This window comes from Dipodomys ordii, unplaced genomic scaffold (genome assembly GCF_000151885.1).
Source record: "Dipodomys ordii isolate 6190 unplaced genomic scaffold, Dord_2.0 Scaffold10, whole genome shotgun sequence".
In the NCBI taxonomy this organism is placed as follows: domain Eukaryota; kingdom Metazoa; phylum Chordata; class Mammalia; order Rodentia; family Heteromyidae; genus Dipodomys; species Dipodomys ordii.
Genome location: NW_012267226.1, coordinates 21,054,069 through 21,124,042, shown reverse-complemented (window position 1 = coordinate 21,124,042; position 69,974 = coordinate 21,054,069). Strand labels below are relative to the sequence as shown.

The 69,974-nt window shown below is 55.9% G+C and overlaps 1 protein-coding gene across 1 annotated transcript; it reads left to right on the top strand.

Moving 5' to 3' along the window:
• The first annotated feature begins 30,568 nt into the window (after positions 1–30,568).
• On the top strand, positions 30,569–42,401 carry Pvrl1 (poliovirus receptor-related 1 (herpesvirus entry mediator C)). Its single transcript, XM_013009505.1, has 6 exons — positions 30,569–30,666; positions 31,255–31,667; positions 32,314–32,616; positions 32,907–33,024; positions 34,409–34,560; positions 41,790–42,401. Exons 1-6 carry the CDS (start codon positions 30,569–30,571, stop codon positions 42,335–42,337), a joined length of 1,632 nt encoding a protein of 543 aa, XP_012864959.1. The 3' UTR covers positions 42,338–42,401.
• The last annotated feature ends 27,573 nt before the right edge of the window (positions 42,402–69,974 follow it).

Below are 69,974 nucleotides of genomic sequence, written 5' to 3'. Positions count from 1 at the left end.
AGGAAAGTGGGCTTAGGGCCTGCCTGAGTCTCTGCAAACCCACGGATCACTCAGCCAACACAAAGGAAGCCCCTGCCTGGGGGCTTCAGAGTGTGGCTCTGCTCTGAGGCCAAGTGGCTTTTATGACCCCTTTCCCTCCCCGGCTGGGTCTCCTTGGGGGCTAGAGTGCATGCCACACACATTCTGCAGCAGCCCCCAGGTCTCAGTTAGAGCAAAGGCAGAGACATGCATCTCCCCAGTGTAAATAAATAAGATAGGAGCAGAGCCACCACATTGCACAGGATGATTTTATTACTGTGGCCCACCTCCCCGCCCCCAAACTATCTCCATCTCATTGGCCTAGATTGCTGCATCTCTCAGAATGATGGATGGGGGCCCCTTACCCTTCCCAGGCAGGGTGGCCAGCCCCGCTACTACTACAAGGCACTTCCTCCCAGCCCCTTCCCAGGTTTATTCCTGTGTTTATGGTACCCAGAGTGTCAGCAGGGTCCCAGGCCAGCTGAGCACTCTGATTATCTCTGCTGACTTGATGGATGGGCCTCTGGGGGAACTTAGGCGACAGCACCCTTCCCAGCCCTCCCCCTCCCCTGAGGCAGATAATGGGTCTGGATGAGTACTGAAAGGGAGGCAGCCACAGTCCATGGAATCCAGCTCGGGGCTGCTGCGGCAAGGATAGCTGGGAAGGGTCTCCATGACCTCTCCCCCCCTGCACCACCACCCCCGCCCCTCCCCCCCACCTCTGCTTGTGTGCACCCTTCTCAGGCAAGAATTGTCTCCTGATCACTCTCCCCGCCCCCTGTCATTCCATCACCCATCCCTGCTGCCCTGTGTGCATGCTCACACTACAATGATAATCCGTGTGCTTTATGTGTTTCTTTGTAAGTGTTTTTATGTCCTCTGTGTGTATGAGGGAGCTGTATAGCCGTGCGGGGTATGTGCGCACATGGGGTCACATGCTGTGTGTGTGTGCGTGCGTGCAAGCATGTACCTCGCTCCTGTGAGACCGGTTGCCATCTCCACGGGGCTGAAGGTCTCACCCAGCCCCTGGTGCAGGGCAGGGCCTGGGTACAGGGGTGAAGTGGGCAAGTGATCAAAGATGCTGATTTCCAAGGCCTTGCCTGTGCTGCCCCCAGCTGCCAGTTAGAGGCTGGGTGCAGGTCAGTTTGATAATTGCTTTGTATATAAGATCATAAACAACTGATCTATTTTTCTTCTTGAAATTCACTGAAGCCACTGGCTACGTGGGGGCCAAATGGTCTCCCTGTTTTGTGAGTGAGTCGGTGTGTGGCTCGTGTCTTGTCTCCTCAGGCTTCCACTCTCAACTGGAACTGGGTGGGAGACCTCAGGGGCTTACCCGGGGTAACTGCCTGATGGGTAATGGAGGGTCACCCTTAGCCACAGCTGGCCCAGGGCCCGAGGTTAGGAAAGGAGGGTTCAGTCTCCAGGAGGAGAAGTCCTCCCAGCAGCCTGTGACCCCGAATGCTGTGTGGGGATCCCTCACCAGGGTGGTCAGCACAGGAGGGTACCTTCTGTCAGCACCATGTGCCAGGCTCGGAGGTGGGCGCTGAGGATACCAAGCAGCGAACATAATGTGCCAGCTCGCATTGGGTGACATCTGACCTCTGACGTCATGCACAGCGGATGGCCTGAGGGACCAGCTCCTTCGGGCAGGAGTGCCCTGAGCACCGAGGCTGGCCAGCCACTGTGGACAAAGCTGTGAGGCCTGGTGGTCATGGCAGACGCGGTACCCTCAGGCACACCCTGTATGTGGACCTGCAAGGCAGCTGGGTTAGGCTGTCACTGTGTTGTTTTTCACCCTCCAAGATAAGCCCCCAGTTCCCAGCAGGGCCCACACCCGAAGGTACCTCCCAGCCCTACAGGTGAAAGCAAAGTGCCGGGTCCTCTTGGGGAAGGACATCAAATCATGGAATGTGCTCTTCATGCCCTGAAACCTCTTGACCACATCCCTGCCAGACGGCCAGTGCTCCAGCTTCATCATGACTCTTGGTCACGGCGAGCTTGCTGCCCCCTGGAAGCCCTCCGCACGGACAGCCCCAACCAGCCCCTGGCACAGAGTCCACCAGACCTATGTCGCTGCGCTCTGCCCGCCGGTGCCCTCTCTGCCCCTTAGAATGACATGGAGCACATCCAACTCCACTGGCCACAGCCTCCAGGACCAGGCCATGCCCTGGTCTACAGCTTCCCCTCTCCCGCCGGCTCTGTCACCCAGGGTCACGTGCCTTGCCATCTGGTTGCTATCCTGGGGACTAAGTTGTCGAGTTCCCCAGCAACAAGAGTGGTCCCCAAAATTGAACCCTGTGCTCTAGAAGAGGCCTGAGCAGCTGGAGATTGGGGACTGCGTCCCCCACACCAGCCACAGTTGTCTGGGGTCCAAGAGGAGGCAGAGTATACAGCTGGCCAGTACCCTCCTTCCTCACCCGTCTTTCCCACCCCTCACCCCTTCCCACCTCTGTTTTCTTTTGGATTAACAGTAAATTGTGGTGAAAGATCTGCTTATCGCCAGTGGGAATTAAGGAATTAAGTTGGTGATGGGGAGAGAAGGGACAGGAGCCAGCCTATGCAGAGGATCAGCATACAGTGGAGTGGGGGCAGGGAAGAGCAGGAGGTGGCCGAGCTGTGGGACCCTCTGCCTGCATCAGTCACCCTGGAAGTGACCTGGGCCGCAACTCCCAGCCGTCTGTCCCCTCAAGGGGACTCACTGCAGACCACTTGGGAATGGATTTGGTGATGGTACGGGGAGGCGTGTCACAGAGGTGCTGTAAGCATGATCTCCCAGCAGCCTCTCGTCACCTGCCGGTGCTTCACGACCCGGTGAGGCAGCGTGGTGCCTTGCCCCTGAGGGGCCAGCCCCAGCATGTGTGGGTGGGGCGCTCCGCTCTTCGGCTGCAGAGGCAGATGCTGCACACTCAGAAATACGGGGCCCTCGCCCCACAGATAGTTCCAGGAAGACCGCCAGGCAGGCCCTGCTGCCCCTCTGAAGGGTTCCTCACCGGAGGGGCCTCATAGCCACCAGCCTCCTGGCTTCCCATGGCCAGGTGCGTCTTTCTACCCCTGGAGGTCAGAGCTTTTCTTTACCCCAGGTAACTCAGAAGCTGCCTTCCTGAGTGCCGGGTGAGGGGGCTGCTCCCGATCGGCCCCCATCCAGCGTCTCATTTCCCCCAAAGCCTGGACGCTCCATGTGGAGCTTGCCTTGCCACCTCTCTGTTGTCTGACCCCTATGTCGGGGGATTGAGGGCTGTTCCCCAAGACCTGGCCTAACAGTGCCTCCCTCCCCTTGTCCCTTTGGTCCCTTCGTGTGGTGCAGGCCAAGGCTGAGCAGAGAGGTTAAAAAATGAAGTCCCATGCTAGGTCACGGCCCCTCCCAGGTCGCCCCACCCAGCTCAGTCCTGGGAGTAGGGGTGGTTTAGTAAGTAGCAGCCAGCACCAGGGCACAGGAGATAAGAGCAGGTCCAGAGGTGGCCTGAGGAAGGCCTGTCAGCACCGAGGATGCAGGAAGCCAAAATCAGGCCCAGAAGTCCTGGAGTCTAGCTAGTTAATCATTAGTAATTCTGGTTAATTAATCATCAGCTGGTTTGTTCTCCCAATTTCAGTCCCCTGCCCTCAGCCCAGGAAGTCTTTCTAAACTAGTTCAGGAGGGGGGAGGGGGGAGCACAGCTCTGCTCTGGGCTGACCAGGCAAGAGCCGTCCTCTGACCCTCCCCCCGCTCCACCCCCCAGCTGGTTTCTGGTCTCCACTGCTGGTTTATAATCTCCCAGAGAGATTAGTGGCCGGCCCTCCCTCCCTCCCTCCCCCACGGGCTGTTTGGATGCCCCTAATAGTTCCTGCTGGAAAGACAGTCCCCCACTCCCACCAGGGCCACCCAGAGAGGGGCTCCAGGCACCCTGTGAGCCGCGGCCCCTGCCCCCATTGACTCCTGGCTGAGGGTCCTGTCTGTGGGTCATGCGGTATCATGGAGTCACCCAGGAGTCATGCTTTCCTAACCCTTCAGGGGATGTCAGTGAGTCAGTAGGTGGTGTTTGTTTGGACCTGTACTGGAGATGAGGTTCTAGGCCTTGCTTCCCTGTGATCCTGCAGAGTGGCGGGGGAGCCCGAAGGCGGGGGTTTCGACCGCCAGCCGACGTGTTGCGGGGGGGGGGGGGGGGGGGGAGGGGGCTCTTTATGGGCCGTCCCTGTCTGGCCTCTGGCTTGGGACCCTGGGAGCCATCTCATCCTGCAGCCTCCTGCATAGTTACCTTGAGCAGGGAAGGAGGAGAAAGGGGCCAGGATGGAAGCAAGGGAGCAGGCACCCCCCCAGCTGCCCTAATCCTGGACCTCCACTGAGCTGGGTACTTTCATGGTGGTGGTCTGTCTGCTGGACAGGTGTGCTCCGGGCCTTGCCTCCTGCTGATGACCAAATCCAACACACCCCCGTGCGAGTCTCCAGGTCCCAGAGTACCTCCCCTTCCTTCTCGTACTTCACACTTCTTGTCATCCTCAACCTGAGACCCTCAGCTCCTTGAAAGATGACCTGAAAACCTCTGCTGACCCCTGCTTAGTACTGGAACACAGTAGGTGCCTCATAAGTGTATATTAGGGTACAGGCATCATCGGCTGGCTTCTCAGCTCCAGTAATCCAGGTTTTCCTCACCCGAGCCCCTCTTTCAGTGTGGTTCTTGGCACCCTGTCTCTCCCCGAAGCCAGGATGGAGTGGCTCTGTTTTCCCTCACACCTCCTTGCCCACCTCGTTTAGTTCACAGCAAACAAAATCATCTTTGCTGCGTTTGCCGAACATTTGCTACATTTGAGGATGCTCTGTGGTTGTGTGTGTGAAGTCGTGTGCGGCTGTGCGGCTTCGCAGGCCGAGGTGAGTGATGGCGTGTTGCTATATGGGGAGTGTTTGCGTCAGAAATTATGCAGCCATGCCAGAATGCGTCTCGAGCTCTTCTCTTCCATAATTGCTCTGCAATCCAGACCCCACTCAAGTGAGCTGATCCCTTCCGCAAGACATGACCTTTCATCCCACCACGACCATCTTCCTTCTGTCCTCTGTGTTTGGAGGGCCCTATGTCACTATCTGGCAAACTCTTACTCATCCTTCAAAGCCCAGAGAGATCTTACCTCCTCTGAGACATGCCCTTCCTTCTCGAATCACTCATGATTTCTTCCCTCTGTTGTCACAGATCCTCGAACAGCATCCCACCATCCCATCTCTGGTCATGTGCTTACCTTATTTATCCTGTGTTCTTGAGCCCAGGGACTATATTCAGTGCAGAGGTGTGTTTATAATTCCTACTTGCAGACACTTGATGGAGTCTTACTACATGTTAATTAAATAAATGAGGATAAATTGCTCATTTTAGTTTCCAAAGCATTTTCTTTGTACTGTGTTAAAAGTGCATTTGTGCGTAATGACTTTGCTTAACCTTTCTGCTCTGGTCTGTGCTTCTGTGCATGTAGATGTGTACACACAAACAGCAGGGCTCTTCCGTGTGATGGGGCATCTGTGTGTGCATGTGTGTATGTCCATTTCCGCGCTCTGCAAATCTAAAGATGCATACCCCCGATGCTGCACCCCCAAGCCAACATTTCCTCAACCTCCACATCCCCCATCTTTGAGAGTTGAAGGGGCAAGGGTAGGAATGCCCAGTGGTGAGCCCCTCTTCCTGGACTACCTTCCATTCTGGGGTAACCAAGGGTGTGCAGGCTGGGTTGGGGGGTGGGGTGGGGCACAGAGCCCTCCATGGCCTAGTCAGATCACTCCCTCCTTTCCCTATCCATCTCTGCCCTGTTTAATTGGAATTTGGCTAGTGGAGACCATCTGTTCTATTCCGTCCTGTTTCCATGGCAACCAAGTGGCTTGAGACTGAGGTTTGTGGTGAGAGAAGTAGCCTGAGGGATGCTGGGAAAAAAAAACCTGCTAGGTCCTCCTCTTCAGCCCCATCCACCTCCACCTCTCCTCTCCTCTCTGCCCTGCCCTCACCCCACATCCTGAATGAAGGAACCTGCTCCCCGACCCGAGGAGTTCCCCTGTACCACTCACCCCAGCCCCCTCTGCCACCTGCCCTGCTCTTTCCCAGGCTCTTTCTTGCCTTCCCACACACGTGGCTCCCCCTCCCTTCCTCTCTCTACTTCCATTCATAAGTACTTTCTATTGTGGAGGCTGGGGCTCCAGCTGATGCTGCTTGCCCCACCCCTGGGAGGGATGGGAGATGGGGGTGGCCTGGGGCAGGATGAAACCTGCTGTGTTCCTGTACTTCTGCACCTGGGTTGCTCCTACCTCTACCGATTGCTTCCTACCCAGGTTTCTCCCTGCCCCCTCGAGGGCCCCCCCACACTCGGAAAGTTTCTCTTGCAAGTCAGTATATCCACATGGCCTCCTCCAGGGCCTGCAGAGAACAAGGACTTAGGAACAAGACTCCCAGGGGCCTTCCTGGGAAAGCGAGTGGTCCCTCACAGCCCTACTTCAGCCACCCAGGACCCCACAGGAATGGCCCTCTTTAGCAGTCCTAGTTTCCTCCAAGCCTTTCCTTCCCCTTTCAAGGCACCAGCAAGGGCCCAGGAACACTTTGTGGCAGCTTGAAGCCCAGAGACCCTGGACTCCAGGAGCTCAGGCAGCCTACACTGCTGCGACGAGAGGGAACACTTTCCTCTTCTCTTTGCATGATGTCATTTTGCTGCCCTAATTTCCCCATCTATGACAGAGCTTCCCCATGCCTGCTCGATTATCAGGGGACCTGCCTGTCTTCAAAAGGAAGCTGTGTGGCTTATCAGGTGACCTGCCTGTCACTCCGGTTGGAGTTGTCATCAGCTTCAGGGATGCTTCTTATAGGTGGGGTCCCAAGACCTCTCCAGTGCCCACCCCTTGCAGAATCAGTGCTGGGCAGGGAAGTGAGGGAGAAGATTGAGGATTTATGGCTGATCTGAGGACCCCTCATTTATAGCTTTGCAGAGATCTGGTAGCCCCTACTACCCATTCTTCTTACCCACTTTTTTTTTCTAACTGAGATACAATTCATGTGCATGGAATTCACCCCTTCAAAGCTTTCAATCAGTGGCCTTTAATAATGTTCATGGAGTTCTGTGCCTGCACCACACCACGTCACTGGCACTACCTTCCCTGATAACCACCAGTCCATATTCTCTGTCTGCGATCTGTCTATTCTGGACATACTGATTTAGTGGAAGCAGGCACCTTTGATGTCATCACCCTGCTCAGAGAGCCTCAGTGGTGCTCCATTACCAACAAGACCCTTGTCTATGTAGGACAGGCTCCTACCTTCCTTCTAATCATCTTTCTGATCTCCTCCTCTGTCCCCCTCTCAGCCCTCTCTCCCAAGGACTCCTTCATCCTGCAAGACTCAGCTAAAAAATCTCACCTCTGCTATAATACTTCCCTTACCCACAAAGAAAACCGCCCCTCCTTCCCAATTCCCTTCGCTTTTGGTTCATACTTTCAGAAAAACAAACAAACAAAACCCAGCACTTAGCATGCAGTAATTATTTGTTTTCATGTCTGGGGCCCTTGTTAGATTGAGCTTCCAATGAAATAGAAAATACCACAGACCAGTTGTCACTTCCGTGAGCAGCGTCAGAGCAGGTGAGAGCCGGAGCTTAAAATATCCCAAAGTAGGGCTGTGAGGGTGAACAGGGCCCAGCGGGATGAGCAGGAGCCTTAGCAGCTCAGGGACAAAGCAGTGACCTTTCTATCTGCAACCAATGGAACTCCCCCCCCACCCCCACATCCATCATGGTCCACCCAAGTAATGGATCTTAATCCTGCTCCTTCCTTCCTCACCCAGCCCTCAGAGGCTCTCGAGTGAGGTGGAGGTGCAGATGCACAGCAGGGCTGTGCCATGTTTGCCCACAGGTGGGCTGTAGGCTTGAGTTTACCCAGTGGAAAAAGCAGGGGCTGAGATCTGTGGATGGAGGAACCTCCAAGATCTGCCCCGTCTTTTATGCCTTGGACAACAGTTGATCTCAAATAAACTAGAGAGAAAACAGTACTGTGAGCTTGGGGCATGGTGGGAAACACATATCCTACCATGGATGCAGGTGTACAGACACTAGAATCACCACGGGGGCCTGCTTGGGCCTCCCTCCTAGCTCCTAGGAGTTCTGCCAGCCAAGGGCAGTCTGTCCTGCCTGCAGCTGGAGGCAGGATGTGGTAGGGATAGGCCCGAGGCCCAGGCCACCAGGGGTCCAGGTCCTAAGGAGAGTGACCTACAGACCTCTGCCCCTACGGAAACAAAGCCAATTGATTACCTCTAAGTCTGCCCCCCCCCCCTGCAGGTGCTGGGGTTGTGTTGCAAGGAGAGCGTTGTGTTGTAAGTTGTGTTGTAAGTGAAAGTTATTTGATCTCTGCATCTGGAAAGCAAAGCAGAAGGGAAAGTGGCTGGGAGGAGTGAGGGCCTGGCTCCAGGCCCTGGGGAGGGGGCTGCTCAGGGCTCTGTTTCTCTCAATTGTAATCTTAAAAAAGGGGAACTGGAAGCTTTAAGCCTTTGCATAGCCTGCCTCAAGGCCATTGTTTTATGCAGGGCTTCCTCCTCACTCCTGGCCACTTCTGCTTCCCACTAGCCCTGGATGGTCTGGGATGACTAGCTTCTGATCCCTGGAATGAGAGTCGGCTCACCCTATCTACTCGCTAGGGAAACTGGCCTCAGTTTCCCTATCTGTACAGCAAGAAGATTGAACTTGTAGCTTGAATGAAGTCTTGCTCTGCGTAGTGTAGATGTAGTGGATATGGTGACCACCCCCACTACCACAAAGTCCTAGGCCTCAGAGACAACTCTGGAACAAGCAAGTGTGGGGCTGTAACTTCTGAGGGCCGAGCCCTAGCGCTGGAGATGCCATCCTGCCTCTTCCTAAGATTTATTTCTCCATCCCTTTGGTACCTGCATGTAAACTCTTCCTGACTCCTGGGACTCCGGCATATGGAAGGGAGTCGTAGTCAGATCCTCTGTCCCTTTCCACTGGGGCTGGAGAAGCATGGAGGCCACCATGGCCTCCTGGTCATGTCATGCATCAGCCAATGCTTTGTTGCCGATTTCCCGTGTGCTGGCCCTGCCAATTGCCAGGTACCTGGCCGCAGCACAAGGGCTCATGGTCCATGGGCTTTATCCAACAACACCAATGAGAAAATGGGTAATCTTCCTCCCTGCATGTATGTTGTATGCACATGTGTGTGCATGCATACATGGGTGAGGTATGTGAAAGAAAGAGTCTCACTGTGTAGCTCAGGCTAGCCTTGAATTCACTAGCTAGCCCAGACTGCTTCAGCCTCCCAAGTACTGGAATTGTACATATACATCATGATGCCTGGCTCTCCCTCCTTTATTTTGGTGCTGGTATTGGAGCTTGAACTCAGGAACTGGACAGAGTGCCATTAGCTGTTTTGCTCAACACTGGCACTTTACCACTTAAGCCATAGCTCCACTTCTGGCTTTTGGGTGGCTGAGAGTAAGAGTCTCACAATCTTTCCTGCCCAGGGTGGCTTCAAACCACAATCCTCAGAGCTCAGCTTCCTCCATTGCTAGGACTACAGGTGCCTGGCTTCCATCTATTTATATATATATATATATATATATATATATACACATTGTATTGTAAAGATGCTGTACAGAGGGGTTACAGGTACATGAATAAGGTAATGAGTCCATTTCCTATCGGGCATAGTTACCCCCACTTCCCTCTATTTTTGTAAATGAGGAAATAGATACAGAGAGTATGAAGTCATTCTCCCAAGGCTAGCAAGTGGGAGAGCTGGGATTTGAACCCAGAAGCCTGAACCCAGAGGGCGTTGTCAGAATGGGGATCTCCAGCAAATGCTTCTAAAGAGGAAGGATGGCAGGGTGGGGACCAGGCCCAGGGCCAGGGCAGCCCGAGCAAAAGCAAAGGGGAAGACTCACTCTGCTCCAGCCTTGGACTGGCTTGGGTGGCAGCTGGCGGTGTCCGACCCACACCGGGATCAGTATCAAAACGCATGTCCTCTGCAGCAGAAAGGATGGAGATGAAGCAGCAGGAAGGGCTTCCCCACCGTCATGACCATACGCTAGTAAAACAGGCAGCCGGGGGAGGCGGAAGCCCTCACGGGGAAGGTTAACGCCACTGCTGCTCAGAGTGCTGGGGAGGTGAATGGAAGAAAAGGGGGTCCAGGGTGACCCGTCTAGGGTTGAGACGTGAGGTTATGTGACACAGATTGGAGACACTGTCCCAGGAGAAGAGCAGACTTAGAGCCACCCCAGGCTGGCACCGCCCTCTTCCTAAGACCCCTGTGTGCTCCAGCCCTGCCATTGGACTTTATTAAATCACATTTTCCCGGAGCAGGGCAGGCGGGTGACAGAATGAGTCAACTCCAGCTTGCTACAACTGTCGCCCCTAGAGCCCGCAGGCATAGAGGGAGATAATTGGGAGCGGCTTGACAGCTTAATGTCTTGGGTTGGCTGGGTGGGGGTAGCTGTTGGGAGTGGGGGGAAGGAAGGGCCAGGGGCCCACCAGGAGAGGCATGTGGATTGGGGCTGAGACTGATCCCCCCACCCCATACACACACTTTTCCCCTCCATGTTCCCAACAGCAGCTTGTTGGGCAGGAAAATAAAACACAGGGAAGGAAATTAGATACAGAGACTAAATTAAGCTTTCTTTATTAATTTGTCAGAATTCATTAACATCTCCCCAAGATCTGTCTCTTCTCCAGATGCCCCCAGAGCAGGGGAGGAAAGAGGTCACGAGGGGCCAGGCTTGGGCTAGGAGGCCTCATCCCTGACCTGTCCCCAGAGCACCTGCCCCAGGGATGGGTCAGAGGACAGGCTCCATTCGAAGGGAGATTGTAGAATCCTCTTCTAGGGCTTTTGTCCACCTTGCTTGGATGCTAAGTCCTAGAAAACCCCAGTGACCAAAGCTCCACTACTTCGCCCGCCAGCCTGAGTCACCTCATCAGTGAAGCAGTGGCTTCATTCGGAACTATGGGGACCGTGTGGGACAGGTCTAGGTCTCAGGGCAGTCGGCTCCTGGTGTTACTCTGAGAGACAGGACGATGTAAGATCCTGGAAAGTCCTCGGAATCATGCCATCCTCACAAGGTCACTGGGTTTGGCCCTGGCCACAGGCTCCTGAGGTGTCAGGAGCAGATGGCAAAACTGAGCGCTGTGGTTAAGGGCTTTAGTGTGGCCACAGCTAGAAAGGCTGACAGGGCAGGACCAGAGCCGCTGCAAAGCCATCCTGGGGCCTGACTCAGCGCCGGGAGTCTCCCCTACTAACAGCCGCCTCACTTCCTGGGTGTGAGCGCGAGGTCTCAGCCTGGGAACCATCCCAGGGGCAGGAGCTCAGCTTCCTCTTGGTTGGTTTCCCAGAGCCGATCTGCTCCTCCACTCACCACATCCCAGAATGGGGCCTGGCCTGCAGTGTCATTCGGGGAGACACGGTTAGTGCTGAAGTCACACCAGCCACATCTGGCAGTCACCACACCGAAGGGTTACAGAACCCAGTCTGCTGCCTGGCCCAGCTGGGAACACATAGAGGGGTCTCCCAGGCCTCAGAGCAGGTTGCCTTGCTGGGGGCTGGTGCAGAACAGACTCGCAGACTGACCACGCCTAGGGAGCTGGGGGAAGGACCAACGGGCCAGTCTCCAGTAGCTCAGATGAGGACACTGAGGCCCGGAAAGAGCAAGCCACACAGCCCACTGGCTCTTGGCAGCACCAGGATTACGATCCGGGTCCCCTGCCTCCCAGGCCAGGACTGTCATGAACTGCCAGTGGTTGATAAATGACACTGAAAGAAAATGAATCTGTCACAGCAGGGACCTGCAGAGCCAAGAACAGGTACCTCTGCGGGAGGTGAGGCTCTGCCCAAGGAGCCAGACTTCAAGGTCAGAGCGCAGCGATGAGATCACAGCCCACCGCCCCCATCCTCCAGTGACTACAGGAGTCAGTTTCCCCACTCGCTTGGGACATGTGTTCCTGATCCGTGTCCTCAAGTCACAGAAACAGGGCTTGGCCTGTTGGGAGCCCAGCAGAGCCCACCTTGCATCCTCGATGTGCTGCTCACTGTGACTCTGGCAATTCCTGAGTGACATGCTCAGCATCCCTGGTTGTCTTGTAACACCTGCTTTGAAACATGGCGATAAGGACGTCATGAGCCAGCGTGTGACACCCCCAGGCTGGTGCCGGTGCCCAGTGAATCCATTGCGTGTCTTTCACAAGGCCCTGCCCTGGGCTCCTGCCACTTTCCCTCTCCACGTTTATGGGTGATGAGGGAGCAGGCGGAGATGTTGGAATGGGGCCCTCCCGGCCATGCTGTGGCTCCAGCCAGGCCTGGATGCCCAGCCAGCCACGCCCATGGGATGGAGGCCTCAGGTCCCCAGGACCCAGGGCTGGACACAGCAGCCAGGTGTGGCCAACCTGCAGAGTGAGAAGAGGGATACAGGAGAGGGAGGAGCTGGCGTGGCTGGCGCCCAGGCAGGTCTGGGGGCGTCCCAAAGTTCCCTCGAGGACAGTGGAATTTTCTTGGACTCTGGAGTCCTGCAGAGGAGATTGAGGAAGCCCTCGCATCCCCCAGTCCTTCTTGCCACACCCCTGGGGCCTGTCCCAGGGCACAGGGTGAGCATGAGAGGCAGGAGGGTCACTCACCCAGGTGCCTGGCCGGCAGGAACACTGGGGGACGAGGCTGCCCAGGGCCTGTGGGACTCGCCTGGGTCCCCAGAACACTGACTTCCACCTTGGGGCCAGGACAGCACACTAGGCCAGAGCAAGGGGGCTGCTTTGGAGGAAAACCAGTGAAATGGCTGAGACCTCTTGTAGAGCTCAGCTTCAGGCCAGCACAGGGCAGCTTAGAAAACCTGGACAAATGGGAGAACCTTAGGGTCCAGTTGAGGTGTGAGAAAGGCCTCTGCTGGCCCTGAAGGGTAGTCTCAGCTGTGGCCTAGCTCCTGACCCTAGAATGGCGGTATACCCACCTACGCGTCCTGAGCAACTAGTCCACCAGGCATCTAGCTAACTGTGGCCATACCTCATTTGAGTCCTCAGAGCTGATTTTGAAATGAAAGATCAAGTCCACTTTACAGATGAGAAAGCCAACGCTCACTGGATTAAGGCAGTTTACCAGTGAGTGGAAGAGCCAAGCTCTGGTCTGCCAGGCAGCCCACTAACCCCCCCTCCCTTCCCCTGCCCCCCTCCCGCTCACTTAACAAGAGGGAACAGCCTGGTCCCCATCTCTGATGCAGACCACAGGACAGTATGCTTCTATTGCAGCAAGAAGACTTAAGGCAGACATCCTCAACCACTTCCTCCCTAGTGTAGGGTGTATGGAAATTTCAGTAGTTTTCCAGGGGAAATGGTAGAATCCCTGCTGTGAGATACTGAAGGAAGGAGAAGAAACTCCTGGATCTCCCAGGATAGAGATGTGTGGAGTCAGACTCTGACAGAAGCAGAGGAAGCTCATGACCAGGCCACACCTGACTGGACATCAACTGCCACCTGGCCAAGAGGGTCTCATCATTCCTAGGCTTCTTTGCCCCAGTCCTCTTAGGAGCCCTTGGCCACTGTACCTGGGCCACTGTGCTAGACAGGGCAGGACATGGCTCGGGCAGGTGTGGACACCCGCTACCTGTCTAGACACCAGACTGGAGAGCTGCACTACTCCAAGGCCCATCTGATTGGAAATTTCCCCTCTCTCTGTCCCTGGAAAGGGGCAGGGGAGACCCTGCCTCTGGAGAATTATCCAATCCCGGAACAAGGCCTCCGAGTGAGGCAGGGAGGCAAACACTGGCCTGCAGTCCTGGGAAAGTCAGAAACTCAGGGGCAGGGCCAGTCTGAGTTCAAGTTCTGCCACTCTTTTTTTTTTTTCAGTGTGTGTGTATTTGGGTACTGGGGTTTCACAGGGCCTGGGTGCTGTCCCTTAGCTTTCATTCAAGACTGATGCTCTACCACTTGAACCACAGCCGCAGTCTCACAGATTTTTCCTAACCAGACTGGCTTCAAACCATGATCCTCAGATTTCAGCCTCCCGAACCAAAGTAGCTAGGATCCACCATGCTTTAGCTATGCAACTTGACAAGTTTTCTCAGCCACTGGACCTCTGTTTCCGCCCATGTAAAATGGAAATATCAATCTCTAGAAGATGACAGCAAAGATTTCCCAAAGGCAAGCATTGAAGGTGTTCAGACGTATTGGTGGACATAGAGCAGACTGCTGCTGCCTGTGTTCATCTGTATTTACTTTCTGTACTGATGGAGCCCCTGAGGTGGGAGGGGGCTGAGCCTTGTAGATAGGAACATGCTCCACCTAGCTTATGCTCTCCAAGGATGAAAACTTACTAGGAACCACCAGCCATTCCAGTGGGACCAGGGTTGGACCCAACAAGGAAGATGGTGTCAAGTAAAATGCATATTTTTAATTGCTTGGGTTCACATGTCATAAAAGACAAAAATAATAATAATAAAGCACAAGCCCATTGCCATTCCCCACCCCCTGTTCTCTGCCATGAGTCAAGAACCAGTTCCCACCAGTCTTTCTGGGGTTCAAAGCGTCTCCCCGCCCTAAACCTCACCCCAACCTCCCCACCCCACCCCCACCACCATTGTGGGTGAGAGGCCTCCCCTGAGGGGTATGGACACTGCCACACCCAGGGCCAGCTCTGCCTGCCCCGGTGGGCAACACGGGCTAGCAGGCCTCACAGGGGTTGCTGCGCCCTGAGGACACTGGCCCCTGCCTGGTGCCCACCCCTCCTCCCCAGGTCTCCTACGGATTGTGGTGTGTTTGGAGTTATACAGTGTGCAGCTATCTCACTATTATCTGGCGGGTGCTTCCCGCTGCAGGAGGCAGTGAACTCCTCGCTCACCCCCACCTACCAGCAGCAGCCCTGCTCCCCAGTCAGAGCCTGTGCCCTACCTCCTGCTGGCCCTGACCTCTCTGTCCTCTCCAGGGGAGGACAGACCTCGTGTTCCTCTACCTGTCTCCCCTGCACCCCTCCTCCAGTCCTGACTCACTGCCTCACTTCCCACTCAAGCTGTGTCTCCAGGACGTGTCTGGACAGGGCGCCTGGTTCTGGTCCTACAGGCTCGCCTCTGCCGCTCGCTCCCACTGGGGGTGGGGCAGGAGGAGGACTGGCTTTGACCTGCTTCTCCAGGCCTCCCACCCCCACCCTAAGGGGACAGGCGGGGCTGAACTCCCGAGCACCTCCTGGTTGCACTGACTAGATGCCCTGCCTAGGGCTGCTATGGCCCAGGGGTGATAGGGAACCAGGAATGGGGAGCCCATGTTCACCCCCATCAGGGCCAGCTTAGGTCTTTAAGCAGCATTGCATGAGATGCTAGCTAGCACCCCCCGTCCCCACCCAAGACCTTTACCCAGAAGCCTTCTCTCATGGAAGGCTGTTTCTGGTTGCTCCTACTTCCTCATTGCTTTGGAACCTGGAATGTAGAAAGGCCCAGAGATGTCCCCACACCCCCTTGGCTTTTCGATTTAGTCTATAAATGCAGAAAGTCAAGACATCTCCTGGGTCTCAATTTTATCATCCTCAAAATGAGTAGCACCTTCTTCCTTGATTGTTCCAGAATCCTGGGATGTCAGACGGGTCTGGAGGAAGAGAGTGGAGGGCCCAGCCCTAGAGAGCCAGCTTGGATTGCAGAGGGTGGGAGGGGTGCTTCCTCTTACATTAGGATGAGGAGGACAGGGCTTGAATGGTCCTCTCCCTGCACCCCTGCAGCCTCTCAGCCTTCCTCTTGAAATCTTTCCTTTTTGCCAATGCTCATGGTCTTCACCAGGGAGCCTCGTCCTCCTTTGATCAGTCAGCTTCTAAGAAGTCTTGAGTGAAAGCTCTCGGTGACCTGAGAAGTCAGCAGGGACACAGATCCCTGAGTCTGCTCCCTAGGGTTTGACTGGCACACAGTTCATCAAGCAGACCAGGTCTAGCACCTTCCCAGTGCAGACTTCAGGCTGGGGCTTCCGAGATGACGGGTCACGGTTCCAGGTTTGGCCAAGAACAGAGCATCAGCTCTGGGGGGTGGAGGTGAGGGGCGAAGCTGGAGGATAGAGCAGGTGGCCCTGTGGGTCCTGAGTGTTGAAGTAGGAGTTTTCCACAAGGCTGGAATGGAGGGTGGGGATGTGGAAGGAAAGGGAGAGGAAGCCGGCAATTTGGGCAGGGACAGATGGAAGGCCTGAGGAGTCGTTTCGCTTTGTCCCAAGGCAATGGAGAGGACTGAAGACTTGGGTCCTATCAGCAAGATGGCTTGAACAGAATCACACTCACCAGCCCGGGCGTCAGTTTCCCAGCATGACTGTGACAGCCATCTTCTTACGAAGTTTGTGTGAGGATAAAATGAGATTCCATTGGGTAATGTCACAGCCGTTAGACTTTGATGCCATTAGTAAGTGATCCGCCTGCTCCCTCTCCCAAGTGTTACCCATGATTATCTCAGGTAAGAAATGGTGAGAGGCAGACTCCCAGGTGAACTGCTGCGAGCTGCAGGAAGCTCAATTCTGAGCTAAAGTTCACAGCCATGCTGTGCCAGGTGTGTTCGGCCCTGGAGGTAGGGCGAGAGCAGCTGGAGAAAAGAGTTTAGTAGAGGCACGTGGCGAGCAAGATGTCCAGCTGGCCGCTGGACACATGGATTCAGGCCCTCACCCAGGACCCACCCACAAGGGTGGAACACACACACACAGGAAGGTGACCAGCCCTGCCCCACATCCTTATCTGCTATTCCATTTCCATCTTCCTCTTCCCAGAACTGTAGAGGCCTGTAAGTCACCATAGAGGTTTAGGAGGTCTTGCCTACACCACCCTCTCCAGCCTCCATCTTGCTGCTGCAGGTCTGTAAGTTAGCATGAATCAAGCAGGAAAGGTCCAGCAGGTCAGGGGCCCTAAGAGACATCTGGGCCAGGAGAAAGAGGCCAAGAGGGGACACGTGCACAGCTAACAGGGGTGGCCTTCCAGCTTCACACCCACTGCTCTTTCTTCTTGCACCTGGCAGCCTCCTGTTTCCATGAGCTGTGTGCTTATCTCGTGACCCAGAGGCAGGGCCTTTGTAACCACAACAAGAGAAACAACCCTCGTACATTTCTACGGCTTGTGTCTGGCTGATAAGTCTTCCCCAGGTGCTCCCTCGGCCGTCCGCATGGGATGGAGCCACTGGCAGGGCAAGTCACACCTTTTCACCTCTCTTCTTCCAGGGTGACTCTGCCAGCTCCTGCTTCCCATTCTCCACCAACTGCGTCGCCACCTTGACAGAATTGCTTTCCTCTGTACCTTTTCTCTTGATCTATAAAGGAGGAGCCAGCACCTGCTGGTCCCCAGCTCAGTTTTGGTCTGCCAGCTGAAGGGTCCCCATCCTGTTCCCCCGTTCACCCCCAGACCTTCCTCGGGTCAGTCTGAGTTCTCTGTCCCTTGGACATCCCTATTTATTTATACACAAAATTCACCCACAGCATTTTAGTTTGCCAATCGAATCATTAATTACCCCAGCAATTAAATCCAATTAGCAGTGGTAGGGGCCTTTCTGAGTGAAGAGCCATTAGCCAGGGTGAAAATGCATAGGAGAAGGAGAGAGAGAGAAAAAAATAAAGCCTACCCTTTCCCTGCATTAAAAAGGAAAGCAGGAGTTAGCACTGCAGAAGGCCCCAATTAAAGCTGGGGCCCTCACTCATTAAGCTAACTTGGCATGCTATCCCGGCTGCCTCTGGTGGGAGGGCCTGGAGGTAGAACTGACCAGCCTTCGGTGTTTGGTGATGGTAGTGGTGGTGGGAGAGTTGATGGGCCCCTGTTCACCTTGGGGGCTCAGCTGAGCCTCCAAGTCTACTCTCGGGGAATGGGTGATATTTGATGAGTACCTCCTGTTGGCTCCCATGGCTTTGGAGTTCACTGACAAGTCAGAGTAGGAAAGACTGGTGGGGGTATGTAGCATAGTAAGCCGGAGGAACAGGTGGAAAGGAAGCAAACAGATACCAGCACTTGCTGGACACTCATGGCTCACAGCTGTAATCCTAACTACTCAGGAGGCTGAGATCTAAGACTCGAGACTCAAAGCCAGCCCAGGAAGGAAAGTCCATAAGACTCTTCCCTCCAGTTAACTACCAAATATGCAGGGCATGGTGCTGTGGCTCAAGTGTTAAGAGTGCTAGCCTTGAGCAGAAAAGCTCAGGGCCAGAGCCCAGACCCTGAGTGTGAGTTCAAGCCCCTAGGCCAGCACCAAAGGGGGGGGGATACCTGCACTTCCCCGGCCTTAGCAGTCCCTCTCCACTCTGGGCCTGAGGTGGAGGGACCCTCAGGGATGTTTATGAAGATTAAATGAGATTATACATGTAATTTCCCCATACCAGTGGAGGCTCAGGTGCTCCCCTCGTCATTAGCCCTGTGCGGTTCCCAGCAGAGCCCAAACAACATCTTGGTTCCCAGGCTGAGTTGCTTAGACAAAGACCACAGCCAGAATGGCAGAGCAGACGTCAGGGAGCAGGGGGAGAGCCCAAGTACATAGGTTTAGTGGCCCTTTGTGGGTGGGCTGGCCCTTAATCATGACCTAGGAGGGAGAGGGTGGCAGAGGCCCAGCCTCTCCCTAAATCAAGGCTAAGGCAGAGGGCTTGGCATCTTTCCAGCCTGCAAAGAATTCTCATCAAACTCAGCCAGGGTGGCGATGGATGAGGGTTCCAAGTGGACACCTTCCCTACCACCCTGGGCTTAGAGCACCAGCCACTGCTGCTCCAGGAGGAGAAGCTCAAGCCATGGGGTGGCAGGTGTGGTAGGAAAGGCGTGGCCTCTGGAGACACCTCCCAGATCAGAATGGGCCCCACACAGCTAACCCTGGGTGGGTTACTTGCCTTGCGCCCTCTGAATTCCAATACTGGGGATGGAACCCAGGAGCTCATGCATGCTAGCAAAGTGTCCTGTCTCCAAGCTGCATCCCAGCATCTTGTCTCTAAGATAGGGCCAGTCATAATGTCTGGGTCCTGGAGTTGTAAGGATTAAGTGAATGGCTCTGTTGGGGGTGGGGGGTTAGGGGTGGCAGCAGGAAGGGCTTGGACTAACAAGAAAGGCAAATGACGAATGAGGATGAATGCAGTCCAAGTAGATAATTCACATGTATGAAGATAGAATGAGGAAGCCTGTTAAATGGTTTCAGGATGGAGGGAGTGGGTAAGAGAGAGTAGAGGGGGTGAGATGGAGATTAGGTGAATGGTATACACGCATAGAAATGTCACTGTGAAATCTGCCCTTAGGTAAATAAAGTATGCTAAGTTTGAAAGAATGCTAAAACGAAAAAGAATGAAGTAAATTGGCACATGAAAACATTCAGACTGAGGCCAGCACTAACCATTCTCTGTTTCTGGGAGGAGCCCTGCAGGGAGCCGGGCAGGAAGAGGGACCTTCTTGTATTTGCTCACCCAGCAGCACCTGGGTGCCTAGGCGGCGGCTGCTAAGGAAATGGGCCATCCTGGACTCTCAGAGGCCTTGCTGAGAAGGGCCAGGAGGGCACAGGAAGATGGGAAAGAGAAGGGAGGGAAAAGAAGCAGGTGGCTCAGCGGCCAGGATCCATCCCCGCAGCTGGGCACCCTGCCCTGTGCCTACGTGCTGACTTCCTCTGCAAGGCAGGATGAGGGGCAGGCCCTGGCATGCCAGCCCCTACCAGTGACTCCAGAAACCTCGACAAGTCTGAGCTGGAAGCAGGACCGGGCGAGGCTTCTGATAGATTGGTGTTGGGCCGAGGGAGGGAGGGTGGGCGTGGGGAGGAGGGTGGGAGACCCCCACTCTTGAAACTTTGACAGCACAGGAAACAGGGAGCTGAGGATGAGCAGAGCTGGGGGAGGGGCGCAAGTGCTCCCACACACATCTCCTGGTCCCCTCACCTCTGCGCACCCCTGCCTGGCGGGGCAGGAAGGAGGCGGGCTGTGGCGGGGCGGGCTGTGGCGGGGCGGGCATCGGGATGTGCTCCCCTCAGCATGTTACCAAGTGGAGGGTGATGATTTGGAGAGGAGGAGAGGACGATGATGACAGCGTGGAGCTGGGAATGGAGGAGGCTGAGCTAGTCTCCCACAAGACTGCCCCAGACTGGGGAGGTCATCTTATGTGGGTGACCTCACCCCAGCTGAGCAAGCTGGACGTATGAGGGCCCTCTTCTTCTTTCTTCTTTTTCTTTCTTTTTTTTTTTTTTGGTGCCAATCTAAGGCTTGAACTCAGGGATTGGGTGCTGTCCCTTAGCTTTGTTGCTAACAGCTAGTGCTCTACCACTTGGGTCATAACTCTGTCCGGCCTTTTTGCTGGTTACCTGTAGAGATTTGACTTTGAACCTAAGTCTTCAGGTCTCAGATCCTAACCTAAGTAGTTAGGATTACAGGCATGAGCCACCAGTGCCTCACTTCTAAGGACTCCTTTAAAAGCTGTGAAGGCTGGGTAGCTTCAGGTGACCAAGACAAAGAGGGAACTTCGGAGGAAAGGGCAGCCCAGGAGAGTTGTCAGGACCTGTTATGCTACAGGCCTGCTGAGCACAGGATACCCCATCCAATAGCACCCACAGAGTGGGAGGGCCTCCAGTATACCCCCCCTCCCCCAAAATGCCCTATCAGGATCCTTCAAAGATCGCACCTTCTCTCTGCCCCTCAAGGGGATTGAAACGGAGTCAGGAGTGTCCTGGGAGCCAACCAGGGTTGAGATTGGGCCAGTGCAGTGGTGTGGACCCGTGTTCCTCGCTGGCTTGAGTCATGTCTAAAATCAAGAGGGGTTAGGCCATCACTGAAGTGTGACTGTGTTTGGGGTTGGCTGCACTCCGTGGTTAAAGTCAGGAAGAGGTTGGCATCTGGCTTTGGGGTCATGCCCTTGGTTTTGTGGTGGTCTCAGCTGGCACTGGCATCGAGCAGGCTGGGACTACTGTGGAGGTTCACATGGGTGACTGGGGAGGACGCTTGGGGGTTGACATTGGGGTGGGTGCCGGAAGTTGGCTATGACCCCTAACACTAGTAGTCTCAGAGTTCAGGGGACCCAGCGCCAGTTCTTGCCTGGCATCTTCATGGTCTCTAAGCCTTAGCTGAACCAAGGCTGGGGGGTAGGAGCTAAAAGTTAATCAGGCTTGGCACTGGTGGCTCATGCCTGTAATCCTAGCTACCCGGGAGGCTGAGATCTGAGGATGGAGGTCGAAACCAGCTCACTCATGAAAGTCTGAGACTCTTAACTCCAATAAACTACTCAGAAAAAGCCAGAAGTAGTGCTGTGGCTCAAGTGGTAGAGTGCGAACCTTGAGCACAAAGAAGCTCAGGGACAGAGCCCAGGCCCCCGGGGGCCTGGGTCCAGATGGCTCCCACTGAGACAAGGCCAGGCCGGGGCCTCCCTGGGCAGGGGCCCTTCCAAAGTGGCTTTGACCACAGATGGGAAGGAACAACTTACTTCAGACACGGAGGCTCATGACATGGGTCCTCATGATGCTGGGATTCAAAACACCGCCCAGAGGTCACAGAGCTCCAGGCCTAGGGACTGGTGAGACCGAGTCCTTCCTGAGGGGCTGGGACAAAGCCAGGCCCATCCACCTCCGCTCAGCCCAGCGTCCCTCAGTCCAGATCCAGTATTGCACGTTCAGCTTTCCATCCTGCTGCCTTCTGGAACTGTGTGAACTTGGCCTTCTGTGGGGTCGCACCTCTGTAGGAGGGCCTAACATATACCTCACAGCGGGGACCATCCCTGTCCCTAAAACCTAGCCTACAAGGGAGGCCCAAAGGAGCCAGGAAGAGCAGGAAGAGGCTGCCCACTGCGAGCAGAGGTCAGTTCTGGGTGGGAGGCACACAGGCTGATGCTGCGAAGTCCCAGTGCCCCAGGGAACAGATGTGCACAGTGTGTGTGTGTGTGTGTGTGTGTGTGTGTGTACACGTGCATGTGTGTGAGAGAGAGAGACAGACAGAGACAGGCTAGAACAACCTGTGCATCTGTAGTCAGTCCTGCCCACATTAAAAGGAGAGCCAGGCCCAGGGTAAGGAGAGCAAACGGCAAAACTTAATGACTTTAATATGAAAGAATTTGCCACTAATTAAGCACAAACACTCCAGTAATGCAGAGAACACATGTTGTGGATTTCACTTAAGCAGGAACCAAATGAGGTGAAAATCCTTCCGAAATGATAGCAGTTTACTCGCCGAAGGAAGACGCTACCTGGCCTCATCTCTGCTCTGAGAAGCAGAGGCGTAGCTGCGCCCCTGCCCTCCCTGACTCAGGGTCCCCCAGCCCTCCCTCACACGTCTCCCCACCTGGCCCCTGCTTGTGCTCTTGCTTCCTCTAGGGTCATGCTGGTCACCCACCCCCACCCCGTCTCCTCCAGAAGCAGCCCTGCACCCCATTCTCACCCAGCTCTAGCTCTGCCACCCCTGCCTGAGCTCAGCCCCTCTCCATCTAGGCCAGCAGTCTGAATCCTTGGTTATTTTGCTCCCTGGGGGATTGTGTGACAGTGTCTGGAGATGTTTTTTTGGTTGTCAGAAGTGGAGGCGGTGCTCCTGACATCTAGCGGGGAGAGACAGGGGTGTCACTAGACATCTTGCCATGCACGACAGAATTGCCTGGCCTAGCGCATCAGTGGTTATCGGTGGTCCCCAGCGCTCTGGGGCGGTGGCCTTAGCCCAGGAGGGCCTTACCCAGGGTCGTGTGGGGTTGTTGCAGGGATAGCAGCCGGCTCACCTGAATCCCAGGCAGGTCTTTCCCCACCCTGTCACGCACAACCATCTGTGTCGCGTCCTGTGTACCAGGCACTGTGCTGAGAACAGAGGTGTACTACTCTATTTCATCTGCAGTGCTATCATTCACATTTTGTTTTATTTTTGTGCCAGTGCTGGGGCTTGAACTCAGACCCTTTTGCTCTTCCTTAGGTTTTCTTTTTGCTCCAGGCAGTGCTTAAGCCACACCTCCACTTGCTACCTCATCTTATACAAGAGAAAACTGACTCACCCCCCCCCAAGAGATGAATGCCATTTAATCAGCATTGCCCAGCTAATGCAGAGTAGATACAAACCCAGGTCTGTCTGAATTTAAAGTCACTATTCATAGACTATATACCCCACCATCCTACACCCCTCCACACCGAACCTTTCAACCCCTGCCTTGTAACACACTTTCCACCCACCTCTGCTCTAGAATGCTCCTTCCCTGAAGACCAGCCCTGTACCCACCTGACCTCCTCCCCTTCCTCACCGCCAAGACGCAAGCAGCAGCTGGACAGGGCATCCACAGAGCTGGGCTGTGAGGTGGTCCAATGGGGCCTGTGTGGTAGAAGGCAGATCTGAGAGCCCTGTGTTCAACATGCATTGGCTTCCGAAGGGCTGAGACAATGCAGGCATCAACCTTGAGCTTTTCAAAGGCTCCCTGGGGAAGCCTGGGGAATTCTCCCTCTGCCTTTTCAGCACCCCCCCTTATCTTTTCCCACCTGCTCAGTAGCCTTCCAAAAAGGCTGCTGCCTATACACCCTGAGACCTGTCAGTGTCAGTGCACGTCTGCAGAGGAAGACCCGAGCTGTGCGTCTGCTGGGACACAGTGGCATTTGCCACCGCTGGGGCAGAGGGGGCTGGCATCATCTCAAGTGCCTGGCCCTTCACAATCTTGGCCTTCGAGTCAAAGGCTTCCAGCTCTGGGAGGCTGCGGAAGGGTGGATCAGGGGAGCAGCCGGGCTGCATGGGGGCGGGGGGGGGGGGACAAGCAGACACAAACAGGACTGCAATCTTGGAGCAATGCCTCAGGGCTGCAACTGGCTTTGGTGAGAAAACAATTTTTCACCTTATGGTCTGGCGTGAGGAAAGGAGGGATGCTGTGAACTGAGGCAGGGGGAGACAGGAAAGGAATCAAGAAATAAAGTCTGGAAAGTAAGCAGAGGAGGTATGGGCTTGGAACAGGCTGGGATGTCACTTCCTGCTTTTAGTCAAAGAAAGAGAAGATTCCAAGCTTGACCCGTGTCTCTCTTGTGCAGGTGTGAGGCCTCACACAGTTTCCAGGAAGTCAGCCTCCTGGCCCAGGACCCCCAACTAGCGTACAGCCTTATCAACCACTGGGGGCACCCTTGCCGTTCCTATTTGTCAGGCATTGAGCAGAAATCCTGACAGGTCCCTGCCTGAACACCCGATCTTCATGATGGGCAAGAGGGAGGCTCCCAGATGCCATCTCCTCAAGATCCAGGTCTAAGATGATTCCAGAAGGCTGAAAACCACAAGTGGACATTTTTAGCAGAAGGAAGAACATGACAAGGAACTGAGAATTGTTCAGTGTAGCAGGAGAGAGAGAAAGTAGGGAGAAGAGGTGGCTGGGGACTACAGAGATCCAAAATAAAGTCCAGACCCAGAAAGACCTTGGACTTGATGTTGGAGACTGCCACGGGAGGATTTGAAATACAGGAAGTTTACACTGGCTGCTGAGCCTCTAAGGGTTGGGGTACTATGTCAGAGGGATTGGAGACTTAGCATTGTCCTGCCATAGACTGGTACGAGCTAGCCTGGGCTGCACTGGTGGAGTTGGAGATGGAGTTGGACAGGGCCAGAAGGGAATCACCATGTAGGCCCCTGGGTGCTGATGGGAAAGCGAAGGGCTGGGTCAGAATCTGCCTGCCAGGGCCCCTGGGAAAGAGCCAAGAGCAGGACATAGGCCTGCAGGATTTGGGCGTCCTCAGCCACTTGCTCTTTGGTGGGAAAAGGCAAGACCCAGCTCCCCCTTCCTCCCCCTTCCCCGCTGATTCATCCCTGTCCCCCAACCTGTCCTTCCAGGTTTCAGGGAGAGATGGGGCCTGTCAGAGCACCCCCATGGCTGCCGCCACCCCAGGGCCCCTGAGCTGCCTGCAGAGCAGGGCCGGCCTGGCCTGTCTGAAAGATCCTGGGATCCAGCTCCTTCTCGGGGCTTTTCCCAGGCTGCCGCACCCCCTCTTCTCCCACGCGCTGTGCTCCCCCGCCCAAGGCGGCGGGCGCCAACTCCACAGCCCATCATTAACCAGCTCTGTGTGGGGACTTGGGGGAGCCTCAGCCAAGAGGAAAACATGGGCAGTTTCTGTGACCCCGGAGGGGGATGGAGGCGCCTGGGCTTGGACAGTAGCAATTAGTCCCCCAACTCTGGGATCATGGGATGTTATCACCACTTCTGCTGAAGGGGGTGTGGAAGGGGCTTGGAGGCTCCAGGACACCTGGAGCCTCCTCAGAAGGACTATCCCCAAGAAAGAATCCTCCAGGGCCCTCCTCCCACCAGCCCCCAGCAGGGCACCAAGATGCTGGGCTAACTCCAGCACAGAGCCAAAGCTCCCACTGGACTCCAGTCGCTGGCCCTGGGGGGCAGACTGGTTACTGGGACAAGAACTGGGTCAGCTGCTGCTTCTCTCTGCCCACTGTCCGCTCTGAGCCCTGTTCCTCTGTCCATTGGGCCCCAGATGTGGAAGAGAGTCTAGAGGCAGATGATATGGCCCAGGACTCCCCTAAACTAATGGGGAACCGTGCCTGGGGCATAGATACAAGACAGGACAAGTTCCAAGGGCTTCAAGAGCCCTGCCCTTGTGGGTTCTTGCAGGCAAAACCTGATCAGGTGCAAGTGACACTGCTAGGCAAAGCCTTCCAAGAGGAGACCCCCAGAGAGGCGGTTCGCTCCCGGCATCCCCTCTGCCTTGCCAGTCTCTCCCAGGTGGATCCAGCTTGGGCTTTGGAGGGTGAGAAGCCAGCCAGCCTGGGGAGTGGGCATTTGGGGAAGAGGCTGCACCAGAGGAAGATCCTAAGATGGAGGGGGCAGGAAGGGGACCCTTTCCCTCTCCATGGATGAGCCATCCCCATTCACACTTAGCTGTTTCTCACCAGAATTCACGTCCTTCCTGCCAATTCCTACATATGGGGGAGGGGACAGGGAGCATCCCTGGAAAGCCCTAGAAATGGATCACTTGGGGGCCCAGCACCCCACATGGACACACGCGCAGAGACTTGCTCTCTCTACAGTGTGCTGCCACTTTTGCTCACTCAGTTGTCAGGAAAAGGGGGGCAAGGTGGTCCACAGAACCCTCAACTCCCCCTCATGTCACCCAGTCCCCCTGCTCAGCTACCCACTCACTTGGGCCCAGTCCCAGCCGGTGTGGCTTACATGAAGGGGTCTGAGGTCTAACAGGGCAAAAAGAGAAACTGCTCCAAGCCCGTGTGCCACACCCTCTGTGAGAACCTGTGCCTCCCACCTGCAGATTAGCTCTGAGGCAGGCAGGGCTGGGCCTGGGGAGCAGGTTTGTCCACCACAACTGAGGAGCCTTTGTGTTTTGTTGCTGAGCTCGGGCTTTTGCAGCTCTGTGACGTTCTGGGGGCAGGCCCGATGCCTGCCCTGCTGGTTCAGCACTTCTGGAAAGCCAGGTCACCCAAACTGCCCAGCCCAACGCATCTGTGGGAGAAACTGAGGCACCTAAGCACAGGCCCCAGGAACCTGTACCCTGAGCATGTTAGGGATTGTCAGGGAAAATATAGGCGGAACTTCCGTATCCCCAGGATACAAGAGCCCCTCTGTGCGGGCACAGGTGTTGCGGGCGTCTCTCTCTTCATCTTGTTCTATTCAGAGCAACCTTTTGCAGGTACTGTCACCTGGGCTCCCCAAAATTCAGTGCAGGTGGGGTGCCTGCAGAGACTGCGGCCGCATACCATCACAGGAGTTTGTATCTTTCTGTAGGGGATGTCTGAGGCTCATAAAGTGCATTCTGGGAAGACTTCAGCCAGAGTCAGGTCTGAGTCAGGGTGGGAGAGCACCAGGCCAGAGGCTGCTAGACTTGGAAAGTGACAGGCTGCCTGGTCTATTGAGCTCCCATGTGCTGCCATGTGAGTGGTCCAATTTCCCACCACCTTGGGGGTGGGGGATAGGTGGTGCTTTCTGTGAGCAGCATCCCTGCCTGGGAACAGAGGGTGGGCAGATGTCCCTCAAGCCCCAGATCTACAAGGGTGAGGTATAGTGCACTCAATGCAATCCAAGGCCCAGCCTGCTCCTGCCTCCCTCACAGGGGTCTGCCAACTCTTGTGACATAGGACATAGACCCTACACCGTCTGGAAATGGACAATAACGAGGTAGAGGTGCAGGTTCTATACTGTTGAGGTGTCTGTGTCAGCCAAGAAGGAAAGGATGAGACTTACAAGGGTGTCCCAATAGAGGAATGGTCTCATAACACCCAGTACAACGGCCAGGGCTCAGTAGATGACCATGATCATGATGGTCATGATGATGATGATGGTGGTAGTGGTGGTGGTGGTAGTAAGCATTTGTGTACTGAATGCTGCTTATACTCCTTCATTTAATTCTCACAACAGTTTTCTGGGGCATATAGTTTTATAGTGTTGATGATAAGAATCCCTGTTTTGGAGACATACGGTTTAGTGCAAACTGAGCCATAGAGAGGTTAAGTCGCTGGCAGAGGCAGAAAACAAAACACACGGTGGCTCTTCCTGAGGGGCTGGAGCTCTTCAGAGGGTGGGAGCCGTCACCTCCATCCCCAGCTTCAGATGTCATGGCGTTGGGACTGCCTGAGGCTGGGCAATCTCGGTGGACATGCCCCCCCCCCCCCCCCCAGAGCATCCTTTAATCTTGGACCCTTCTCCGAAGCTTTCCCAGGAAGGCTCAGGATTCCAGCCCCTCCTGTCCCTTCTCAGGGCCACCCCCTGCCCCCCCCAGGAGGCCTCCCCGTGTGCCCTCTCAAAGCTAAAAATGCTGTCTCTATTCTGCAACCCTTGACCAGGCCAGGCACCCCTTGGCAGAAGCTTGGGTCTGGGTGAAATAGGGAAGAGCAGGATTTTGAAGAGCCGCCGGCCCTCCCGGGCTGGAAGCTGTCCTCACCTTCGCTGCTCCAAGAGTCCGTCAGGCCCTTCCAGGGCCACCTCCCCGACGCTGCTGATAGTCACCCATGACAGACAAGAGTGAAAGTGAGGGAGCCACCTCGTCAGAGGTCCTCCGGCCCCACCCTGGCCATCACTACCACATTAGGACTGGGGACACGCCCATGTGCAGCGAGGAGACTGTCCAGCCACAGGGCTGCCGCTGGTAGAGCTCACTGCCTAGGCACACAGGCCCTTTAGTGCCCTCCCCGGCCCACACAAGGACCTCCCCTCCTGCCCTGGCCTGGCCTGAAGCGTGAGGTCACCTGGGAAGCGGTGGGTGGCTGTCAGTCTGTGGGCCTGGGCCCGTGCCCTGCTGGGCCCCATGCATGGCAGGGGGAAAGGGAGGAGGCTGTGTCCTTCTGTAGACCCACCATACTTGGTACCAGTCTCAAGATGGCTCTGAGAGCCCTGCCCCATCCCCCTCTCACACCTAGGGCCCAAGCCCTCTAACTGGCTTTTCCAGTTCCTGGCTTTGTGTGGCGCAAGTTCTCCAATTATGCCCATATTATCTCAGCTACTGGGCAGCCTCCAGCAGGCCTGGGGAGTGGAAGCTGTGGGGGGGGGCGGGCAGGGAGCACCCACTTCTCCTGCCCGAGGATGGGGAGGATCCTCTGGGGCTTAACCGCTTTCCAGCCAGCCAGTCAGCAAGAGTGCTGGACTGTCTGACCCACTGACCTCTCTGTGGGACTGTTTCTCTAGGGTGAGGCCCGGGCTGGGCTGCTGTCAGACAGTTAGAGCCAGGAGAAACTGGGAGCCCAGCTGGCTCCTTTGCAAAAGAAGGAGAAAGGATTCAAAAAGGGGGAAGCGACTGGCCAAGGTCTCACAGTGACCAGTCAAAGGCACAAGCAGGCAGAGCCCAGCCTCTGACTGTCGGTGGCACTTGTCCCTTTGCAGCCCCAGTGCCTCTGCTTGAAAGCTATTAGGTACTAGGCACCCACAGAACAGCCCAGGGAGCAGCGGAAGGGATGGGGACACCCAGACAGCCATATACAGAACCAGGCGCCAGTAGTTAACATCTATAATCCTAGCTACCCAGGAGGCTGAGCTCTTAGCAGCCCAGTTCAAAGTCAGCCCTGTCAGGAAAGTCCTTGAGACTCTTTATTTCCAACTTACCACCAAAAAGCCCCCTGGCTCAAGTGGTAGAGTGCCAGCCTTGAGCAAACCGAGCTTAGGAACAGCACTTAGACCCTGAGTTTAAACCCTAGTGCTAGCACACACACACACACACACACACACACACACACACACACACAGACTCGAGTACAGTTTTGCTTCTTTCTCTATTGTTTATTTAGTTAGTATTAATGTGCATTGTTGGGGGACGGTCCTTATGACCTTTCCGCACACGAGCACCCCAGTCCACCTCACCTTCTGTCACGCTCCCCATCTACTTGCCCCTTAGAACATTTCAACATGTTTCATTATTGTATTTTGCGTAGGCACATAAACTACACTGACCTTCTTGGTTCTTTTCTGCAAGCTCGGCCTGGCAAGATCCTGCCTCGGCCTTCAGAGTGCGGGGGTTACGGCGTGCACCACCATACCTGGCTGAGCAAGCACTTGTGGAGTTCCTGCTGTGTACTGAGCACTGGGGTTCCATAGTCACCTGTGCTCTGGAGGAGAGGGTGGGGAGCCATGAAACACCTTGACCGTGGGCTTTGGAGCCCACACTGCTCCTGAGTCTCCATCATGCACACGCCCCCACTTCTCACCCTTAGATCTTAGACTCCCCTGGAGCCCACCCCCCTATCTCTGAGTCTGCATTATTGATAGTACGGATGGCCCTCCAATAAACTGACTCTGTGAAGTAAAGCTGCAAGGACATGAGTACACAAATGTGTGTCAAGGATGCAGACTTGACAGGCTGAGAGGTGAGCACAGGCTGGGGGGCAGAGGGCAGAGCCTAGGGCCGGGGAAGGCCAGGCCAGGATAGAGGAGACAGCCAATTTCAAGGGAAAGGATGCTCAACCAAAACATTCCGGATGTGATCATGTCATCAGTGGGGAGTCAGGAGGGGACTTGTTCCTTCCACAACACCCATTGCTCCCTCCTTGCAAATCATTATTATCAGGCCTTCCCTTGCAGTTCATCCAAGGAGAACTGTTTGCTAGTAGTAGAGAAAAGTAAACCTGGAAACCTGTCCTGTGGGCCAGGGGCTGGGCTGGACACTGGATACATAAGATACCTAAGCAGATACGTGAGCAGACATAGAAGGTACATAAACATCACTCCAAGGCAGAAAGAGCCATGCTCAGGTAGCTGGCTGCTTCTGGCTGGGAGGGGGCTACCACAAGCTCCCCACAGGTGGAGAGGGAGAGCGACCCACACAGTTGAAGGAACTCTATGAACAGAAGTTGAGAAGGGTTGTGTGGATGGGTTCTGCACGCGGCTGGCTGTATCTGCCAGGGGCTGGCTGAATTAATTACTCATTGATAGGACCCAAGTACCAATAATAGATCCTGGCATGTAGCTACTCAGCAAACAGTTCTGGGGTAATTGGGAGGGAGAGAAGGGAACAGAAAAGAACCATGTTGAGGACAGGTCTGATGTGGTTGAAGAGCCCAGCTTCTGGAAAGGTGTGGACAAAAGGCAACCGCCATAGATGCCAAAAGCCAAGTTAAGGCATTTAGACCTGATTATAAAGGCATCAGAACCAGCAGAGACCCAGCCTTGGGTGGCATTTATGTCCCTCTGCCTGGCCACCAGAAAATGGTGACCCAGCACAGAGGGAGCCATGAGGGAGAAGACAGTGCAGTGGCCGCAATGTGGGTCACCGTGAGCCTCATGCTCCCCCGTGGCTTCCTGTCGCATGATGCACTTTCTAGCCCCTGTGCCTTGGCTTCTCCTAGCAACCCCTTGAGGTAGAGAAGACTGGATTATCCGCCCCATTTATCTGATGAGGGAACTGAGGCCAGGAAAGTAAAGAAGCGCAGAGCTCATGGGCCGGGACTCTTAATTGCAAGCAGAGCATCTGACACTTCCCAAAATGAGGATGTACCGGCTGTGGTGATGGATGTCTGCCATCCCAACACTCAAGAGACTGAGGCAGGAGGTTTAAGGCCAGGCTGAGCTACATAGATAGCAAGATCCTATCTCACAGGGGTGGAGAAGATACATATACACATACATACATACTACATACATATACACAGGTAGATACATAGGTACATAGGTAGATAAATAGATAGATACATAGTAGGTAGATGGATGGATAGATAGATAGATAGCATGCAGAGATAGCAATATGTTACTGAATGGGAAAGGAGTGATAATCTGTATGGTGTAATTGTGATTTTGCTCATTTATGTGGACAGAGAAGATGGATTCTATGGATGTGATGGTGTAATTTTCTTCTCAATAGTTTTCAGTACTGCCCAGAGTGTTTTTATAACAAGTAATTATTTTTATAAGAAGAATTTAAAAACTAACGACTGCTATAAAAGTCACAGGGAGCAAGGGGGACAGGGAGCTGGGACTGGCCCTGACCATGCTCTGCCTTCCCCCCTGCCAGGCACCCACTCGCAGGTGGTTCAGGTGAACGATTCCATGTATGGCTTCATCGGCACAGACGTGGTACTGCACTGTAGCTTTGCCAACCCTCTGCCCGCTGTGAAGATCACCCAGGTCACGTGGCAGAAGGCCACCAACGGCTCCAAGCAGAATGTGGCCATCTATAATCCAGCCATGGGTGTGTCCGTGCTGCCTCCCTACCGTGAGCGAGTGAAGTTCCTGCGGCCATCCTTCATCGACGGCACCATTCGCCTCTCCCGCCTGGAGCTGGAGGACGAGGGCGTCTACATCTGCGAGTTTGCTACCTTCCCAACCGGCAACCGGGAGAGCCAACTCAATCTCACTGTGATGGGTAAGCTGGCCGCCCTCCGTGTCTCTCCAGATGCCTGTGCTCTTGGGGCTTGGCCATCTCTAATGCTGCCTCGGTGGCCCTGATACCCTCCTTGGGCAAAGCTCTAGGCTTCTAGCCAGACTGTCCACAATTTTCTAGGGATTGGGCTAGACAAAGCTATGGACAGAATAGAGGATCAGTGGTAGAGCACTTGGGTTCGATCCCCACCACCATTTTAAAAAAAGAAAGAAAGAAGGGAGGAAGGTGGGGAAGAAAACCAAATAGAGTCAATATTTAAGTAGGAAGCCTTGCCTCGGGACACTGTGAGTGGCCAGGCTACCTGGCCAGATACCATGACACAAGCCAGGCGCTGGTGGCTAACTCCTAGCTACTCAGGAGGCTGAGATCTGAGGATCGCGACTCAAAGCCAGTTGTAGCAAGAAAGCCAGTGAGACTGACTAGATTTTTTTTTTAAATCTGGAAGCAGAGCTGTGGCTCCAGTGGTGGAGCACCAACCGTGAGTGAGAAAGCTCAGGTAGACGCCAGGAAGGCTGACGGCCAGTGCAGCAGGGAACACGTGCGTGAGCTGTGCGCAGAGAGGCAGGCGGCCAAGGGGAGGACCTCGCTTCCCAGAACTGACCTGCTGCTGCTTTCTGGTTCCCCACAGCCAAACCCACCAACTGGATAGAAGGCACCCAGGCGGTGCTTCGAGTCCGGAAGGGGCAGGATGACAAGGTCCTGGTGGCCACCTGCACTTCAGCCAATGGGAAGCCTCCTAGCGTGGTGTCCTGGGAAACCCGGCTAAAGGGCGAAGCCGAGTACCAGGAGATCCGAAACCCCAATGGCACCGTGACCGTCATTAGCCGTTACCGCCTCATACCCAGCCGGGAGGCCCACCGGCAGTCCCTGGCCTGCATTGTCAACTACCATCTGGACCGCTTCAAGGAGAGCCTCACTCTCAATGTGCAGTGTGAGCTGGGCCTGGGAGCAGGGCGGCTTCTTCCAGCCCCACCCTCCAGGCTCCCTCCTCTTCTGGGGTTCTGAGTTCAAGCCCCAGGACTGGCACCTGCCTCCTCCTTTCCTCCCTCCCATTCCCCTTTGCCATTTCTGCTCTGAGATCCCACAATGCCACCTCCCTCTCCCTTTCCCAACTGTCCCCATGTCTCTGTTCCTTCCATTCCTTCCCTCTCTGGGGGCCACTCACCCCAGGTCCTGTTCTGCTGACCTCACCTCCTTCCAAAATCATCCTCTGCCCCACAGATGAGCCCGAGGTGACCATTGAGGGGTTTGATGGCAACTGGTACCTGCAGCGGACAGATGTGAGGCTCACATGCAAAGCTGACGCTAACCCCCCAGCCACGGAGTACCACTGGACCACGTAAGTGTGTGAGGTACTCGCTGCCAGCTCACAGTGAGGTCAGGAGCCTTAGCAGGGAGGCGGAAGACGGTGTTGAGGTTTTTCAGTAAGACGGGAACCTTAAGAGACCTCATATCAGCGCGTGCGCGCGCGCACACACACACACACACACACACACACACACACACGCACCTCTATTTGAGTACCAGGGTCAGTAGGACAAACTATCCTGCCAGTGGGGGCCCCCCTCTCAAGTTGCTTCCCTCCCTGTCCCTAAGAAAGAACTTTTGTCATTTTCCCTTTGGTGATTCAGCCTGAGTCACTCCCCCCCTGGTATTTATTTTTATCATCGAGGTGTCCCCGGGGAAGCTGGCATTCTGGAGCATCCCAGATCTTTCCTGCTCCTTCTCTGCAGACTCTTGGAGTGGAGGCATTCATGAGCCTAGATGCCTGTGCCCCTAGAATACCCACCCCTCACCCTTCTGCCCATTCCTGCCTTCCTGGTCTGGGGCCTGGACCACAGTGATCCAGATCCCCTCCAGCCAGCTCCAAGCATGGCTCCTCCCACCAAGATCTAGAAGAAACAGAGACAGGGATAGGGGGAGCCAAGAAAGGTCACCTGGGTGGCCAGAGGACAACAGCACAGAGCAAGTCTACGCCGTCTCAAGAAGCAGGGGACCCTGGTGTGCCCTGTCTGTTCGCCTCCACTTCTGGGAACAAAACATGCTTCTGAAGGTACAAGTGAGTAGAGGCTACCAGCCAGCAGACCCTGTGGGCTGAGGGGCTGCTCCGTTAACTGAGCAATTGCTTTATGGTCCTGGGAATCAAGAGGAAGGAAGGAAGCTCTCTGTGCTCTGCAAACTCCAGGATTCTTCCACCTGAAAAAGTGCTGTGGCGTGCCCAGCAAGAGCACCAGGCCCCGAGTGGCATGGAGCACAACAGCTCCCATCTCGTTGTCCCTAATAACTTCTTAAAATGCAGAGGCCCAGGCTTCTGTCCTGCTTCAGGAGACCCGGGGTCAGGATCAAGGCGTCTCCCGTTGTTACCCAGTACCCAGAAGACTGAGGACCAACAACCAGTAGAAAGAGTACTCTACCGGGCGTCCAGAGACTTGGTTAGAGGTCTCATCCTGCTGCTTGCTCGCTAGCTGGGTTCCTTGGCCTGAACTTCAGGTTTTATCTGTTAAACCTGCTTTGTATACATTTCAGTGACATGATGATCTAGTATGCTGAATAATATAAAACTGCCAAATGCAAGCAGTCCTTATTGATTTCTTTCCTCCTCCTTCTAAGACTGACTACTACCATAGGCACTCAGCAAAAGAGCTAGAAGTCTTGGAACCAAGCCCCTGGCCCAGAGGTCTAGAAGATTCCTAACCTTACACCTTGTCTCTCCATGCCTACAGGCTGAACGGCTCTCTCCCGAAGGGCGTGGAGGCCCAGAACAGGACCCTCTTCTTCAGGGGACCCATCAATTACAGTCTGGCAGGGACTTACATCTGTGAGGCCACCAACCCCATCGGTACCCGCTCGGGCCAGGTGGAGGTCAATATCACAGGTAGGAAGCTGCACCTGCTCGGGCTGTCCCGCCCCGGGGTTTCTCTGCTACACACACACACACAAACACACACACACACACACACACACACACACACACCCCTTTAAGCTCTATCATTCTGGAAAATTTGTGTCTTCTTTGTGTCTTCTGCTTTGCTGGCTCTCCCTGGAGCTCTAGCCATGGGTCTAATTTTGCTCTCTTTTTTGCTTTATTTAAGGCTGTATGGAGCAGTTAGGGTGCCCCCTTCCCTGGCCCTAATCAGAGAGGGCCAGGAAGGAGGAGGATGTAGAGTTTGCCGGGATGCTGTTTGCAGGGCGAGCAGGGGGTAGACTTGCCTGGGGATCTTCTACTGTGGCATGCGAGCTTAGCAGGGCAGTCTGTACACAGAGCTCATCTTCAACATCTGCAGCTGAAGAAACCCTTTGGGCTGCAGGAGTGAGGCTTGCCTCAGGCAGGGAGACCGGAGCAAGGACACAGCCCAAAGCCAGCAGCAACTGAATTGCTGTTTCCCCCCTGATCTTTGTCAGCATGTGTGATGCTCTCAGGGCAAAGGAACAGCAAAGCCAGCATGTCCCGTGGAGAAGCCCCACGGCAGGCCTTATCTGTAAAGTGGGGATAATGTGGCCTGCTGGCAGGACAGGCTATGTCAGAATGATACGCAATGTAGGTCAGGTAGCCTAGCGAGCTCAGATCAGTCTATTCATAAATGGCCAGGGCTCTGTGATTATCATGATGACCTCTGTCATTATCATGATTAAGGGAAGCATCAAAACAAGGCAACAGAGGAGTCATTGCCATCAAACTTCACAAGGAATGTCACTCCTGGAGCTAATGGCAGGGTGAGAAAGTGACAGAAAGAACCTTCTAGAACAGAAAGTGATACCCTGCTGATGCCAGGTGGGCAAGAAGTAACGTAATATGTGCAAAGGGCGTCGGACTTCCAGGAACTTAGGTAGTGATGCCTGGGTTCCTGGGGTCGGGGCTGGAGCCTGGGAAAGGCTCCTCCACACACACACAGAGATCGGCCAGAGATCGGGGACTCCCACAGCCTGGCAAACAGAAAGGAGGAGCAGGTTTGAGCCAAGCTGTGATCCAGGGGCCCCCTGGGTCAGACGAGGAAATGCAGGGTCCCCTTCCCTAGGGAGCAGTCAGATGGGGAATGGACAATTCTCAGAGGCAGTGTGGTGCGGGACAGCATACCCTGGCCTACGTGTTCTCCAAGATCAGCTCTGGACTGTGTAGCCCTGAGCAAGTTCTTCACTTCTCTGAGCCTGAGCTTCCTCCTCTGTAATGTGGATGGCATTGTTTTTCATGATTAGAATCTCAAGCTTCTTGTGGCTGGTGATGCCTTCCCTTAAGGGTGGCATGCCCGTGTCATGATGTATCTGTCACCTTCTATCCTGGGCTCTCTGGAGAAACTGCTGATTGGGAAATCAGGAAAAGCCAAGAAACACAACAGCAGGGCTGTGTAAGAGCACCAGCCAGAAGCCCTGCCGAGCTATAATGTGTGCCTGTCCCCCAAAAGCTGTGAGCAAGAGGATCACAGCTTTTTATCTCCAAAGACTAAGGGGCAGGGTGACAGCCAAGAGTGTAAGGCTCAGATCTGGAGCAGGAAGGAGAGAAAGCCCTGTGGGGATGGGAGACTACTCTCAGCTTGGTCAGCTTGGTGCTCCATCTAGGTGGTGGTGTGCTGTCCTGCCCGTGCCGGTCATTACGCTAGTGCTGCATCTGGAGGGCAGATGGACAAGGCCCCCCTGAGAACTGTGGCTAGAAGAGGGACATATCGGGACTCTGCTGTTGACAGCCCCATTAGGCATGCCACTCACCAAATCACTGCCATGCTCCGGAACTGTTGGCCCGCCCTATCGAGGGCATCTCCCAGCCCCCTCTAGAGAACTGCTCCAGGTAACCTGGGCCTTTCCAGGACTGCTTATTGTCATGCTCCCGGTCAATTTCTGAGCAGCAGCTGACCTTAGCACCCTTTACCCCACATGGGAATTCTCCAGGGGGAGGGAGCCACGAGGCTGAGCTGGGCCCTGTGCTCTAAGCCCCACTGGTCCTGAGGCAATGCTTGAGTGAGACGGATAAGTGGAAATTTAATTTTTCATTCTGGCCATCCGTTCAGGTAATAGCTTTGCCCTGCGCACATCTGGAGAGGGGAATGAAGAGCAGCAAGGGCAAGGGCAGGCGCTGTAAGCTGCGGGGCATGCGCAAAGTCACTCGTGTGTGTAGATGCACATGGATAGGGCGACAGAGAGGCATAAGTGGAAGCCGTGGAGGTCAGGGTGCCAGGCAGGGGGTAGGAGGGCGTGTGGGAGGCGAGAGGCTGCAGCTCTGGCAGGCACGGAAGGAGCAGGACTGCAGAGGGGCTCTGGGTGGCTCTCGGGAAAGCAGCAGGTCCAGCGCACGGGTTCGATGGAGTGCATTCAGGAGGCTCCGTGGTGGCACTGGATGCCAGTTAGGGGCTGCCGCAACAAGTCACATCTAGTATAAAACAGTAAGCCCAGGCTGTGTCTGTGGGAGTGGTGAGAACTGAGTGTGTGGGGGAACTTCCGTGGCACCAGAAAAGCCCACCCTGCCCAAGCCCTTGTGCTGAGGAACAATTTCAAGCAAGGATTTAGTGGTCATACACACACACACACACACACACACACACACACACGTAGAGTTTCTCCACATTGTTCCTCAGGGGCTAATGCCAAGGCTGGAGAAGAGGTTCAGAATGTCACCTTGACCAGCTCAGGACACCAAATGGTGTAGCATCTACTCCCAAGATATTAGGAGGGGAGTAGCCAGACATCTCTGGCAGGGGCCCAGCCTCTTGCCCCTCTTCTAAGAGCAGGTCAGGGAGGCTGCGAGGGGCAAGGCACCAGACCTAACTCCGTTTCCAGTGCAGTCTGGACTCCCTTGGGTATGTGGTCATGGGCTCTACCTAGCAAACCAGGAATTCCATGGATGGTTGGTTTTCAAGGCCTGATGTGCAGGTGTGCACACTCAGGCATGAGTGTGGATATGTGTTTCTGTGAGCGTGTAACTGTGAGCAGGCTTGCCACTGTCTTCAGGTCGAGTGTGCAAATATTGAAGCTGTTGACAAATGAGCAGTGTGTCCAGGAGTCTTAGGAGGCAGCCGAGCCCATGCTTCTGGGAGGACGGAGGCCTCCAGCAAGGCCCCTGGTGGTCAGACCCAATACTCAGCTGCAGGATGGCCAGACTTCCCAGAGTGTGACCCCAGGCCTTCCCACTCTCCCTGCAGCCATCTGCACTGCATGCTGGGAGATGTAGTTCTCACTATTTCCCAGCCTGATCTGATGCTGGACAGATGCTAGAGCATTTTCTGTCTGAGGGAGCATCGGGCATTGACTGTGAAAACAATCCAAAACATTTCTCCTTGACCCCCAAACCTCCAGATTCTAGATCCAGACTGTGAACTCTGTCCCTCACTCTACCACAGATGCATCCCCACACAACCCATCCGCCTAGGTCAGGGAGCCAGAGCCCCAGAGGAATGCAAAGCCCGACTTGCACGGTTTTGCGGTGAGGAGAGACAGCAACCCTTCAGAAACAGAGCAAAACTGCCCCTTCTGTAAGAGTGGGAGGGAAGCTGGCTGGGCCCCTGCCAGCCCGCACAAATGACTCCACTGCCGCCCTTCTCTCTCCTCCCAGCTGCGGCCCTTGGGGCTCTGCTCCTGGCACCGAGACAGGAGCTACTGGCTGAATGTGACAGCTGGAGGGACAGAGGGGGAGGGGGGATGCTCCACAGCACACAGCCCCTTCCGCCTGCACCCAGATTAGGTCCCCACACCTACCCTTTTCTTCTGTCCTCTCCCGGTGCTGGAAGGTCATCCTAGCCTTCCCTCTGCCTCTTACTCAGGCCTGACCCTAACGTAGCCAAAAATAAAGTCTCCTTTTGATCCCAGAAGATCCCTAGGGAAGAGTAAACCTCCATAGGCCCTAGGAACAAACAAGTGAAGCAGAAAGCCCAGATCAGGGAGGCAACCATGTGTGATCTGCTCAGGAGCCACCGCTCCACTCCTGTGCCCCACACCAGTGAAATGAGGTCCCCAGGGTGCCCCATGCCTGGTTCAATTGAGTATCCCCTGAGCCCGTGTTCGCCCTACACCAGGGCTCACCTCTGAGACAATTTATTCCTTCATTCGAAAAGAGATTTTTGAACTCCAGCCACATGGGAGCCTTCTAGGTGCTCAGGAATCGATCTGTGAGCAAAAAAGGACCACACCCCTGTCCCATGAAGTTTTTGTAATACTTTTGAAGGTAAAATGGAAAAAAGAACAGAGGAGTGGGGGGGTCTGGGGGAGCAGAAGTGCTGGGAGCAGAGGGCTCACACCCGGCAATGTGGTTGGGTGGGCACGGCCTCCACCAGAAGCTGGTGCTTGAGCCCATGATAGTGTGAACTCAGGATCTCCAAGATACAGCAAAGGCTCAGAGCAGCTTCTCAAACGTCTGACCTTAAATGTGGGATCTCTGCGATGTCCTGTGAGCAGGCGGGTTGGGCCTCACACCCCAGAAGCTAGAGAACATCCCACCTACACCTCTTATAGCTTTCAGTGTGTGCGTGAGAACCTGAGGCTGTATCTAAGCCAACGTTTCCCCGGGTGTTTGACCTAAAGATTTTGCTGACCGTTGAGCCAATTTTTTCAAGTTTCCTCTGTACAGTTTGGAAATTGTGTCTGCAAGGCCTTTGGAGGTAAAGTTCTGGAGTCAGGTGAGCGTTGTATACCTGAAATGTTTGGCAAGCCAAGAAGATAAAGATAACTCATGAAACCGAGAGTAGTCTATCATTAGGAAAGACAGCAGACGGCCCAAGGGCAGAGGCTCCAAGGAGACAGCTGGGGCAGAGAGACGGCCCAGCTCTGTGCCGGAGACACACCAAGGATCCCGGAATCCTCATCCTGGTAGGCAAAGGACGTGTGTGAGGAACAGCAGGCAGGTCCCTCCATCCGGGTGCCCTCTGCTTACTGTCTGTGCCAGCGTATTTCCATTTCCCCGTACTTCTGACCACTTCACTGTCAGTTCCGTGGTATCTGCCTACCGCTCTGACTCTAAGCATACCCTTTGGATCCCTTGCGAGGCTGAGTTTCTTAGATACTGTGACCAGCAAAGATAGGCTCAGGATGTGCTTGCTGAGTGTAAAGATGGAAGCAGGTATAGAATTCAGATCTGGAGAGATCTAAAGAGGGAGCAGCAGGTTGGAAGTACAGACTGGAGCAGCCTCTTCCTAGCTGCCCTGCACACCTGATGCAGAGACAGCTCACGTCTCAGGGGGTAGCAGGTGCTTGAGGTTCTAGATATGGGTAGTCAATGCGGAACAGCCCCTCAGTGGCCTGACTGAGGACACAGGGCGACAAATGGGGGACCGAGTCCTCGGGCTTGTGCTTCTTTCTCCAGCCCCAAGCACAGGGACATCTGGGTGACCTCAGCTCAGCCATCTGATCATGGACAAATGGCCGCCCCTTCAAGAGGTCTTTCCTCTTTCCAAAATCTCCACCCCATAGCCTACAGGCTCACTCAGGGCTGGGCTCCATCGGAAGCAGGGGATGGGCTCCATCGGAAGCAGGGGATGGGCTCTGAGGAGGGACGTGATTCTGATGGGGTGAATCAGGGAGTGAGCTGGCAGCAACCGGCTCCCAGGGGTAACAGCATGGGCCAAGACAGACAGACCCTGAACCTGGCTCTCAACTTGGCCTTGACCAGGAGAGGGGAGGGAGCACAGCTAGGGATGGCCCTCCAGGTTTGCTCTAGGCCCACAGTCACGGTCTCTGACGCCACCCTGTGGTAGTGCCAGGAACCACCTCCCTCAGCCTCTACCTGGGACCTCTTGGCCTCTGCCTAGTAAAATATGGCTTGGTTTGACCTCCCCACCCCGAGGCTCTAGAAGCAAAAGGAAGGAACAGCATGCATGGCCCAGAGCTGATGGCTTGCTGATGCAAAAGCCACCGACCCGGCCTCTCCCATCCACTCTCTTCCTTTCCTCTTCCTTTTCTTTTCCTTTCCTTTTTTTTTCTTTTTTTATGCTGATACTGGGGCTTTAACTCAGGGCCTTGTGCTCTTGCTTAGCTTTTTCACTCAAGGCTGGTGCTTGACCACTTAAACCACACCTCTACTTGTGGCTTTTTGCTGGAGATTAGTCTCACAGATTTTCCTGCCAAGCCTGACTTTGAACCTCCATCCTACCGTCTCAGACTTCTTGAGTAGCTGGGATTACAGGCCTGAGCCACTGGTGCCCAGCTTCTTCCTTTCCATTCATTCCATTGCCTGCTTTTTTGTTTCTGCTCTGTCCTCAGCGTACACATAGCCAAACCAGCGCATTCCTCACACCAGGGCAGGCTGCAGCCCATGCGCATGCGCAGCCTCGGAGCCGCAAGTCTTCAGTGCATGCTCGTGCCTGCACTTCCCCTTTGTGCTCAGCCCTGCTGTGAGCCTGCCACCTGCCATGCTGCGTGTCTCATGCCTGCAGCCCAGGCCGGCAGCACCACCACGCCCCCACCGTGCCCTGCAGGCCCAGACCACAGCCAAGAGCCCCAGCCCTGGTTTCTGGCACCTTAAGCAGCTGATTGGCACTCACAGTCAGCCAAAATTTGGCATCTACTGAGCCAAAACCGGGGAACTCGTTTTCCTGTGTCCTGGGGAGCAGATTAAATTAGTCATGGATCTCCTAGTCTCGTCTGAGCTTTGAGTCTCAAGGCCATAGTGTTGGGGTACAGTGACCTCTAGGCGACCTCTAGGTGTCCGGCAAAGGGACATTGGTGACATTGCACAGGCTTTATTGGAATCACGGTTGCATCATCCGTTGGGTGGCCTTGAGCAAGTTATCTAACCTCCGTATGCCTCATCTGCTGCGTGAATCAACTAGAAATGAGTAACCGTCTGCGTGGCATGGCTGTGGCAGCGAGTGGTGCCTGGTGTTACGGACTGTGTGCCTCTGTGCCCCAGCGCATGGGGTCGAGCGCACGGCCACCCTCCAAGAACAGACATGGTGGCAGAGCCTGCAGGTGCTGTCCTCAGCCTCTCCCCTCGCCTACCTCGGTTGAGCTTCAGGAGGGCGGGTGCCCAGGGTTTTCTGGAAACAGAGCTGCTTGAGCCTGGGGTGCAGACATCCTATCCCTAGCCCTGGACCACACCCTGGCCTTTCCTTCCCCTCTCCTCCCCCCAGCTGATTCCCGAAGAGCGGATGCTGACACTCTCCCCCGCAATCTCTTTTCCTCACCCAGAATTCCCCTATACCCAATCTCCTCCTGAGCATGGGCTGCGTGCGGGGCCGGTGCCCACGGCCATCATTGGGGGCGTGGCGGGGAGCGTCCTGCTGGTGCTGATTGTGGTCGGCGGGATCGTGGTGTCCCTGCGTCGGCGCCGACACACCTTCAAGGGTGACTACAGCACCAAGAAGCACGTGTACGGCAACGGCTACAGCAAGGCGGGCATCCCTCAGCACCACCCGCCCATGGCGCAGAACCTGCAGTACCCCGACGACTCGGACGACGAGAAGAAGGCCGGCCCGCTGGGCGGGAGCAGCTACGAGGAGGAAGACGAGGAGGAGGGCGGCGGAGGGGGCGAGCGCAAGGTGGGCGCCCCCCACCCTAAGTACGACGAGGATGCTAAGCGGCCCTACTTCACTGTGGACGAAGCCGAGGCCCGACAGGACAGCTATGGGGACCGGACTCTGGGCTACCAGTACGACCCCGAGCAGCTGGACTTGGCTGAGAACATGGTTTCTCAGAACGACGGGTCTTTCATTTCTAAGAAGGAGTGGTATGTGTAGCCCCCACCCCCCCCATTTGTGGAGCCTCTGTCTGTGCCCACTTCTCCCTGCCCCTACCCGCACGCCCCCTGTCCACCCCCTACTGCCCGCTCCCCCAGGAGCTCCACAGAGACTCCCGCACCCCTCTGTCCAAAGCCAGCCTCCACCCTGGGGAGCCAGGGGAGCCCAGGGCAGACCCGCCTTGGCTTTGTTTTTTCTTTCCTCCCTCTCCCAGCCCTTCCCCATGGTGTTGTGTTCCACTGTGGCTTTGGTGTTGCTGTATCTTTCCTTTAACAACCCCACCCGCTACCCACTGTGTAGGGAGCCCCGTTCTTGTCTTGTGTACCTGGGCCTCCCTCCAGGATTTGGGGAGCCCGCCCTGCCCCCACCCCCTAACACTGGAAATTTGTTCGTATTCTCTTCATTGGGGGTGCAGGGCTAACGGGGCTCCAAGAGGAAGAGCTCACACACACACACACACACCCCTCACTCCTGGATGCTGCTCCTCTTTCCAGACAGAAGGAACCCAACACCCCACCGTAAGCTGACACAGCCAGGGGGTTGGGACCCTGGTCTAGACACCCAGCACACCGAAGAGACAGGGGTAGGGAGGCGTCCCACAGCCCCGCAGAGGAGTCTTGTTAAGTGTTCCTACCCAGGGCCTTGGGTGGTATGTTTTCTCGGTGAGGGTGGTCCTACCTTTTTTATTTCCTCCTTGGCCTACGGAGTCAAGCTGACCCAGCTCTGGTGCGCCCCACCCTGTGCCCCCAGGGTGTGTTCCTCACACCGGGAGATACTCCAGGGGGACTCACCCCTCCTTCCTGAACACCTCTGCCCACACATGCACAGGGGGACCTGTCCATGCCACTCGGCCTGCCCCAATCTCCCAGGGCTCCTGCACCCTGCCCAGGCTGGACGCTGCCCAGGGCCCACCCCTCCTGCTCTGCCTCTCCCCCTCTCCAGATGAATCCTCATCTGGAAGTTTCTAGGGACAGCTAGGATGAGCCTTCCAGCTGCCGCCACTCCAGGATTGCAGGATGGCCCCAACCTCTCCCTATAGTATAGAAGTTTCTCAGATTCCTCTCTTACCTATCAACTGCCAGCAACACTTAATTCTCTTGGCAATTCAGGGCTGGGGTCTCCAAAGGGAATTCCGTCCAAGAGGTGGAGGCCAAGGATTTCTGTGGAGAAGGAAGCCTTGTAGGAGAAGCTTCGAGGACAGCTGGGTAGACTGGGGAGGACAGGAAGGCCTCACCGCAGGCCCAGGGCCAGTGCAGAGCCAGGCGTGGCCAGGAGACTGCTGCTGGTCCACTCTCCCTTCCCTGCTCAGCAGCCCCTGACGCCCGGGCTGGGAGGGAGAGCCCTGCGCTGAGTTCAGATTCTCTCCTCAGTGGGACTTCAGGTTCCTCTCAGCCGTCCAGGGCTAGGCCTTCCCGGGCTGGCCTCTCCCAGCCCTCTCTGTCCCCCAGCTCAAAGTGCCTCAGTTCCTTCACCTGCCTCCTCTCCCAGGTTCCCCGCACTCGACATGGGCATGCCCATCCCCTGGGATGGACAGGCAGGCTCGGAGGGCCCTCGGGCCTGCCCATCACAATCTCGGCTAACAGCCCAGGGTACTGTGTACTGTGGAAGATGTTGGGGGAAGAGGAGGCAGACCACTCTGTGCCCCAGGGGCACTGACCACCCTGCCATAGGCTTCCCAAGGGAGCCCTCCAGCCCCCAGCCTCTTCCCCGCCCAGGTGCTGCTATTGAATCCCCACCCCCACCCCAGCCAGAAGCTCCATCTCTGCCCTGGCCACCCCGCTGGCCCTCGCTGCCGGAGCCCCAGCCCAGGCCGCCCAGTAGCCATGTAGCAGAAGTCTGAAGCCATGCCAGCCCGGGGGCGGCTCTCCCCTCTTGGCATTGGAGGCTCTGGATGGGGCAGGATGGGGAGGGAAAATTCAAGGATTTTTAGCCACAAGGCGGAGGGAAGTGGAAGAGCTGGGCTGTTTTCCTCAGCAGTGTTAGCGTCCCCTAGGGCCAAGTTCCCTTCCCACGCCACATTACTGCCCTCCTCCCTCCTCAGGCCACACGGGCCCCACTGCTCTGTCTCCTCCTCCCCAGGAGGCAAGCCCGGGGGTCTGCCTGATAGAGGCCATCCCTATCCCTGTGGGACCAGTCGCCCCCCCCCCCCACCATTCTCCCCCCCCCCCCGCCCCTCTGTGGTAGACTGAAGAGGCCCTGGGCCCAGCCAAAGCACTGAGTCCCCCATAAAACATCTCCATACCCCCCACAAGCAAAGCACAAATGATGGGGTCCTTGCAGCAGGGGCTGAGAGCCCGGCCCCTGCCTGCTCACCAGGCAGCTGCTGCCTTGGGGTGAGAATGGGCACGAGGCACGGGTTAGCGCTCGGCCCCAGGGAGCTGGGGGTTCCTGTGCCCTGTGTCCCTGGGACAGTGGCGGACGCAGCCAGCTGCCGGAGGGAGGGCCAGCCCAGCAGAAAGATGAGGACATTTTGCTTCTTCATGCCCCCAGCACGAGCTGAGCTTCCGCTTCGCTGGAAATAAAATAAACCTGGTGTTTACCGTGCCAAGGCCTCCCCAGCTGTCATCCTGCCTCTCGTGGCCCTCCCTGCCCCGCCCGCCCCCCACAGCCCCCGGTTCCCTACGGATTTTGATATTGTTCTAGTGTGCGACAACCCTCTGTGTCCCCTTTTGCCAGAAGGAGCTGAAAGGCAGCAGCACGGAATCAGTGAACACAAGCTCAGCACACGCGCACATGGGCACACTCACTGCCTGCAGGCACAGACACGTGTGCATGTGCACGCACACTCACACACACATACACGGCCAGACGGACAGTCAGTGCAGACGCAGCAGAAGAATGGGTGCATCCTGCGGAGCGCCGTTCAGGGGAAGCAATGGTTTCCTAGTGCTTGGTTCCGGGGCAGATTGGCCAGCTGTCCCCCCACGGGCCCCAGTCACTGGTGCAATAACGTTACTGCCATCAAGGCAGGAGAATCAGGACTCATGTCAGGTGGATGTGGCGGCTCACCTGAGCCCAGCAGACATCAGTGTTTCCTCTCCTGGAGGAGGGGGGGGTGCTTCCAGGCCTTGAGGGGTTGAGCTGGAGACCTCCAGGCCTGACTGCCAACAAAAACCCGCTCCTAGTGAGGGCAGGTGGCTAAAGTCACCCTGGGACCAGAGTTGCCCACAAGGGAAGGGCTGCAGGCCTGGCTGCTGCTGTGAGGATCAGGCTTGTTGGCCAGAAAAGTTGGATCTCTTTCTCCCTCCCTCTCTCCCTCTCTCTCTCTCTCTCTCTGTCTCTTTCTCTCTGTCTCTCTCTCTCTCTCTCTTTTGTATAAATGGAAATGAAATCCAGGAGAAGCTGCCACCCTCATCACCAAGTGTGATTTGCTTCGATTTCTATGTCACCATTTTTGTCTGTGGTCCTGGGGACGGCCCCGCACATTCTCCTGGTTCTGATCCCGGGGTGTTTGCCACACCCCCCTTTTACTTGTATAAAAGAAAAAAAATGATGGGTTGAAAAATGTACTGAGGAAAAAAAATGTACTTTTTTATAAATAAAATGTTTAAAACAAACCCAACTGCCTCTTATTACCGAGGTAGGGGTGGGGGAATAAAGCTGGAGACGGCTGTGGACAAATGTCCCAATGACTGGGAAGACTGGGCTGCCTTTCCTCGGGGAAAGGCAGTCTGACCCTGACACCAGTGGCTCACTCCCGCAATCCTAAATACTCGAGAGGCTGAGATCCGAGAAGGAATTGTGGTCCAAAACCAACCTGGGCAGAAAAATTCAGGAGACTATTATCTCCAATTAACCAGCCAAAAGCCCAAGTGGAGGTGTAGCTCAAGCAGTAGAAACTACCCTTGAGTAGATAAGGCCAAGCAAGAGTGTGAGGACCTTCGTTCAAGCCCTAATACGGGCACAAAACCAAAAACAAGAAAGGAGGCTGAGGGGCATAGCCAGGGAGAGGCCTCCGCTGTGCACACATCTTTTTCTAAATTGGGGTGATGTGTGGAGGGGCTCCTATTTTATATGTCAGGCAAAGAGTATATTTCTTTGGGGCAGTGTCACCCCTTTACTCTTTGCCAGTTTTTCCCTCTCCCCTGCCACAGTTGTGCAGTTCATTTTCAACATAGTGTCTACTGAGTATCACAGCTGCATTTGGTCACCCTTTGTCCCTCCATTTCTATGTCCCTCTTTGCCCTTCCTCTTAAATACAGGTAAACAAACAAGACAAGACAAAAACAATAAAAACCACCAAAAAGCAAAAACAGACAACGCCATCTTCACCAACAGCAGCGGGGGGGGGGGGGGGAAGCATCCTGTTTCCTGGAATTTATTTCAATAAATATTACTGTTCAGCGGCATTGTCCTTTGTCCCCAGATCTTGCTTCCTGCCCCTCCCCTGCTCTCCTGTAGTCTCTCTCAAGGTGTCCCGAAGCTCTGCTTGGTTTCCTCCCATGGTTCCTTGGCACAGAAAACCAGCAGGGTCCCGCCCGCCCGCCCGCCCGCCCGCCCGGGTGGAGTCCCAAGGCCAGAGAAAGGCGCCTTATCTTCACATCCATCCTGCCCGGACCATCTCCTGCCAGTCCAAGCCAAACAACCCCATCTCTCCCCAAGGGCCCGGTTAAGGGTGGGGAGGGGAAGATCCCCGTGTTCCTTGCTTCCCTCCCCCTCCCCATGCCAGCACCATCTGCTTCCCATCTCCTGGACTGGAATGCAGGACAAATTGGACCTGGGTGGGAGGGGTAGGGGGTGAGGGGACTGCCCCACCCCGGGCCCCCTGGCCAGTAGCATCTCTTTTTACTGAAACCCACACCAAGGACCCCTGGGAGAGGGGGAGGGACAGATGCCACGGTAGCTGTTGAGCACAAAGTCCTGCCCGTGTGTAGGCCAGGCCACATCCTCCACACCTAGGATTAGGGCAGGACGGTCCCGCAGAATGCAGCATAGAGGAGAAGCCGGCAGCTGTTGGCAGCTGGCTGGGCCCCTCTCCGTGGACAGGGGGGACCACCATGGACCGGGCACCCTTCAGATGCCGATCTTCGCATGCGATGCAAATAGGTTGCTTGAGTGGTCACTTCCTTGGTTTTTCAGGCTGTCTGTTTAAGTTAATTTTTAATTTGCACAGGCAATAAATGCTTAATTACGTTATTAATATATTGGAAGAGAGCAGTGGACAGAACGTCCTAATTGGCATTTAACTAGAGCGTTCCGGCAAATTAGCCAAGACTTTCTCTGGCTGTGCTGAAGGAGGGCAAGCCAGTGAATGCCAAGCACCACCTCTCTGGGAGGAGCTCTGTGCCAGAGAAACCAGCCCAGCCCCTTCCCAGGCCTTGGCCACAGGACCAGAGTCCAGTGATTGTTTTCTTTTTCTTTTTTTTTTTTCTTTTGCCAGTCCTGGGGCTTAAAGTCAGGGCCTGAGTGCTGTCCCTGAGCCTCTTTGTGCTCAAGGGTATTGCTTGAGCCACACACCACTTCCAGCTTTTTCTGAGTAATTTGTTGGAGATAAAGACTTTTCAGCCCAGGCTGGCTTCGAACCGCAGTCTTCAGATCTCAGCCTCCTGAGGATAACAGGCATGAGCCACCGGCGCCCGGCTACCACTCTTAACTTCTATTGTGTCTGGCTTAGAAAGAACTTTCTACTCGTTAGGTGATAGCTCCTTCTTCTACCCAAATCCCAGCCCTTGCCCAGCCCCGCCCTGCCCTCAGTAGAGCTGAGGAGCCAAAGCCGGACTGCCTGCCTGGAGGTGGCCTCCCCGAGTGGCTACGTCCATCCTCTGTGCGGCCTGCCACTGCCCCTTCCCAACTGCCAGGCCTCATTCTCAGATACCTGGAGATCTGGAACTCTCCCTGGAGACCCCCCGACTCTGCTCCCTCCATCCCCTTAACCCCACTTGCTCCTGACTGCAAGATGGTAAAGAGGGTGAACTCAGTGAGTAGGACTCATTCACTCACATGCATTCATTCACCTAGGTCACACTTTGAGTGACCCAAGGACCCCAGGGACCCCAGCTTCACGTACAGGTAGTGTCATCCTGTCCACAGGCTATGCAGAGCCGCATGTGAAACACTGGAAATACAAGACAGGAGTGGCTAATTTTGTTCAGGAGGGTTTGAGGTCATCTTCCACCTGGGCCTTGAAGGATGTATAGGAGTTCTCCAGGTTCCGTGGACTCCAGGTAGAGACTTTAGCCCCTTACATTAGTCTAGCACATGGAGAACTAACATCTTCAGAAAAAGCTTGCCATTTGCCCCCAACCCACCTTAGAAAGCATGTGCCAACCATGTTCAAGGGCAAGACAGGGCAGGAGGAGGAAGGAGGGGATCTGGAGAGGGTCGGGAACCTCCTAGGGTGGAGAAACACTGTGCACCCGGCCCTCGGCTCCTGGGTGCTGGCTCCTGTGGCCCCAGGCCCTATTTCCCTTTAAAGACAGCCAGGCTAGGTCCTCCTCTCCAGCTGCTACTGGCTCTCCCCATCGCTACCACCAACTCCTAGGTAGCCACGGACAACCACCGCTCCCTTGCAGGCACGTGCACACGCACGCACACCATACCGGTGTCATGTCTGGCTCCATGGCCAAGTGCTGGGAAAGGCACCGGGATGGCTGTGCTGGCCTCGAGAGCTAGCGTCAGGGCATCGACACCCCCTGAGCTCAGAGAACTTGGCCCAGAATAACACCCGGATCCCCAAGGATTGAAAACAACAGGCCCCAGACCCAGGCAAGTAGGGCAGAGCCTCCGAGGCTGGGACTTGTTAATAAGCTTCCCAGGAGATTCTAAAAGATGAGCAGCCAAGTCGGGGGTGGAGTCAGGGCTGATCCAGGTGTCAATCATGAGGAAGAGGCGGGTCCTGAGACAAACTCCGCCTCTTGTGGGTATCGGTGATTCCGTGAATGAGTCCACGTGAGACTTAAATGCCAGCTCTGCTCTTTCTTGTTGCCATCATCGGTCATTAATCATCTTCATCTCCACCTCCAAGACGTGAGAGCCTGTGTGACGCAGGCCTCTCCCGTGGGCCAGGCCTCCCCGAGACACGGTCATCATGAAGCCTCACCTGTGAGCTTCAGGAAGCAAGTTTCCACCGTGGTTTCCACCATTCCTGGGAATCTGCCTAAAGGGAGAATTAGACGCTGAGCTAAAAGCTCAGGCAGGAGAACTCCCGTGCGAGGCCAAAAAGAATAACTCAGCCTAGCCTGGTGCAGCATCGTCAGCTATGGAGGATGGTCACTGGTCAACGAACCACTTTGCCAAGATGCTGCTCTTTGGAGTCAGGTGAAGATGAGTTCAAGTCTTGGCCCCCTTGGTCAATAGCTGTGGGGAAACACAATCTCAAGAGTGAATGAGCTCTCAGCCAGCATCGCACAGTCCCAGTCACCTCTGAGCTACAGGAGGTAACGATGCCTCTGGGTGAGTTCGTGCAGTATAACAAATGCACCGCTCTGGTAGAGATGGCTGACGGTGCGGGAGGGCACGCTGTGCCTTCCAGGGGCCCACACTGTGAAATAGAAAATCAAATCTATTTTTTGAAAGTTCCAGTTGTTCCAGGTGTTCGTGGGGGGAGGGGGGGAATTACCATTTCCCTCTCATTCCAAAGGAGTTGAGATAAAATACTATTTTTGAAAACTAGTCTGACCTGCAGAGGATGAGAGTTCAGGAGTGAACACTTTCACCTTGGCCTAGCTACTCTTACGTAGTGGGCACAACCAACTCTTAGACTTCGCGGGGTTGGCAGTGGGACTCAGTCCTAGTGGTTACAGCCCTGGATAAAGAGGGATGGGTACATGGGTGGGTGGGTGAGTGGTGGACAGGTGGGTGGGTGGGTGGATGGACAGATGGATGGCCGGACTGATAGATGTTTCGATAGGCAAGTAAACCTCTGAATCTTTTTCTTGTGTGCTTGGCCTAAATTGATCAACATCCCTCGTACTTGGACTGCCTATCTTACCCCCAGTGTGGGGATCGTTGTGTGTCTTTGCTGTGTGTTATCTCAATGACTGGGGTCAACATTTGAGCTGTTGCAGTTCCTCAGAAGCTCTTCCATGATCAGCTCACCACCAATATGTCCTGGAAGCAGTGTGAAAGGAAAGACACAGGACTGGAGGGTCAGACTGACCATGATTCGATCCCTCGTCCGACGTTCACCAGCCGCGTGGACCTCGGGGGAAGTGCTTGCCTTCCCAGAGCTTCATTTCTCAATCTATGTGAACAGTTTGCTGGGATGGCTACAGATGCCTCAGAGATAGCACTCGCTGTTAGAAAGGCAGATAAGAGCACCTACCACAGGCAGATAAGAATGGCACCTACCACAGGCAGTTGCTATACGGATTACAAGAAAATAATCTTGTCAAATAGTCAACACACTGCCTGGAACAGACCCAGTGCTCAGACAAGTTTGGTGAGAATAGTATTTTTTCTTTACTGCAATGTTCACTACTGCATAATCTGCCCTAGGCAGGGAATCAGAACCTGCCAGGGAAATGCTATCAGGTATTAGGACACTTGCCAAATCCTAGGTAAGACTCTAGCTCTGTGCCTTCCAAGTTATGTGGAGACCACCACCCTCTTTGGGTTTTTTCTTTCCTGATCTGCACACTGGACGTCCCCCCAGCTGGGTGGAGGGATACAAGAGGGGCTGGGGTGTGTCTCTCAGAGCAGGGTCCTGGCTGGGAACCCACGCAGGACCACCCTCGTGCATGGGGCCTAGGGCCAGCTGAAGGATATGAGGCCCTGTTTGCTCCACAGCAAAGATGTCTAGTGCAGCCTCCAAAATGGCATGGGCAGAAATCTCCAAGGTCCCATGGTAGAACATTTGCCCAGCACGGATGGGGCTCTGAGTTTGATCCACAGCACAGGAAAAATAATAAGATAGAGAAAGAAAGAAAGAAAGAAAGAAAGAGAGAGAGAGAGAGAAAGAGAGAGAGAAAGAGAGAAAGAGAAAGAGAGAGAGAGAAAGAAAGAGAGAGAGAGAAAGAAAGAGAGAGAAAAGAAAGAAAGAAAAAGAAAGGAAGGAAGGAAGAGAGGGAGGGAGGAAGGGAGGAAGGAAGGAAGAGAGGGAGGGAGGGAGGGAGGAAGGAAGGAAGAGAGGGAGGGAGGGAGAGAGAGAAAGGTCCCAGAACTCCTTAAAGCAGAAAGCAAGAGGACAGGCCTCAACGTGGGTCTGTTCAACTAATCAAGATTCCATGTAAGGTTTTAGTAGTTTGTTAAGCGTTTTGTTTTTTTTTAAACATTTTTAACTAAGTGATGCCTTATCAACGGTGAAGTATGCAGAGCTCCAGGGCCCAGTGCTGTGTGTATACAGACGTCACCCCCCCCCAGATCAAGACGGGCTCCCTCACCCTCCCCAACTCCACCAGCCACACCCTCATGCTAGAATTGCAAAGAAATAGAAGCATACCACATGTACCTGAGTGTCTAGTGCCTTTACCTTAACAGGACACCTGTATCGTACAACCACGCTCCCCTGAGCGTGATCCGGTGTGGGAACGGGCCACAATACATTCATGCTGTCAGCAAGGAATATATGACTTGTATCCAATTTGGACAATTATAAATCAAGTTGCTACAAGCACTGGTGCAGGGGCCCACCCCACTCACTCCCGTTGTGTACCTACCCCAGGGTAGAATTAGGGCTGTAGATGCGGTTTTCTAAAGGGGCAGGGCTGACATAGACTCCGCCAGCGGCACCGGAGCGTCCCATGGCTCCGCCATGTTACCTATTCTTGGTATCAGCCATCCGTTCTGTTTTAGCCATACTGGCCAGGAAGACATGCCTTGGATACGGAAGACCCCACTAAGCTAGAACCACTCAAAGCCACCAGATTAGCTGAGCGGTGCTGGAGGCTCACACCTGTAATCCTAGCTACTCAGGAGATAACAGCTCAGGAGGATTCTATTTCAAGGTCCACAGGGGCCAAAACTTAGTAAGACTTCATCTCAACAAGAAATGTGGGTATGGTGGGATGCATCTGAAATCCCAGCTACACAGGAGGGTCATAGTTCAGCACTCTGCCCACCCCCCTCCAAATTGGCAAGACTCTATTTTGAAAAAAAAACAAGCTGAAGCAAACGAGGCTGGGGTCATGGCTCAAGTGGTAGAGCGCCAGCCTAGCCAGTTTCGAGACCTGGAGTTCAAACCTTAGTCTCCTATCACCCGCTCCTCCAAAGCAACCCCTGGGGAGCCCGCTGTCAGCCTTCCCACCGCGCCGGAGCCCTTTCCAGCCTGGGTTTCCCAGGGTCGGCTGCCTGGCACTTCCATCACTCAAGGTGGCGGCTTGGGAGAGGAGCTGGGTGCCTGGCAGGGTGAGGGATGGAAATGTGACAGAACAATGGCTTCCCCGTGCCCTGGGCCCTCCCCCAACCAGCCTGGCTCTCCCACCTCTGTCTGAGAGGGCCGGGGGGTCAGGTCCCTGCTGGACAGGGTCCCCACAGGGAGATGGAATGTGCGTGAAATCCCACTAACGCCCTCCAGCTGGGCCTGACCCAGGAGAGGCTCGGCTCAGAGCCCCCTCCTCCTACCTAATGACAACTCAAGGTGGGAAGGGGCGGGGAAGGGGGGGAGGAGGGGAGGAGAACATTCCAGATGGGCAGTATATCATGAGCAAAGTGGAAAGGGAGATGCTCCTCAACCCTTCCCAAAGAGGGCACCTCTGAATCTCTCTCTCTCTCTCTCTCTCTCTCTCTCTCTCTCTCTCACACACACACACACACACACACACACACACACACTGGGGCGTCCTGACCCCCTCCTCCTAAACCCACACAGGAATACCACCAACACTGATGGCAGGCAGGGCTTTGGGCTTTGTGCCGGGGACTCTACCACCCCTCACCTCCACCTCAATGTCATGTGACAGGTACAAGTGATTCCCATTTCCGGGGGGCCGGGAAGGTAGGCCTCTGGGCAGTCTTGTGACTGGAAGAGCCAGGATCCTAGCTGGCCCTCGTTAGCAGCCCCCTCATCCGCACACCCAGGCCTGTGGTGCTACCTAACGGGGGGGGGGTTCACTTCATCTGAGGTGGGCACGCCTAGGGGTGTTGTCATGATCGCCAGGGGAGAGAAGCGGCCGGGAGGAGATCAGGCCCATTGATGTGAGGGGAAAAAAAAGACTCTAACGGCCAACCCTGAGCCAAGGGGCATGCCTGTAATTCAGGCTGCCGCAAGAGGATCATGTGATCCGTGACTTCACGATCAGCCTCAGCAACATAGCAAGACCTCATTCTAAGTCAGTCCGGCACAGTGGTGCAGGCCTATAACCTTAGCTACTCAGGAGGCTGAGATCTAAAGATCAAGGTTTGAAATCAGCCCGAGCAAGAAAAATCCGTGAGCCTCTTTAATTAGCCACCATAAAAGCCCAAAGTGGAGCTGTTGTTCGAGTGGTAGAACACCAGCCTTGAGTGAATAAGCTAAGGGACAGACAGCAGCCAGGCCCTGCCTGAGCTCAAGCCCTGGTACAAATAAAGTCACCGAAACCCAAGTCTAGCTGTGGCAGTCTCTAGACAGCTGAGTCTTCTCAGAATTAGGCACACAGAGCCACACACAGGCGTGATGCCCACGTACAGACGGGGTGTAGCCCCCAGCTCTCTCAGGCACCAGGCTCCAGCCCCAGCCCAGCCAAGCCCAGCTGCCTGCAGGTGACAAGGCCTTCGCTAAAGCTGTGGACTAGGCCCGGGGAAACAGATTGGTCACGGTGTAAGCAGAGAGCGTCTGGGGGCTCCATGCCAGAGCTCCAGCTGGGGCCCTGGCCAGGCCCCCTCCTCACAGCTGTCAAGGGGGGGCTCAGAGACAAAGCAACCAGGGGCCCCGCTTGGGGCAGGGAGACTAGGTAGCCCTGTAGTGTCTGCAGAGGGACCATTTGAGGATGGCAGTACCCAGTGAGAGTCCAGGGCCTCTAGGAAGCCTCCCAACTCAAGCCAAGCAATGCCACACATGCCTGAGTCCCAGCATCCCCTGGGCCACTGGTCAGCTGAGGGACCTTGGGCAAATTACTTCACCTTCCTGAGCCTGAGTTTGCTCATGAAGAATAGCATTATCTAACTTTGCAGATATGTTATGAAGATCCAAACAACCCCAGTTCGGCCAAGGCCCCTAGCACAGAGCTTAGCATGCCACAGACTGGAGGCCAACATTTCCTCCTCCTGTGTGTGTGTGCATGCATGCACACACATGTGCATTTGTGTGCTCCAGGAGTGGGGCTTGAACTCAGGGCTTAAGCACTGTCTCTTCCGTGTGTGTGTGTGTGTGTGTGTGTGTGTGTGTGTGTATGTGTGTGTCTGTGTGTCTGTGTCTGTGTGTCTTGGTCATGGGGCTTGAACTCTGGGCCTGGATGCTGTCTCTGAGCTCAAGCCTAGTGTTCTACCACTTAGAGCAAAAGCGCCACTTCTGTCTCTTAGTTGTTTTTTGTTTTTTGTTTTTTTGCTGAAGGTAGGCTGGCACTCTACCACACAAGCCACAGCTGTACTTTCAGCTTTTTACCGGTTGACTGGAGATAAGACTTTTCTGCCTGGGTTGGCTTCAACCCCAAATCCTCAGATCTCAGCCTCCTGAGTGGTTAGGATTAAAGGCCTGAGCTGCCAGTGCCCAGCTAATCTACCACATACTCTTGTTTTCAATTTAAGGAAGGCAAAAGGCCCTCCCTTGACAGGTAGACCCAGAATCCGTGAGGGGGGGAGGGGTCAGCCCCAGAGAGAGGACCCCTGGCAGCATGGAGTCAGGGCAGGGCTGAGACCCCAACTCTTGGTTCTGATTCATCTTCTCCCTCCTGTGGGCTCTTATGGGGCAGGCCAGCCACGCTGGGCTGGTTATAGTAGGAAAAAAAAACCCTGGACTTCGTAAGCCACAGAGGGCATTGTAGGCTTCCCCACGGCACACCCACTCAACCCCTTGGAAATGCCAGCCTCCCTCAGCTGGACCCATAGAAAGGGGACATAAGTCCTTGGGTCGTGTTCAGGAAAACAGCCTGAGGCCTCTAGGTGAGAGCGCCCCCTGGTGGAAGGTGAGGTTGGAGTGGCCAGGACTGGCCGCCAGGTTCACCCAGCATCCTGGGCAAGCCCTTCCTGCCCAGGATGGCTGTGCCAAACGAGTCACACAGAGAGGCACCCACAGTCCAGGGACAAAGGAGAGTCCCAGAGAGGAGGAGAGCCATCGCAGTGCAGGAGGCCGGAAGGGAAGCGTGTTCAACAACACCGGGAGGCTGGATCACCTGGCGGGGGGGGGGGGGGGAAGAGGCTCCCAAGAGAGTGTTTCCTGCACCGCCCAAGCAAGAGGAAAAGCTGCAAGTGCCCAGGCTGACTGGAGGCCGGGGGGCTGGCTGGCTGTGGCCACAGCCTAGCTCACTGAGGCAGCCCCGGACATGCGTGCTATTTGGGATGTGGAGCTGCTGGGAAATCTCACGGGATCAGAGGCAGGTGCTAGATCTGCACCTGCATCTCCACGGCTGCCTACCCCGACGCCACAGGTGCTGCTGTATGGCAGAGAGGGAGGCCCGGGGCAGAGCAAGAGGGGTGACGGCACAGAAGAAAAACGCAGGTGCAAAGATGCCAGGGGTTAGAGGAAAGGGGAGAAGGGTTTTGTTTAACCAAGGTAGTTTCCTTGCCGAAGAGGTCTGGGAACAAAAGGTTTGATGTTGGGACATCTGAGTCCCTCTCTCTCTCTCTCTCTCTCTCTCTCTCTCTCCTTCCCTCCCTCCCTCTCCCCCTCTCTCTCTCTCTCACACACACACACAAACAGAAACAGAGACAGAGAGCCCAACCGTGGAACCTGTAATTCTTACCCAGAGCTGCCTTCCAAAAGACACCCCCCCTTGGTCTGTTAGTTCCAGTGGCTGTGGACAGATGGAAGGACACTGGACCACAGCCTTTGTCCAGAGGAGTGAAGGAGACAGGCCGTATGGGGACCCCTGCCAGATGCCCCCTCCTTCATGATATTGAAATGGAGTGGGGGGGGGGATGTAAGTGTTTGTCAATCCACTTTAGGAAAATTGGCTACATGATGTGTATTGCAAACTACAATTTAGCATCTCTATTCAGGTCCTCCCCAGGCTTAATTACACATAATACATTGGCAGGGAGGAAGCAGGCAGGAGTGTGTGTGTGTGAGTGTGTGTGTGTGTGTGTGTGTGTGTGTGTGTGTGTGTGTGAGATTCTCTCTTCAGTCCTTCCTCCCTGAGCACTGGAAAGACCAGAGGTGGGAAATGGAGCCCCACAGAGGGAGGGACACAAAGAGCTTCCCACCCTCCGTGGCATTACACACCATGCCTGGACAGCCAGAGACCTGTAAGCCCCTGGCCCCGAGATGGATGGTGGCTTAGCCCAGGCTGAGAATCAGCTCCACAAACGCTACCAAACCTCCAGGGCCCTTTTTCATTCTGAGGCTCAGAGAGGTTGAGTGCTTGCTCCAACCTAGAACAGCTTGCTTGGTGCCGCCCACTACCCCCTCCCCACCACCACTTCCTTCCCAGGGAAACAAGAGAGCTCCCTCTCATAAGCTGCAGCTTCTAGGGCTTACAGAAGAGACTTCGTTTCACCTGGGAGTCCCCAAGGTGCCCCCTTCCCCTCCAACCTCACAACTCCCTTCTTCCCCTCCTGCTCCTCTTCCTCTTCAGAGCCAGGAGGGCAAAGCTCCAATTAGCACATTTGCTTGTTTAATTGGGTGGGGAGGGGAAGGAAATTGAACTCAACAGGGATTTTCCCTGCAGGGCCAGAAATGAGATGAAGAGGTGGGGGGAAGGGGGGCTCCGAGCACTCTCAGCTTGCCCACCCCACCCACCCCACCCACCCTCACACCCCACCTCCGTGACCCAGATCCCACATCACAGCCAGGTCTGTGGTTCGAGTCCTGGGCGCCAGGGCTCCGTCCGCTCTGGGGCCAGCCAGCCCCTCCTGCCCCCCGTGTCCTCGGAGCACTGTTGACCTGCCTGGCTGACTCTCCCCCTCTCAGGCACACACACCCCCTCTCTCTCTGTTCCAGAAAAGCCCCTCCACCAAGGGGGCCTGGGGAGCACAGCCAGGCTCCTGGGAGGCACCGTGGCCGTTCTGCTGGTCCTCGGCGTGGCTCTGGCTGTCTTCTTCCTGTGTTGCCAGCAGCAGAAGAGCCAGCTAGCGGTGGACAGTGACGGGTGAGTGGCGGCCAGGCTGCGCCTCTGCCCACAGCCCCCTCACATCTCGCACCTGCCACTCGGGGCCCCTCAGCGGTTCCGTTCCCTTCCACCTGCCGGCCAGAGGCGTCTGACTTTGGGCGGGAAGACTTCAAGCCCAGCACAGAGATGTGTTATACCCTCCCCGGCTAGAGGAAGTAGATGTGCAATTATAATCCATGATTTATAGATGTCCCAAAGAGCCTCAATAATAGGCCCGGTTTCACAGTCTTCCATGCGGAGATGGCATCTACTTATAGATGACTTCTGTGAGTAATGTTTTATTGTATTTTATTCTTTGCAACAAGGTCTCGCTATGTTGCCCAAGTTGGCCTTGAACTCCTGGCCTCATGTGATCCTCCTCACTTTAGCCTTCCAGTTGCTGGGATTACAGTCATGTGCCACCACCTGGTGGTGATGGTGGTATGGGGGTTTGAACTCATGGCCTTGAACTACAACTTGAGCCATGCCGCTGGCTCAACATTTTGCTGACAATTGTGGAAAGAAGAGTCTCTCAGACTTTTCTGCCCAGGCTGGCCTTAAATCTCAATCCTCTGATCTCCAGATTATAAGCATGAGAGACAATTTTTTTCCTAATAAAAAAAAAAGTGAAGAGAACTCCATGATGAACAAAAGCACATTTTAACTAAAGCAAGGAGTGGAATGACTGATTTTATTTTTTCCTTTTGCCTTGAGCTCCAGTAGGGCTCAGCATGCCTCTATTACCGATCCTGTCTTTAGTTAAAATGTTCCGTTCATCATGGATTTTTGCATTCGTTTTCATTTTGAAATATCGCACTACATATTATTTACAGAAATGGGTGAGGTTTTAGTTTTGCATCTCCACTGTTTTACCCCTGGTCTCATTCCCGGGGCCCTGGATGCCAGCCTCTTTATTTCTCAGAAATCTGAGAGTTTTACCGGATGGGCTGAGATACCCAGGAAAGACTGCCAGACCACCCTCAGCATCTCACCCGCCATCCGGATAGCCCACCGCACCCCCAGCCCTGGCCGCAGAGGCCTGGCGCCTCTCAGAGCGGCAGGCAGGGGGTCCCATGGAGCGAGCCCATGCGGTAAGCTCACCCTTGCTCTTTTTCTCCAGGACGGACCTGTCTCCCTCCCAGAAGCTGGAGCCTTTTCCCAACAGGCAGAGTCAGCTGGCGCCTGTGGACATCCAGGTGGGCCTGGGGCAGCAGAGAACCGAATGTCTAAGTTGGGGGTGGGGGGATAAAATAGAAGACAGCCCCGGAGAGGACGCACACCCGTGGGCAGACCCCACACGGACAGATACCGGCCTTTCCCCTGCCTTCACCTTGTCAGGTGCCAAACTGGAACTCTTCCTACCTAGGACCCTGGGGTGTAGGGAGGGAGCCCCCTTCCCCTACCACTCATTCATTTTTGTTTTGGTTTGATTTTGTGCCAGTACTGGGCCTCGAACTCAGGGCCTGCCTGGGCTGGCTTCCAAGAGTAGCTAGGATTGCAAGCTTAAGCCACTGGTGCCTGGCTCCTTTATTCCATTTGTATTTTTTGTTGTTGTTTTGGGAGGTGTTGTTTGTTTGTTCTTTAAGCGTTCAATGAGCCCCCATGAAGCATCTAGCTCTGGGCTGTTTCCAGGCAGAGGCTGCAATGCTGCAGGCTCAGGGTACACGTTAGGGCCTCCCCACCATTGTGTGGGGGCCTCACCCAGAGACCTGAAGCCGGCATGGAGAGAGAGGCCTGTGCAGTGTTCTCTCCTGCTCTTCTAGATCCTTCACCTGGAGTCCCAGCAGCCTTCACAGCAAGAAGAAGAATTACAGCCGGCACCCCTACTCCCTCCGTACTATGACCTGGGGGTCACCCCTGCCTACCAGCCCTTGGTAAGAATGCCTGAACCCTGAGAACGGTGGCTCCCCTATTGACTAGAAAGGAAAGAGGGGACGGTGGGGGGAAAGGAGGGATGTGGGAGGCTCACCCACATCCTGGGGCACTGGGCAAAAAGGGGTGCTGAACGCTGGACAGACAAGCGGGGAGGTGGGCCTTCCAAAGAGACGGAGCCCAGCCTGACGCGCCCCCAGCTCTGCAGCCAGCACCCCAATCCCCAGTCACGCCAAGCTCCACCTGAAGCCAGCGCTGGCTGCAGGTGGCTGTGGAGGGAGCCAGCACCCACTAGAATGGCTGCAGCCTCTGTGCACACCCCGGCCCCTTTCAGCAGACTCGGGAGCTGGGGATGGAACCACAGGGTGCCAGCCCCAAGGCCCAGGCCAGAGCGCCTGGGCCCAACAATAATACCCTGTCTCCTGGCACCCGCGGGAGAGTCAGGCCTTTGTCTCCCCGCACATCCATCCTCCCTCTTGGCTGGAAGTGCCAGCAAAAGCCCACTGTAGATGCCAGATCCTGCTCAAGGAGGTGGCGTTCCGTCCCTGGGTGCTGGGCCTACACCTTCTGATACAACGCAGGGGTGGGAGGAGGGAAGGGCCACCCGCTGGTCACACCTGGATGTGAGCCGGACCTCCAAGGAGGGGGAGACATGGGAACCCCCTCCCCCAGGCAGCAGCTGGTCCACTGGGTACCATTATCCTCACCACTGGAGAGTGTGCCGCAGCCCGGTGTGCACTGCGTGGCCTGCCAGCTCCCACAAAGGGATCAGAGCCACCGCGCAGAGCCCCTTTTCAAACACGTTAACCTCACAGCAATCTAAGCTGTGAGCCCTGCGATTGCTCGTTGGATACAGGGGGAAACTGAGGCTCGGGAATCTTTTCTTTCTTTTTTTTTTCCATTCAGAGCTGGTACTTTCCCACTTGAGCCACACCTCCTCTTCTGGCTTTTTAGTGATTTATTGGCCATAAGAATCTCATGGTCTTTCCTGCCCAGGCTGGCTTCAAACCCTGGTCCTCAGAACTCAGCCTCCTGAGTAGCTAGGATGACAGGCGTGAGCCACCAGACCCCAGCAAGCTCAGGATGGAGAGAGAAAGCCAGGTCCCTGCCAGGATGTAGGCAATGATGCTCTCCTTCGCCATCCAGTCACAAGCCGCCTCCCCTCAGGAGGGTGAAGGGGCGTGGGCTGGGTGGGGGGAGGATTGAAGCACAGAGGGAGAAGATGGCGGAAGTTAGCGATTTGGAACTTCATGGGAGACTCCAGTGGATCCTGTGTGGAGCAGGTCCAAGCTTAGCATAAAAATCGCTGTGAGCTGCAGGACAGCTGCAGCTGGCGCTAATCCCCACCGCTGGCGTCTCCGTCTTGCTGTCTGACCGCTGCTCCCACGGCTGGGCATGCACAGCCCTCCCTGGGGACCCAGGAGGGGCCTGGCAGCCCCAGCTCGAGGTCAGCTCCCACCCACACGCCCTTTGGCCCACTCCTCATTCCGTGTGGGCACACCAGACCCAGCCCACAGCTCGGATCCCAGACCGCCAGCCCTCCTCCCCGACTCTGCCCGAGTTGGGCTGGATGAGTTTATTTGCCTTTTGGGACAACCAGTAGAGGGCGCCACCCCCACCCACCAGCATTGGGCAGGAGGGGCCGGGCGATGGGGAGAGTCCTCCCCACGGAGTCCAGCGTGAGTCCCAGGGCCTGTGAGGAGGCATCTGGATGGATAGATGCTTGTGAGAAGGGCCAGCGGGTGGTGTGTGCAGGTCCCCCAGCGCCCTGGGGAGGCCCCACTGCTATGATCAAAAGAAGTGTAATTCCTTTTGGCTTACAGAGCAATTACTGGGCCAGCCAAGGATTTATCCCCAGTACTCCGGTTTGTTGTCCGTGCAGCTTGTATACAAGTGGCATTATTGATGCTGTCATCAATTCTCAACAAGCAGGGGGCTTGCACCTTCTCCAAAGCGGAGTTCTGAGGCTGAGCAGGCTGCGGGGAGCTGGGAGGACCAGCACCTGCAAGCCTGACCAGTCTCGGTGCCTCAGCCTGACAGGGTCCGGGCCTTGTGCGTAAACCAGGCCTACACTGCACGCACTCCTGTGCCTGCTGAGGTTCCCGGGCTTGGAGGATGCGTGCGCTTGCAGAGCTGGGTGGATGGAGGCTAGATCCTAGAGAGACCTTCAGAAGATCCAGGAGTGGAGGGAAGAGAGAAATGGCCTTACCTTTGAGGAGAGAGGCTTGGCAGCCTCTCAGCGTTGTGAGCTCAGGCCTGCTTGAATAGCTATTGGAGGGGTAGAGTTCTGAAGCTCTGATGTTAACTCAGGCCTCCCTGTAAGCTACTCTGGAGGCTGAGGTCTGGAGGATTATGGTGTAAGACCAACCCAGGTCAAAAAGTCTACTGAACTCTGTTTCCAAAATAACCAGCATAAAGCAAGGCTGGAGGCATGGCTCAAGTGGCAGAGCACCAGACTAGCAAGTGTGAGGCTCTGCTTTCAAACCTAAGTACCACCAAAAAAAGAAAGAGAGAGAGAGAAAGGAAGGAAGGAAGGAAAGAAAGAAAGAAGGAAGGAAGGAAGGAAATTACACAATCCAACTTAGGTGGGCTGGTGGTATCTGCTAGCCAGTGGCGGGGAGCTCTTACTAGGGAAGGGGGTGGGCCACGCTGCCTGCTCTGAGGATACAGCCTTGGAGATCTCTCCACACTCACCCCACCTCGGTTCCAGGGCTGTTCACACAGCAAGCCTGCAGCCTGAGCCCCTCTGGGGTTCTCATGACGCCCGCACCCACCCACCCACCCATACTCTCATGACCTGTCTGCCCCTCTGCAGCGGATGGAAGCTCCCAGAAGGTGCTAGCTCGCACACAAAACCTTCACGGCTGATGGTGCTCAGAGCTCATTCATTCCTATGCATGATTTCCCAATAGCCAGCCCTCCCTCCCCCACCCCTGCCCCCATACATCATGACTGCCTGCCTTGCTGTCCCCAGAGCCAACCCCTACAGTACCTTCTCCCAGACCACCATCCCTGAAATCTTCATCAGACAGGCCAGGGGTGCGCTGTGCCCCGCTTACCTTCGAGATGGGGTCCTCCTCACTGGCAGGCAGTAAGTCAGGACTCGATTTCCCCTGCTGTACCTGTTTTCCCCTCAGGCCCTTCCCCGTGTGTCTGCCAGCCAGTCTCGGGTCACTGCAGGCTGGTCATCTCTGGGACGGATTTTGTCAAGGCCCATGGCAGTGTGCCCGGGTTCACCGTGCGGCCCCATAGCCTGGGGCACGAGCTGCAGAATGCCCCTCTCCCCACCCGAGATGCTCCCAAGCCATTGCCTGCCCCCTACCCCAGTGCCCAGACTTAAGACATCAGAACCAGGGGCTGGGAAGGTGGCTCAGTGGTAGAGTGCTTGCCTTGCATGCATGAGGCCCTGGGTTCGATTCCTCAGCACCACATAGCAGAAAAAGCTGGAAGTGGTGCTGTGGCTCAATGGTAGAGCACTAGCCTTGAGCTGAAGAGCTGAGGGACAGTGCCCAGGCCCAGAGTTCAGGCCCCACAACTGGCAAAAAAAAAAAAAAAAGACATCAGAACCAAGGGTGCCCTGCTGATGCCCTGGTGATGAAGGACTCAGACACAACTGCCCCAGGACACTGCCGGCCACACATCTGACCCCCCCCCCAGGCACCCTGGCCATGATGCGGCAGGAGAGGAGGGGGTCTGCTGTGTCCCGCCTCATACGCCGGTGTATGCATGAGCCATGGTCCCCGAGCCCAATCTCCATCTCCACCTGGCAGCCGCCTGCAACCGTGGCTGCAAAGGAGTCAGTGTTTCCTGCTCCGACGGCCATGGGGATGGCACACGGCGAGGCCGCCCTCCACTCTCACACACACCCCTGCTTGCCTATCCCCCTCCCCTCTTCCCACCCCCCACTTTCCCTACCCCACAGCCACCTCCAGGCCATGGGTGAGGACCCCAACCTCCTTCCTGTCCAGTCCCTTCCTCTCCCTTCTGTCTCGGGCAGCTTCCTGTCCTGGGCTCCTTCCTTCTGAAGAGGTGTCCCCCTCACCCCTGCCCCAGGCAGGCCCTGGAGGCCCAAAGGTGGAGATGCGAGGTGTGAGAGTGTGACTTGGGTGTGAGCAGTCAGGAGTTAATTGGGCTAATCTTAGCCCTGCCACGAGCCCCTGACCTCCACTGATGGGCACGCGCCGGCGTTGATGGAGGACAAGAGAAATCAGGACATTCAGCCTTGCCTGCTGACAATCCGGTGGCGAGCATGCGCCCGCTAGGGCCAGCTCAGAGGGCCCAGCCTGCCCAAAGCCCACGTCTTCCCCAGACCTCCTGCCCTCCTGGCCTGCTCTCCTTCAGCCCTGCTCTGTGAACAGGACATCTGTCTGTCTGCCTAAACACTAGCACGGAACCCTGGAGATGAGAGGAGGAAGAGGTGGAGCTGGAGGGGCTCCTGGTCACCAAGCCACCCTCACATTTTACTGGAGGAGAAACGGACATAGCCACGGTACCGTTATCAGAAGTGCTAGCTGGGCGCCAGTGGCTCCCACCTGCAGTCCTAGCTATTCAGGAAGCTGAGATCTGAAGATACACACACACACACACAGAATTGTAACTGTGGTTCCAGTGGTAGAACACTAACCTTGAATGGAAAAAGTCAGGCAAGAATGCAAAGCCCTGAGTTCCAGCCCCAGTACTGCGTGCATGCACGTGCATGTACACACACACACACACACAAATTTCCAAATCACGCCAGGAGCTCACATCGCATAGCGCTCTCAGGGACCCCGGCGGGGGAGGAGGCCTGTGCTCTCACAAAGGGGATAAACCGCTCATCAATTTCATTTCCCCACATTACACATGAAAAATGAGGCTCGGATGGGTTGGACGGTCTGCCGACAAGTAACAGCAAGTGCCCGGCTCCAACAGGAAGGCAGCGCGTCTGGTCCCCACGCAGCCTCGCATTCCTCATCGGGCCCTGTCACGCCTCCTTCCACTCAGCAACAGAAACAGCGGTGGTCCGGCCTGGCACAGCCTCTCCTCACCTGTGTCTTCCTGCTATGAATTGAGAGCACCGGCCTCCCTCTCTCAGCCCCAGCGGGGCCAGAAGTGGGGCCTGCCTGGCCTCTGTCTCCCCGGCCTACGGGGAGAGATGCCGCACCGAGCGCAGATACCGCATGACACCTTCAGAGACCTCATGGCAATTTTTTTTTTCAAGTCCTGAGGCTTGAACTCAGGACCTGGGAGTTGACCCTGAGCTTCTTTTGCTCAAGGCTAGCACTCTGCCACTTGAGCCACAGCGCCACTTCTGGCATTTTTCTGAGTAGTTAGTTGGAGACCAGAGTCTCTGGCCTTCCCTGCCTGGGCTGCCTTCCAACTGCAATCCTTAGATCCTGAGCAGCCTCCTGAGCAGCTGGGATTACAGGCGTGACCCACCAGTGCCAGGCTCACGGCACAATCTTGTGAACGCCTCTTCTAAAAGCTTTGCTTTCTCTGTCATTACGGATGAGTTGTTTTTCTGATCTCTTTCTCCCTCACCCTCCCCACCCCGTTTCTCCCTGCACACCCAACCTGCCACCTCATGGGAATTCCCTGGCCCGCCTAACCCTCCCCACCATGGCTCCCTGTCCTGCCGTCTCTTCTTCCGCCAGGGTTCTGGCCGCAAGGATGAGGACATCTACTATGCAGAGCTGGACACCTCGGCCCTGGAGCTTGTGCCCGGGCCGCAGACCACCCTGCCAGGGTCTGGAGACATTGTAGAATACGCCACCATCCAGTCGGGCCCACCTTAGCATGGACTCCTAACCCCCCCCCGCCTGGCTCTGGACAACAGGTAGAGCCTGCACATGCCCTCCTGCTCCTCCAGCCCCTCCCACCCTGGTCTGCGCCCAGCTGGGGAAGCCCAGCCCTGAAGGGGGCGGGGCAGGGGCGGGGCCAGGAGAAGGGTCGCAGACCAGAAGCCCAGACACCTAGAACACAGCTCCATTCCTGCCACCCACTGCTGTGGCCTTGGGCACCCCTTTTCCTTTCTCCCTGAGCCTCATTTTCCCCACCTGTGAAGAGAGGAGGTTGGACCCGGCCACCTCCAGGGCTCTGTGCTGCTCCAGCTCTCCTCCTTACCTATCTACCATGGCTCCCCACGTGCACCCCACGTTGTTTTCTTACCAAGGGGTTCCCAGATTCCAAGCCACATGCCCGCATCCCCCTTGGCCTCCCTTGGTCCAGTTGACTAGCCAACCAGCAACCTTCACCGGGCACCCGCTCAGCTAGGCACGCGCTGAGGACCCCAGGTTCAGGGAGGGCCCTAGCCCCAAGGAGCTCCCCGCCAGGGAACCTCTACATGCACGGGCTCCACAGAGGCTGAGCAGCTGGGCTGTGGAAGATACTGGGAAGCCTCAGGACAGAAGCCACACATTGGCACAAGGAGACATCAAGGTTCTTTCCTGAGGGGGGCAAAAGAAGCTAAAGACCTTCCCTGGTCTCAGGGGCTGGGCCTCTCCACCCACTAGCTGCGGGTGACAGCGGCAGACAACCCTGGGCTTGAGCAGGTTGGGCAGGACAGAGGGCAGGACAGAAGGGAGGTGGAGCCGGCCAGGAGAGAGGAGAGAGGGCCAGAGGGTTCCCCGCGCCCCTCCCCCCCCCCGGCAGCAGGGGTAGATCCTATGGGGGTGTCACTGGAGCCACCTTTTCTGGAAACCCCTACAGAAAGTTCCCTCTTCCAGAAACCAAGTTGGGGTCCGAGACCCACAAACAACAGGGACTCTGAATCCCACGTTTCACCGTGGAGGGGCGGGTGGGCAGAAGAGGGGCAGGGCGCCTTCCCACCCCCACGGACGGCTGAGCCAGCTTCCGGTGAGGTCTGGCTCGGGGGCGGCCAACAGCAGGAGGAAGGCATGGAGCTCAGGGTAGGGGAGACCGGGGGGCCAGGGGAGAGAGGAGGCGGGGGGAACCCATTAATCCAATAAGTCTTCATTTGGACACCCTCCCAGCCCCTCTGAAGGGCTTGGAGCTGGGGCAGGTATAAAGCTGGGTGCTCCTGGCAGAACGGGCCCTGAGGCCCCCCTCAATCCCTTACTAAGCCTTCCTACCCTCAGCAGAGGGGGTGGGAGGAGGGGGGGGCCGATCAGGAGAGGCCCTCCATCCAGGTGCTGGACCAGGCACTAAAAGGGAGGCGCTCACAAGGAACTGGGGGGCGGGGAGCATGGGAGAACAGGAAAAGGCATGGGGTGCTGCAGAGCTGGATCAGCGCTGCCTGCCAGGGCCCCTTCACCCCCCTTCTCATGCGCCTGCCTGGGGCCGCCGGCCCTGCGGGAGGGGCAGGAGCAGGTGCAGGAGCCCGCGGAGGACTCGCCCCCATCCCTCCCTGCCTCCTGGACCGGGGAGCAGGCCTCTGCCATCCACCCCGGGAAGTCCAGCGAGACCCACACCGCGCCCACCCCTCCCTGAGGCCATCTGACGCCAGCTCGAGGCCTTGGCTGGACACTTGCTGGACCCTGTGGATGTCACCAAGCGGAGGGGACAGGTGCCTCCCCGGGGAGCAAGGGAGAGATCTGAGACTGGAGGCAGTGAATGAGGCGGGCAAGACGGCATGAGCACCCCAGAGCCCCAACTCCAGTGCAGAAGAAGTGGGAAGCTGGGCTCCACAGGCCTCTCTCCCCCCCCCCCGCCCCATTCCCATTTCCCACTGATATCTTCCTGTCCCTCTCCCCAGCTGCCTGGCTCCCCTCCTCTTCACACATCTGTTTTCTCTCTTCTGGCCTGGCCTGCCCCCCTCCCTGCCTGGCTCCCTGCCCTTTCATCTCCCCCACCCCGCACCATCTCTCTGCTGAAGTTCCACAGCCAGAACTTCAAAAGGAGATCAAAGCTGGGCTCCCCCATCAAACACGGGCTCTGCCAGGAGCACCCCGGCCAGACTGTAACTCTCCCCGACAGCCGGGGTCCTGCGTCTCAGCACCCCGGGAAGCACATGCTCAGCCAGGGCCCCCAGTGCTCTCCATGGGAGGGTGGGGCCGCCGTGGGGGGAGAGAGACAGCTGGGAAGCCGGCTCAGCCCGGCCCTTCCCGGCTGAGTGACACCGGGCAGGTGGCTGAACCCGTTTTAAACAGAGCCATTTCCAGGGTTGTTGAGTGTGTTCAACCAGAGGACACAGCTCACATACCTAGCACTCTGCCTGCCTTATAGTAGCTCCTCAGTAAACCCTTGCTCTACGCAAGTCCTCTGGCCCGGCAGTATGTGGAGTATGCCTGCGGCCGCCCTGAAGCACGGCGTCCTAGCATTCCTGGCTCTAGGCCCACCTGAGCTCATTCCCCAAGCTTCACAGCCTCCAGTCCATCCCCAGCCTCCAGTCCTCCCCACAGTCCCTTGCGGGGAGGTGGTGTCCTGATGGGGATGACAGACCAATGTCTGCATTAATGAAACCTTCCTGGGCTCTGAGCCGCAGGGGACTTCAGAGGTCACGTGACTTGAGTCAGTCCCCCCCCCACCCTCTCAGAGCTTGTTTGCTCGTTTGTAAAATAACAGGTTAGCTCCCTCAAATCCTCCTTAGGAAGTAGACTGAACACACACACACACACACACACACAGAGTATAATTTTGAACTAAGGAGATGGAACTCCAGGCCCTGGGGTGGAAGATGGGGGGGGGGACCACAGGGCTGAGCCAAGAGGGCTCAGCGTCAGTCTGGCTTACGTCATGGTTGGGAGCATGGGTCACCAAGCAAGCTATCAAGGCTCCCAGTTGCCAGGATTCCACAAAGTGGCAGTGCACACTGGTCAAGAGCAACCATAGCAGGCAGGGTGGATAGAAGCTCCCACACACCCTCCATGCCTGGCCTTGGCATGCAGGACCATGGAATAAACGGGAGAAGCTTCCACGCTGGGGGTGGGTGGCTCACACCTGTTACCCTAGCGACTCAGGAGGCTGCCACCTACACGCACAATGCAAAGCACAATTCGAAGTTGGTGGACTCTTGTCTCCAACTAATCAGCACAAAACTGGACCTGGAGCTGTGGCTCAAGTGGCAGAGTGTTAATCTTGAGTGGAAAGCTTAAGGAACAATGCCCAAGCCCTGAGTTCAAGTCCCAGCAGAAGAAACAAGAAAAGTTCCAGCCTCCTGAGTTCCCCAGCCCAGGGTGCCCTCCCCTGAACCCACTGCCCTGACCTATGACCTGCCCTGAACTGGACCACTCAGACGTGGTCTGTGCAGGCTTGAGCTGCTGGCCAAGGCCTTTGGGGAGGGGTTTCTTTCCCTCCAGGGGAGTTTCTTCTCCCCCTAGAACCTCACTACCATCTCAGGTGACCTGCTTTCTTCTCCAGACCTGGGGTGGGAGGGGGGCAGGGCGGGGAGACAGGCTCATCTTGGGAAGGGGCTTGGGAGTGGAATGGCCTAAGACTCGTCCAACCTCCTAGAAGCCAGATATCACACAGGCCAGGCGGCGGGCTGAGACGCGTCCCCAGAGCCAGCAGACCGGGCCAGTCATTACTCCAAGGCTGTCTGGCTCAGCAGTTTAGTAGGCAGAGCCAGGCAGAAAGGCCTGTTGCATCTCTGAGAGCCTGTCAGCCCCTGGAACACAGCAGCTGGGAGGCAGCGCTCCCCCTGCTGGCAAGGTCAGGAAAGACACCTCGCTTCCACACCCTAGTCTAGAGCCTTCCCAAAAGTAAGCTTCCCTAAGGAAGCAGCTGTGGGGTTTCAAGTAGGGGTGGGAGACAGCACCCGAGACCTCCCCTCCAGGGCTTGGGGTGCGGGGGGGAGCCAGGCAAAGGTCACCTCAGAACCTCAGACATGAAGTTGCTACTACCCCTGGAGAGATGGCCTTTCTTTCTCCACCTCCCCACTAGGCTGGCCTGTGATGTACAGGAGAGGTTGGTCTTGGGCTGGGACTGAGCTCCTGAGCCTGTGGAGGGGGCACAGGTGACCAGCCGCCAGCACCAGGGGGAGGGGGTGGTAGACGGAAGTAAGCAGAGACGAAGTGTAGCTCCTGGAGCAACGGCCGTGTCTGCCATCCTGCCTGCCTCTTCCTCTCCTCTCTTTTCCTGGAACTCTGGATGGGAAGCCCAGGAACTCAGAGCCCACACCCAGAAAGATCGCTGCCCAGCGCTGGCTGCCCACCTGTGCCCGTGTCCCGTTCTCCCTCCTCCTCCTCCTGCTGCTGGCCTCCCCGGGCACCCTTCCTGGGCCTGTGTGAGGAGAAGGCTGCTCCCATCACACAAGCCGTCTCCTGCTGCATGTGAGCCAGCCTGGGAAGCGCCAACAGACACCCACCCAGCCCCCCAGAGTCTCACCCCTCCCTCCGGCCCCACGTGGAGTGGACCTCCAGGTGGACAAAAGGGCGTGAGGCCTGTGGGGAGATTCCTAAGGCCCACACCACAGCCTCCTGGCCCTCAGAGCCTGGGACACCGTGGTCTGACCGAGTCCCTCTGTCCACCTTCGAGGCCCAGGAGGCCCAGGAGGCTAGGGGATCCCATTGGTGCACTTTTCTTACTTCTGGGGGCTATCAAGTTTCTAGTCCCATCCTCTCCAACCTGGCTCTCCTCAGCTAGCCCAGAGAGCTAGCCCAGAAAGCATAGATAGAGACTCGCTGAGCCCTAGGCCTGGCACAGGGTGCGTCTCCGGAGCCAGCTCTGACATCACTGGCCGAGAGGGTCCAGGAGCCATCTGGGCCTTGCCTTGAGAGGCTGTAATATGC

What these genes read in the sequence shown, in the direction of transcription:
- Pvrl1 (XM_013009505.1), top strand. Translation starts at nt 30,569, where the DNA reads ATGTGGGTCACCGTGAGCCTCATGCTCCCCCGTGGCTTCCTGTCGCAT. An exon ending in ACTCAATCTCACTGTGATGG is followed by an intron (nt 31,668 to 32,313) that starts GTAAGCTGGCCG and finishes GGTTCCCCACAG; the next exon opens with CCAAACCCACCAACTGGATA. An exon ending in ACGGAGTACCACTGGACCAC is followed by an intron (nt 33,025 to 34,408) that starts GTAAGTGTGTGA and finishes CCATGCCTACAG; the next exon opens with GCTGAACGGCTCTCTCCCGA.